Genomic DNA, 72,089 nt, shown 5'->3' on the forward strand with positions numbered 1-72,089 from the left:
AAAAGAGGGTAGTACGGTTGCTTTTGTCTGTGCTGTGCTCAGTATGTACTTTGGCTTCTAGAAGGGAGGAGAATGGAGGGATTTTGGCCTTGGGCATTGTAGGTTTGCTCCTTATCCTTTCATTATACATTGTTTTCATGATACTGTCATTATGCAAACAAAAACTACCCTAAAAAGATGAGAAATACCTATGAAGACCTTACCCAAGATCTGGCTCAGCTTGCCTTTCTCCTACTTCCACTCTATTTTTAAATTTATACAGCTATAGGGGATAGGTTTCCAGACATCATGGGGCTGGACTCAGGGTCCCACTCAGGCTCCAGGAAGTATCAGAACCAAGTGGATTGAAATTTGGTAGAGGGTACTAGGCCTAAAGTTCAGAAGCAGGAGAAATCTTTTTCCTGGATCTCTTGGTGAAGAATAGAGGGCACTTGCTCTTGAGAGCCCCTTCTCTCTCTTGTGAAGAGCTGAGGTTGAGTTAGGCCCTGTGAACCCCTCTGAGCTTAGCTTTAATGTCACCCTCTTCCACCTCTGCCTTTCCTGTACTTCCAGTGATGAGGATGGCACTTCCAGCTCTGAGTATGTGTAAGTGAGAGAACATCAGGGAAGTTGCTAAGGGCTATGTTCACCTTTACCCCAAATGAATATTCAAGGGTCACCTGCTTTCCCTCTATGTTAACCCCAGAGAAGGAGTTCTGGATTAATGAAACAGGATTGAGAGTATCTGTATGTAGTAACTATGTGACAGTTGAATACTATGAACTTAGAATGGGATGTGGGAGACAAGTTGAAAAGTTTGGATCCAAAGAAAAAGGCAAAGGGACACATGGTGCCTATAAATTTGCAGTGAATGAAGAGCCTCTGATATCTCACCACCATCTACAGGCCTGGAGGAAAGAAAAAGTTAAGGGCCCAGTGGCTCATCATACCCCATCATGGTCTCCACCCCACTTCAGCTCTAAGATCACAGACATAGAGAAGCCACTTTTATATCCAGAACAGATGGTCAAATTTGTAGATGTAAAGCAAATGAGGGAAGGTTAATCTCTTAATAATATATTTAATACACTTACACATTATCACCTCTTGAATTCAAGAATACAGGTGGAAAAGCCAGGATTAGGGAGCTTCAGATGTAACTTCCAGTCTGGTGACCTTTATTTAAACACAGGGCTGTAGAACTGCTCCTCAAGGAGTGGTGGGGAGTTAAAAGGCCCAGAGACTGGCCTGCAATCATGTAGTAAGTCTCGTCTGGCTCCCAGTCCTTGCGTACTCCAGAGTCCAGCAGATGAGGCCATCAGACAGGATTTGTGAAATGGGAGTTGGGGAGAGCATGGAAATGACCTGTTCAAAATGGGGAGGTATAGCTCAGGAGTGGTCCACTGCTCTCTCCACTTCTAGCACAGCTTTCCCCCTTCCCTGGCCCCTATCCATATGAGAAAGCAAGAAGATGAGCAATTTCTCTAGCGTTAGTCTGTGCTTTGTGCACAGTAGGCACAGCTGCAGAGGGCATCATTCCCATGGTAGAGAGTCTTGCTCCAGGAGATGCCCTTGATCCAGAGGATAACAGGAATGGGCCCTGTCCCCCATGCCTGTCAGGATGCCCAACATGTGGGACCTGGGGTGGAGGGGAGAGTGGGTTTAAGCCTGCTTGTGTCACTGGTTTCTCCCTGGAGCCAGGTCTTGCCTCTGGGACCCAATTCCTGAGTCAGCCTCCAGAGTGGGTCCAGCAATGTAAGTGGAGCCAAGACCTGTGGAAAGGGATTGGGACCTAGCACAGACAGCACCTTGGGGCCCTTGGGAGATTAGGAGAGGGTGGGACAGAGCAAGGGGCCCTGAGCCTGGTTGCTATTAAGTCTTCAAGGGGCACTGAGAGTTGAGTTCTGGGACAGGAGTAGGGGCTAGATGTGGACCACATAGCCCCTGCCAGAAGTGCTGCAGATGGGGATGCTGATGGAACAGAAAACAAACAACAACACAACCCCTCCCCCACCCCCACCCCTCAAACACAAAGAAGCAAGTGTCTTCACCCTTCTGTTGCTCAGATTTCCATAAGGTGTGGCAAGGCCAGAAATGGAGACACCCACACAGAGACACTTCATGCAGAGACAGCACAGAGACACTTCCCAGCAAAGAGAACACACAGACCTTACAGAGACAACTCTCAACAGAGACCTCTCTCACACAGACACCTTCCATGGTGACTAGCATGTTGCCTTACAGAGACCTCACACTGAGACCTCGTATAGGGACTTCATGTTGCCCCACAGATTCTCAGACAGAAACCTAGTACAGATTTCAGAGATTTTCCAGAGACCTAACGGCAAACCTATCAAGACTTCCCAATGGTGCCTTCCATACAGACCTCACGCAGAGACCTCACCCAGAAACGACACTCAGAGACATCACATAGCCTCAAAAAGACCTCACATAGAAACCTCACAGAAAGACATCTACAGACAGTGCACAGAAATCTTTCACTGCCGCACAGACATTTCACATTGAGACCTTACACAGATACCCCATAGAGACTCAACACAAAGACCTCACAGAGACCTCGCATCCATTTTTCAAGATCCCAAGCAGACAAATATTGACAAGTCCTTCTTGGTAAATATGAAACTAGCATAGTAGCAGCACAAGAGGGATTGTCAGTTATGCCCCTCTTGCAATCCTCAAAACACTCAGGCATTGTCAGCATTGTGCTAAATGGGGGTCTCTGCTTGGGGAAATGCTTGGGAATTTTTTTCTTTTGTAATGTTATTGACTCTGAACAAAAGAATTACTGATTCTACGTGTAGATTTGCAAAATGAATTTCCACAGGTGCCCATTAACTTGAGAATCACAATTTTTAAACACAACTAAAACAGTCTCCAATGAGAGAAAATATCTTATTTGTCCAGTTAAAAAAAAATTTTTTTTTCAACGTTTATTTATTTTTGGGACAGAGAGAGACAGAGCATGAACGGGGGAGGGGCAGAGAGAGAGGGAGACACAGAATCAGAAACAGGCTCCAGGCTCCGAGCCATCAGCCCAGAGCCTGACGCGGGGCTCAAACTCACGGGACCGCGAGATCGTGACCTGGCTGAAGTCGGACGCTTAACCGACTGCGCCACCCAGGCGCCCCTGTCCAGTTTTAGTTATTATCCAGCCAAATGGTGTCACTGTTGCATATTTTTTTTTATTCTCTTGGGGACAAGACCTGAACTGCAAATGGATTACTTATTTACTTTGAAAACATAATAAAGACCTGCAACAAATGGACTCTAGAAATGAAATAAACCAGAAAAGAGGTGTCTGGATTCACACTTGTCTTGCAGAGGTCTATGTAATTAGGACATTATTTTGCACCTAACAGTTTGCATCAGGTTTGTGGGTTTTATTTTTTAAAAAGCTGTCTATCAGTGAATATTTTTCACAAATAAGTGAAATTCCTGGTAATATTCCTATTATATCATCTAGCAAAATTATACTTCTTTATATTATTTTATTCCTTCAATGATAAATGATATTATTATACATGTCTTCAGTATATAACACAGTCCTAATGTTCAGCTAACATTTAAAAAAAAGGACAAACTATTGAGAAGGATTCATTTTTAATTCTATGAAATGCACATTTTCTAAGATAGGCAGTCAAGATCCACTTTATATTATTACAGGGCTAAAAAAGAACACATTGTTTAGAATAAATTTGAAATATTATGAAATATGTCTTTTTTGAGATATATAGATAGCTTAAAAATTACTGAGCAAGGGATATATTAACATATTAATTGATTTAATCATATTGATATATTTATATTATCATGAATAATGAAACTTCATTTTTTATATATCCAGCATTTTCCAAAGGGTACATTACAATGAGACTACATATTTCTCAATACTCATAAGCAACCTATTGTCCTTGATAAAATTGCAATGACAGCTGTCAAGATGTATCACAGGTTAAGTCTCTCAGATTTTCCATTGGGATGATGACATCACAGTTCTTTCTCTAAGAGGAGCAAGGCTGACACAAGGGCTCTTTTGGTCTATTTTAACAAGAAATTCATTTTTCCCACATAAACAATTTATAACTATTAATTTTTCTACTTTATTATTATTTTTTCTTTTTTGTGTTAATTTTTCTACTTTATTCCTTTATGATATCATTGAATCATAAAATGGAGTATGGTCATGGATGTCATTTAGCATTCTATCAGATCATTTTTTTATAGCACAAGTTATGCAGATAAGTTTATTGATCAGAACAAAATGGGCTCAATTAGGAAAAATTTATACAGGAAAATATCTTTTTCAAGTTACTATTTTAACATGGTTAAAATAAGTGATTTTTCCTTAGTCTTTTGAATTAAAGTTGCTCAGCGTGGCCAGAAAGTCTGGAAACATGGGAAATGTCCATAGTAAGTACTTTCTTGCTGTAATAAGTTGAATGTGCTTTTCCTCACTAGTAATTCACAGTTCATTAAGTTGTGCAAAATTATAATGAACAATGTATATTAAAGAAGAATTTCCTTCAATCATTGCATATTACATACATTGCTTCAGATGGTTTCATGAAATAAACTTGCACATTTTCCTCAGAATAAGAAATCAAGGGGTATCAATCCATTAAATATATATTCGTTTTTCCAGACCGTATGGCCATCTGTATTTTACTTTTAGTGAGATTCACCTATCTTAAAATCTTAAAAGAAGTTTTACCATTTATATATTTCCAAAAGAAATTTGTATCAAAAATTAGAGAAAAAAACAAAAACAGATCCCTTTTGTTTTCAAGAAGTTTTATATAAAAACATTTTGCTGAAAATGAAGTGATTCTTAATCTACAGATGAAATACTTTTTACATGATACTTAAGATATATTATAAATTTGGATTTAAGATAAATATTTACAACTGGCCTCATGCTGATTTCAATAAACCAGGCACTCTCGGGGCGCCTGGGTGGCGCAGTCGGTTAAGCGTCCGACTTCAGCCAGGTCACGATCTCGCGGTCCGTGAGTTCGAGCCCCGCGTCAGGCTCTGGGCTGATGGCTCGGAGCCTGGAGCCTGTTTCCGATTCTGTGTCTCCCTCTCTCTCTGCCCCTCCCCCGTTCATGCTCTGTCTCTCTCTGTCCCAAAAGTAAATAAACGTTGAAAAAAAAAATTAAAAAAAAAAAAATAAACCAGGCACTCTCGAACACAATGTGCAAAGACAGCAATTATGTGATGCCTTCTTAATACTCCAAGGAATAAACATCTCTTCCAAAGTAGTCGTTCTACAATGTTAACCCCAAACAGCGATTCTTCTTGATAGATTATATTTTTAGTTTCACTCACTTTATAACTAACTACCAGAGAAATACATTTCTGAAAGTGTTCCCAAATATATACAGCTACTATGTTGTGGTCACACCATGGGCACAGTAAGGAACATCCGTATCTGGATAATCCAGGGGCTTCATAACTGCCACCAGTTATTTGAAGTCGGTTTGACTCAACCATTTCTGGCACGAGATTGGTCTTCGTCACGTGAACCGTTGTATTTTCCAAACAGCTGCAAGTCACCTTCCTTAGTTTGCTGCTGTACCCCTTCCTGGCTGCTCACCGGCTGTAGTAACCTGAAGAGTCCATTTACTCAGGGATGTCCACTCTGGGCTCTGCACAGACACATTGTGTCACAGATGTGCACATGACGCTGATGAAACTTCCAGAAAAGTGTCATGTAATGCCTGCCAGGCACAGTAGGTGAGGATTTAGAAAATGCTAACATCTTCTGTAGGAAACGTGGATTACACAGCTCTTTGGTTCTGGGCATTTTTGTGCATTAGATGGCCCCCTGGATGGGGGGAAATGAAGCTGATTTTTTAGAGTTTCTCACCCTCATTCACTGTAACGGCATCTGCCACTCTTCCTTCTCTGAGTCCAGAAGCTGGAATTGACAGCATCTGCTCTCTGTGATTTCACAATCTCTACCATGTGTTTACAGTGACCACTAAAACTCACCTATCTCAGATGGGTCAGGTATTTCTGATACTACAGGAGGAAGATAACTGAACTTTTTATTTCCACCACAATTTTATATAGTAACTCTTTACATAGCTATTTGTTATGTCCAATTTATTTTATAGAGTCAATAAATATGTTTTATAGAATTTGGCCCTTGGATTCCACCTACTAGATTACTTGTGCAAGTCATTTATTGCCTAAATTTACAAATTTTATAAAGTTGCATTTATTTCATAAAATTTTAATTTATAAAATGTTACTTTCTTTTTGAAATTGGTAAATCTAGGGATTTAGTCCCAGTTTGTTTGGTTTTTTTTTAAACATTGGTACTTAACCTAAAATATTTGCCAATTTTCCTTTTTTAATATATATCAGAAAAAATGTTAAGAATTTAGCTGTGAAGATAACAATACTATTGATTTTTTCCTTTCACTTTGTGTGGTTATTTTTGTACCAAACCTCTATTATTGCACAGCAAAGAAGAAAGTTTGTTCCTTGGAAAATATGCAGAATGCTTTTTTCTTGTTTTTTCTTTCTCTAACTTTTCATAGAAGTATCATTTTTAATACAGCCACATCAACATTGTTGATTACATTTTCAATAATTTAAAAACACAGAAGACCTTCCCTCTAAAAACATAAACAGGGGCGCCTGGCTGGCTTAACCGGTTAAGCGTCTGACTTCGGCTCAGGTCATGATCAGGCAGTTCGTGAGTTGGAGACCCATGTCTGGTTCTGTGCTGACAGTTTGGAGCCTGGAACCTACTTCAAGTTCTATTTCTTCCTCTCTCTGCCCCTCCCTCGCTCCCACTCTGCCTCTATCTCTCTCAAAAATAAACATTAAAAAAAAATTAAAAATATAAACAAAGCTTCTTCCATCTGGTCTCTAGATCTTTTTATTCTTATGCCAATTTCTTTAAACTAATTGATCAACTGAGTTATGCATTCATTTACTTTTTCACAATTATAATGATAAAAGGGCCAATTTATCAAGCAGACACGCACTGCTAAATGTGTGTGTGCCTAATAACATAGTTTCAAAATACCTTAAGATAAAACTGATAGAATTTCAGAAAAATCAAGTTATAATCAGATTTCAATACTCATTTCTCAATAAGATGGAACATGTAGACAGAAATTCAATACTAGCATAGAAGACTTGGTAAACACTACCAATGAACTTGGTCTAATAGACATTTATAGAATACACATTCTTTGCAATGCGTAATAAACATTTAACTATTCTAGGCTACAAAATAAGTATCAGTAAACTTAAAACGATTCCATTTTTACAATGTATGCTCCCTAACAATACTGGAATTTAATTAGAAGTAAAAACAGATCTCTAGAATTTCCTCACATACTTGAAAATCAAGTAAAACACTTGTGAATAACTCATGGGTTAAAATGAGCCAAACAAAAAAGTATTTTGAGCTGAATGAAAAAGGAAACACTTGTGCTCGCTTGGGCAGCACATATACTAAAAAAGGAAACACTTTGGGGCTCCTGGGTGGCTCAGTTGATTAAGTGTACTCTTGGTTTCAACACAAGCTGAACCAACTCAACCAAGCTCAACTCTTGGTTGAGCCCTGATCAATTCTGTGCTACTAGCACAGAGTCTGCTTGGGATTCTCTCTCTCCCCCCCTCCCTGCCCAGCCCTGGCTCACTCTGTGTAACTATAAAAAAAAGGAAACACTTCAATATTAGTGGAATCTCCCTCATCAAGTACTTAGAAGAAATTTTATAGTACTAAATATATTAGAAAAGATTTTAAATCAATGACCTCAGATTCCATCTTAAAAGCCAGAAAAGAAGATCAAATAAAACCAAAAGTATGCAGAGTAAAGTAAATTAAAAATATCAGTGTGGAAATCAGTGAAATAGAAAACATCAAAAAATTAGAAAACATTAATAAAACCAACTCAACACCAATAAAGCAAACAATTCTATTAAAAAATGAGTAGACGATCTGAATAGACATTTTTCCAAAGAAGATATACAGGTGACCAAAACATACATAGGAAGATACTCAACATCACTAATCACCGGGAAAATGCAAATCGAAACCACAGTAAGATGAGAAATAACAGGTGTTGGCAAGGATTGGAGAAAGGGCACCCTTATACAGTGCTGGTGAGAATGTAAATTGTAGTAGCCACTATGGAAAACAAAAGTTTACTCAAAAAGTTAAAAATAGAAATTAATACATTTCAGTAATTCCATTGCTGGGAATTTCCCTAAAGTAAACAAAAACACTAATTGAAAAAGATACACACACCCTTATGTTTATTGCAACATTATTTACAATAGACAAGATATGGAGACAACCTAAGTGCCTGTTAGTAGATGAATGCATGAAGATGTTGTGTATACACACAATGGAATATTGTTCAGCCATAAAAAAGAATGAAATCTTGCCATTTGTGACAACATGGATGGACTTAGAGGGTATTATGCTAAGTGAAATAAGTCAGAGAAATACAAATATATGATTTCACTTATATGTGGAATCTAAAAAGCAAAACAACCTACAAACAAAAATTAGAAACTGATTTGTAAATAGAGAACAAACTGGTGGTTGTCAGAGCAAAGTGGGGGTGAAGAGATAGATAAAAAGATAAAGGAGATTAAAAAGTACAAACTTCCAGGGGCATCTGGGTGGCTCAGTTAGTTAAGTGTCCGACCTCTGCTCAGGTCATGATCTTGCGGTTCGTGAGTTTGAGGCCGTGTCGGGCTCTGTGCTGATAGCTCAGAGCCTGGAGCCTGCTTCGGATTCTGTGTCTCCCTCTCTCTCTGCTGCTCCTCCACTCGTGCTTTATCTCTGTCTCTCAAAAATAAATAAACGCTAAAAAAAATTTTTTTTAAAAGTACAAACTTCCAGTTGTAAAATGAATGTCTCTGGGATGAAAAGTACAGCATAGGGAATATAGTCAATAATATTGTAATAACTGCATGGTGACAGATGGTAACTATACTTATTGTGGTAAGCATTGCACAATGTACAGAATTGTCAAATCACATGTTGTACACCTGAAAATAATATAACGTTTTATTTCAATGACAGTTCAATAAAAATAATCACTATTAAACTAAAATCTTGCTCTTTGAGAAATCTGTAGTATTCACAAAAATCTATTCAGGCTGATCAAAAATTTAATAAACGTTTGTGGAATGACTGATATAAACAAAACATCTTGGTCTCTGTGTATGAACGTACTTTTTTTTCATGTGACTTGATCTTGAAAATAGTAAGTGGATGATATCTGAAAGATAGACCAGTGTTTTCTCAGGAACTGCTGTGTAAATGGACACCCCTGGGATAATCCACAAAAGCTGCCTTTCCAAGGGTTCATAGAAAAAAGAGAAGAATTGTGTTTAAATTTTATATCAGTACATTACCATTCTAGAAACAGATGGCACAAAGTGGTCTTCTGAAGAACATGTAATAAAGGCTTTGCTTATAGAGCTATGTGAGAGATGAAGGATCTAGCAAGAAATGGAAGGCAGAGACTAGTAACAGTAGGAAGAACATTCCACCTCTAGATCTGAAAGGGCAGAAGAGGAAACATATTATTGAACATTACCTACAGCTGAAGTTGTGGAACAGGGTAAGTGTAAAATATTTTTTAATAATTAAATCTCTTTCTTTCTTTCTGTATTTTAATTTAATTTTATTTTATATGAAATTTGTTGTCAAGTTGGTTTCCATACAACACCCAGTGGTCATCCCAAAAGGTGACCTCCTCAATACCCATCACCCACACTCCCCTCCCTCCCACCCCCCCCATCAACCCTCAGTTTGTTCTGTTTTCTCAGGACCCACATAAGAGTGAAAACATATGGTACCTGTCTTTCTCTGTATGACTTATTTCAATTAGCATAACACTCTCCAGTTCCATCCACGTTGCTACAAAAGGACATATTTCATTCTTTCTCATAGCCACGTAGTATTCAATTGTGTATAAAACCACAATTTCTTTATCCATTCATCAGTTGATGGACATTTAGGCTCTTTCCATAATTTGGCTATTGTTGAAAGTGCTGCTATAAACATTGGGGTACAAGTGTCCCTATGGATCAGCACTCCTGTATCCCTTGGGGGTAAATTCCTAGCAGTGCTATTGTTGGCTCATAAGGTAGATCTATTTTTAATTTTTTGAGGAACCTCCACACTGTTTTCCAGAGCGGCTGCACCAGTTTGCAATCCCACCAACAGTGCAAGAGGGTTCCCGTTTCTCTTGGGATTTGTTCATTTTACCCACTCTGATTCGCGCAAGGTGGTATCTGAGTGTGGTTTTGATTTGTATTTCCCTGATGAGGAGCGATGTTGAGCATCTTTTCATGTGCCTGTTGGCCATCTGGGTGTCTTCTTTAGACAACTGTCTACTCATGTTTTCTTCCCATTTCTTCACTGGATTATTTGTTTTTCGGGTGTGGAGTTTGGTGAGCTCTTTATAGATTTTGGATACTAGTCCTTTGTCCGATATGTCATTTGCAAATATCTTTTCCCATTCCGTTGGTTGCCTTTTAGTTTTGTTGGTTGTTTCCTTTGCAGTGCAGAACATTTTTATCTTGATGAAGTCCCAATAGTTCATTTTTGCTTTTATGGGGCGCCTGGGTGGCGCAGTCGGTTAAGCGTCCGACTTCAGCCAGGTCACGATCTCGCGGTCCGTGAGTTCGAGCCCCGCGTCGGGCTCTGGGCTGATGGCTCAGAGCCTGGAGCCTGTTTCCGATTCTGTGTCTCCCTCTCTCTCTGCCCCTCCCCCGTTCATGCTCTGTCTCTCTCTGTCCCAAAAATAAATAAACGTTGAAAAAAAATTAAAAAAAAAAATCCCAGGGTTTGGAGGCACCTGAGTAGCTCAGTTAGTTAAGTGTCCAACTCTGGATTTCAGCTCAGGTCATGATCTCACAGTTCATGAATTTGAGCCCTGCATTGGGCTCTGCACTGACAGTATGGAGCTTGCTTGGGATTCTCTCTCTTTCTCCTCCTCTCTCTCTGCCCCTCCTCTTCTTGTGCCCCCCACCATCAAAATAAATAAACAAAATAAAATAAAAATACAATTTCTTTGCTGTTGCACCGTTTTTCCCTTTAGCTGTGGAGTCTGTTCTGTCAGTCTGCAGGTCTATTTCTGGGGTATTTAGGATGATGTGATTGTTATCTAGTTGTGTTCATGGGAGAAGATGAGCCTGGGGTCTTCACACTCCAATGCCATCTTGAAAATCCTGTTAAGAGGAGATCCAACATGGCTGAGAAGTAGGGGGACCCAAAGTTCCCTTGTCCTTCAAACACAGCAGTTTTGAGGCCAGAGGACTTTGAATTACAAGTCTGGTCTGCAGAGTGACAGAGACATCTCCAGGGGCCCAAAGGGACAAACTGGCAAGCCACAGGATTGTGACTGCGAACCGGGAGAGATAAAAATGGGCAGCGTAGGCACAGAGGGGAGGGATCCCCTTCTTCAGAGAGACAAAGAGAAGAGAAAGAGAGGTTGTGGAAGTGTAGGACTGTATTTGGAAAAGAGAAAAACCACAGACCAGGGATCAGAAAAAAATTGGCGAAAGATCCAATCTCTAACTTCCAGGCTTTCTCTGGACTGGTGCTGGGTGCCCTGTTTGCACATCTGGGGAGCAGGGAAGCCAGCCCTTGGCTCAGTAACTAGTTCAGAGGCATAGTCTGCAGTGGGAGAAAGCAATCCTCTCCTTCTATTGCTGTGGGAAGAAGGTATATAGTTGTTTAAAGGACAAAGGACCCTGCCTGCACCCACCAGCCAGAGGCCATTTATCAGTGGGGCAGAGTGCATTTCCCTGCAACGGGGGTGGACAGAGCAGGGCCCTTTAAAACACCAGGGTTTGAATCCCAGTTGAGCACCAGGGAAGTGCAGGAGTTGGTGGAATGGGATAAACTGCCTTGTTTGTGCCTGTGCGGCACTGTGAGGAGGCTCTTCATTGGTGGGGTGGAATGGCACTTCCCTGGAACCAGACATGCAGAGTGGGACCCTTTAAGACATCTGGGTTTGATTCCCAGTTGAGCCCCAGGGAGGCACCGGAGACTGTGGAGTGCAAAAACAAAAACCAAAAACCAAAAAATGGCCTGCTTGTGCCCAGACAGCACTGTGAGGACTGCCTGAACAGAGTGGTTTGGGATACCCGGACTGGGGAGGAGAGACTGGGGTGTCACCATTTTTCCCCCATCACCAACAAGGTGGGGCTTTGGACAGTGGGCCCACAATGGAGGAGGGAACCCACCTACATCAGACCATGTCACTCCATGCCTAGTAACTGGGTATTTACTGGAGTAAGATTGTAATTGACCAAACAGACAGCCCCTCCTCCAGACCAGCACTGCCACTGGTTCCAAAACACCCAGCAGTTTTGCATTTTCTGACTTAATTCTTGGACAATTCTTGGACAAAATATATATATATATACACACATATATGTATATATATGTATATATATTTTATTCCTTTTCTCCTTTTTATTTCTTTCCTCCTCTAGTCTGGTTATTCTGGTTGTTGGTTTTATTAACAGACATATTTAATCTATTCTCTTTATACCTGTTCTATATCTCCTTTATTCTCCTCTCTGTCTCTCTGGGCTAAGTAATATAGTTTCTGGTCATTTTTTTTTAAATTTTATTTTTCCCTGACCCTGTCATTTCTCTCTTTGTATGGGATAAGGCCTCTTCCACCACCATTATCCCGCCTCCCTGCCTTTAATTTTTTTTTTCCAGCGCTGTATCAAATGAACAAATCAAAGCACACCTAGTGGAAGGTCCAAAACATCACAAGTAGGGAGATAAAGCAACCAGAGTCAGAACAACAGACAGCATGTAACATACTCCTAAAAACACCTCTTGAAGGGCCAGGCCCTGGACAGTGAGTGTATGACCCCTCTTTAATATAGTAGCACTCGCAGGTACAGGACATATAACAAGCTTTCAAAACACATTAGGGACAGAAAACTAGCTAAAATGACAAAATGGAAGAATTCTCCTCAAAAGAAATTCCAGGAAGAAATGACAGCTAAAGAATTGATCAAAACAGATATAAACAGTATATCTGATCAAGAATTTAGAATAATAGTCATGAGATTAATCTCTGGGCTTGAAAAAATCATAGAAGACAGCAGAGAATCTATTGCTACAGAGATCAAGTAACTAAAAAATAGTCATGACAAATTAAGAAATGCTGTAAATGAGGTGCAAAAAAAAACTAGATGCAGTGACAGTGAAGATTGAAGAGGCAGAGGGGAGATGAAAGAGAAATAGAAGATAAAATTATGGGAAAAGATGAAGCTGAGAAAAAGAGAGATAAAAAATTCTAAATCATGATGGGAGAATTAGAGAACTAAGTTATTCAATAAAACATAATAGTATCTGTATCATAGGAGTTTCAGAAGAAGAAGAGAGAGAGAAAGGGGAGGAAAGTGTACTTGAACAAATAATAGCTGAGAACTTCTCCAGTCTGGGCAAGGAAACAGACATTGAAATCCAGGAGGGACAAAGCACTCCCTTCAGATGTAACAGGAATTGATCTTCTGCATGACATATCATAGTGAAACTGACAAAATACAAAGATAAAGAGAGAATTCTGAAGGCAGCTAAGGACAAATGGGCCTTAACCTACAAAGGTAGACACATAAGGGTAGTAGTAGACCTATCTACTGAAACTTGGCAGGCCAGAGGGAGTGGCAGGAAATACTCAATGTGCTGAATAGGAGGAATATGCATCCAAGAATCCTTTATCCAGCAGGGATGTCATTCAGAATAGAAGGAGAGATCAAAGTTTTCCCAAACAAAAACCGAAGGAGTTCATCACCACTAAACTAGCCCTACAAGAGATCCTAAGGGGAACTCTGTGAGTAGAATGCTGCAAAGACTACAAAGGACCAGAGACATCAGCACAAGCATGAAACTACAGATAACACAATGACACTAAATCCAAATCTTTCGATAGTAACGCTGAATGTAAATGGACTAAATGCTCCAATCAAAACACATAGAGTACCAGAATGGATAAAAAAACAAGACCCATTTATTTGCTGTCTACAAGAGACCCATTTAAGACCTGAGGACACCTTCAGGACCCCTCACCTTGAAAGTGAGGGGATGGAGAACCATCTATCATGCTACTAGAAGTCAAAAGAAAATTGGAATAGCCATACTTATATCAGACAAACTAGATTTAACCTAAAGTCTGTAACAAGAGAAGAAGAAGTGCATTATATCACAAGTAAGGGGTCTATCAATCAAGAAGAGATAACAATTATAAATATTCATGCACCCGATTTGGAGCACCCAAATACATAAAACCATTACAAACATAAGCAACCTTATTGATAAGAATGCAGTAATTGCAGTGACTTCAATACTGCACTTACAACAATGGACGGATCATCTAGGCAGAAAATCAATAAAGAAACAGTGGCCCTGAATGAAACACTGGACCAGATAGACTTGACAGATATATTCAGTGCATATGGAACATTATCCAAGATAGATCACATACTGGGTCACAAAACATTCCTCAATAAATATAAAAGAATTGAGATCATACCACACACATTTTCAGATCACAATGTTAGGAAACTTGAAATCAACCACAGAAAAAGTCTGGAAAACCTTCAAATGCATGGAGGTTAAAGAACATCCTACTAAAGAATGAATGGGTCGGGGCGCCTGGGTGGCGCAGTCGGTTAAGCGTCCGACTTCAGCCAGGTCACGATCTCGCGGTCTGTGAGTTCGAGCCCCGCGTCAGGCTCGGAGCTGATGGCTCGGAGCCTGGACCCTGTTTCCGATTCTGTGTCTCCCTCTCTCTCTGCACCTCCCCCGTTCATGCTCTGTCTCTCTCTGTCCCAAAAATAAATTTAAAAAAACATTGAAAAAAAAAAAAAGAATGAATGGATCAACCAGGCAATTAAAGAAGAAATTTAAAAATATATGGAAACAAATGAAAATGAAAACACAACAATCCAAACCCTTTGGGCTGCAGCAAAGGCATTCCTAAGAGGAAAATGCATTGCAATCCAGGCCTATCTCAAGAAACAAGAAAAATCCAAAATATAAAATCTAACAGCACACCTAAAGGGACTAGAAGCAGAACAGCAAAGAAACCCCAAGGCCAGCAAAAGAAAAGATATAATAAAGATCAGAGAAGAAATAAACTATATAGGATCCAAAAAATAAAAAATAACAACAGTAGAACAGATCAATGAAACTAAGAGCAAGTTTTTTGAAAAAGTAAAATTGATAAATCTCTAGCCAGACTCTCAAAAATAAATTAGAGAGGACCCAAATAGATAAAATCAGAAATGAGAATGGATTTACCATAACCAATCCCTCAGAAATATGAGCAATTATCACAGAATACTATGAAAAACTAAATACCAACAAACCTGAAAGAAATGGACAGATTCCTAGACACCCACACACTACCAAAACTCAAATGGGAAGAAATAGAAAATTTGAACAGACCCATAACTGCTGAAGAAATTGAATCAGTTATCAAAAATCTCCCAACAAATAAGAGTCCTGGGCCAGATGGCTTCCCAGGGGAATTAACATTTGAAGCAGAGTTAATACCTATCCTTCTCAAGCTGTCCCAAAAAACGAAACAGACAGAAAACTTCTGGACTCATTCTATGAAGCCAGCATTACCTTGATTCCCAAACCAGACAGAGACCCCACAAAAAAGGAGAATTATAGGCCAATATCCCTGATGAACAGAATGCAAAAATTCTCAATGAGATACTAGCAAATCAAATTCAACAGCATATAAAAAGAATTATTCACCATGATCAGGTGGGATTCATTCCTGGGCTGCAGGGCTGGTTCAATATTCGCAAATCAATCAGTGTGATACATCACATTAATAAAAGAAAGGATAAGAACCATACGATCCTGTCAATAGATGCTAAAAAAATATTGGACAAAATACAGCATCCTTAATAAAAACCCTCGAGAAAGTTGGGATAGAAAGAACATACTTAAACATCATAAAAGCCATTTATGAAAAACCCACAGCTAATATCATCCTCAATGGGGAAAAACTGAGAGCTTTCCCCCTGAGATCAGGAATATGACACGGATGTCCACTCTCACCACTGTTGTTTAACATAGTGTTGAAGTCCTAGCATCAGCAATCAGATAACAAAAGGAAGTCAAAGGCATCAAAATTGAGCCCTGGGGAGAGGGGAGGATGGCGGCGTAGGAGGACGCTGGGCTCACCGCGCGTCCTGCTGATCACTTAGATTCCACCTACACCTGCCTAAATAACCCAGAAAACCGCCAGAGGATTAGCAGACCCAAGTGCAGACGAGAGGCCCACGGAAGAGGGTAGGAAGGGTGGCAAGGCGGTGTGCGCTCCACGGACTGGCGGGAGGGAGCCAGGGCGGAGGGGCGGCTCGCCGGCCAAGCAGAGCCCCCGAGTCCGGCTTGCAAAAGCGGAGGGGCCTGACGGACTGTGTTCCGACAGCAAGCGCGACTTAGCGTCTGGGAGGTCACAAGTTAACAGCTCTGCTCGGAAAGCGGGAAGGCTGGAGGACAAAGGGAGGGTGAGCTGCGGAGCCCCCTGACGACAGAGCTCGGTTTGGCGGGGAACAAAGGCGCTCGCCAGCGCCATCTCCCCCGCCCATCCCCCAGCCAAAATCCCAAAGGGAACCGGTTCCGGCCAGGGAAATTGCTCGCACCGCGCAAACACCCAACTCTGTGCTTCTGCGGAGCCAAACCTCCGGCAGCGATCTGACTCCCTCCGGCTGCCACAGGGCCCCTCCTGAAGTGGATCACCTAAGGAGAAGCGAGCTAAGCCTGCCCCCCCTGCCGCCGTGCACCTTGCCTTCCCACCCCAGCTAATACGCCAGATCCCCAGCATCACAAGCCTGGCAGTGTGCAAGTAGCCCAGACGGGCCACGCCACCCCACAGTGAATCCCGCCCCTAGGAGAGGGGAAGAGAAGGCACACACACACCAGTCTGACTGTGGCCCCAGTGGTGGGCTGGGGGCAGACATCAGGACTGACTGTGGCCCCGCCCACCAACTCCAGTTATACACCACAGCACAGGGGAAGTGCCCTACAGGTCCTCACCACACCAGGGACTATCCAAAATGACCAAGCAGAAGAATTCCCCTCAGAAGAATCTCCAGGAAATAACAACAGCTAATGAGCTGATCAAAAAGGATTTAAATAATATAACAGAAAGTGAATTTAGAATAATAGTCATAAAATTAATCGCTGGGCTGGAAAACAGTATACAGGACAGCAGAGAATCTCTTGCTACAGAGATCAAGGGACTAAGGAACAGTCACGAGGAGCTGAAAAACGCTTTAAATGAAATGCAAAACAAAATGCAAACCACCACGGCTCAGATGGAAGAGGCAGAGGAGAGAATAGGTGAACTAGAAGATAAAGTTATGGAAAAAGAGGAAGCTGAGAAGAAGAGAGATAAAAAAATCCAGGAGTATGAGGGGAAAATTAGAGAACTAAGTGATACACTAAAAAGAAATAATATACGCATAATTGGTATCCCAGAGGAGGAAGAGAGAGGGAAAGGTGCTGAAGGGGTACTTGAAGAAATAATAGCTGAGAGCTTCCCTGAACTGGGGAAGGAAAAAGGCATTGAAATCCAAGAGGCACAGAGAACTCCTTTCAGACGTAACTTGAATCGATCTTCTGCACGACATATCATAGTGAAACTGGCAAAATACAAGGATAAAGAGAAAATTCTGAAAGCAGCAAGGGGTAAACGTGCCCTCACATATAAAGGGAGACCTATAAGACTCGTGACGGATCTCTCTTTTGAAACTTGGCAGGCCAGAAAGAATTGGCACGAGATTTTCAGTGTGCTAGACAGAAAAAATATGCAGCCGAGAATCCTTTATCCAGCAAGTCTGTCATTTAGAATAGAAGGAGAGATAAAGGTCTTCCCAAACAAACAAAAACTGAAGGAATTTGTCACCACTAAACCAGCCCTACAAGAGATCCTAAGGGGGACCCTGGGAGACAAAGTACCAGAGACATCACTACAAGCATAAAACATACAGACATCACAATGACTCTAAACTCGTATCTTTCTATAATAACACTGAATGTAAATGGATTAAATGCGCCAACCAAAAGACATAGGGTATCAGAATGGATAAAAAAAAACAAGACCCATCTATTTGCTGTCTACAAGAGACTCATTTTAGACCTGAGGACACCTTTAGATTGAGAGTGAGGGGATGTAGAACTATTTATCATGCTACTGGAAGCCAAAAGAAAGCTGGAGTAGCCATACTTATATCAGACAAACTAGACTTTAAATTAAAGGCTGTAACAAGAGATGAAGAAGGACATTATATAATAATTACAGGGTCTATCCATCAGGAAGAGCTAACAATTATAAATGTCTATGCGCCGAATACCAGAGCCCCCAAATATATATAAAACAATTACTCATAAACATAAGCAACCTTATTGATATGAATGTGGTAATTCCTGGGGACTTTAACACCCCACTTACAGAAATGGATAGATCATCTAGACACACGGTCAATAAAGAAACAAGGGCCCTGAATGAGACACTGGATCAGATGGACTTGACAGATATATTTAGAACTCTGCATCCCAAAGCAACAGAATATACTTTCTTCTCGAGTGCACATGGAACATTCTCCAAGATAGATCATATACTGGGTCACAAAACAGCCCTTCATAAGTTTACAAGAATTGAAATTATACCATGCATACTTTCAGACCACAATGCTATGAAGCTTGAAATCAACCACAGGAAAAAGTCTGGAAAACCTCCAAAAGCATGGAGGTTAAAGAACACCCTACTAACGAATGAGTGGGTCAACCAGGCAATTAGAGAAGAAATCAAAAAATATATGGAAACAAACGAAAATGAAAATACAACAATCCAAACGCTTTGGGACGCAGCGAAGGCAGTCCTGAGAGGAAAATACATTGCAATCCAGGCCTACCTCAAGAAACAAGAAAAATCCCAAATACAAAATCTAACAGCACACCTAAAGGAAATAGAAGCAGAACAGCAAAGGCAGCCTAAACCCAGCAGAAGAAGAGAAATAATAAAGATCAGAGCAGAAATAAACAATATAGAATCTAAAAAAACTGTAGAACAGATCAACAAAACCAAGAGTTGGTTTTTTGAAAAAATAAACAAAATTGACAAACCTCTAGCCAGGCTTCTCAAAAAGAAAAGGGAGATGACCCAAATAGATAAAATCATGAATGAAAATGGGATTATTACAACCAATCCCTCAGAGATACAAACAATTATCAGGGAATACTATGAAAAATTATATGCCAACAAATTGGACAACCTGGAAGAAATGGACAAATTCCTAAACACCCACACTCTTCCAAAACTCAATCAGGAGGAAATAGAAAGCTTGAACAGACCCATAACCAGCGAAGAAATTGAATCGGTTATCAAAAATCTCCCAACAAATAAGAGTCCAGGACCAGATGGCTTCCCAGGGGAGTTCTACCAGACGTTTAAAGCAGAGATAATACCTATCCTTCTCAAGCTATTCCAAGAAATAGAAAGGGAAGGAAAACTTCCAGACTCATTCTATGAAGCCAGTATTACTTTGACTCCTAAACCAGACAGAGACCCAGTAAAAAAAGAGAACTACAGGCCAATATCCTGATGAATATGGATGCAAAAATTCTCAATAAGATACTAGCAAATCGAATTCAACAGCATATAAAAAGAATTATTCACCATGATCAAGTGGGATTCATTCCTGGGATGCAGGGCTGGTTCAACATTCGCAAATCAATCAACGTGATACATCACATTAACAAAAAAAAAGAGAAGAACCATATGATCCTGTCAATCGATGCAGAAAAGGCCTTTGACAAAATCCAGCACCCTTTCTTAATAAAAACCCTTGAGAAAGTCGGGATAGAAGGAACATACTTAAAGATCATAAAAGCCATTTATGAAAAGCCCACAGCTAACATCATCCTCAACGGGGAAAAACTGAGAGCTTTTTCCCTGAGATCAGGAACACGACAGGGATGCCCACTCTCACTGCTGTTGTTTAAACATAGTGCTGGAAGTTCTAGCATCAGCAATCAGACAACAAAAGGAAATCAAAGGCATCAAAATTGGCAAAGATGAAGTCAAGCTTTCAGTTTGCAGATGACATGATATTATACATGGAAAATCCGATAGACTCCACCAAAAGTCTGCTAGAACTGATACATGAATTCAGCAAAGTTGCAGGATACAAAATCAATGTACAGAAATCAGTTGCATTCTTATACACTAACAATGAAGCAACAGAAAGACAAATAAAGAAAATGATCCCATTCACAATTGCACCAAGAAGCATAAAATACCTAGGAATAAATCTAACCAAAGATGTAAAGGATCTGTATGCTGAAAACTATAGAAAGCTTATGAAGGTAATTGAAGAAGATTTAAAGAAATGGAAAGACATTCCCTGCTCATGGATTGGAAAAATAAATATTGTCAAAATGTCAATACTACCCAAAGCTATCTACACATTCACTGCAATCCCAATCAAAATTGCACCAGCATTCTTCTCGAAACTAGAACAAGCAATCCTAAAATTCATATGGAACCACAAAAGGCCCCGAATAGCCAAAGGAATTTTGAAGAAGAAGACCAAAGCAGGAGGCATCACAATCCCAGACTTTAGCCTCTACTACAAAGCTGTCATCATCAAGACAGCATGGTATTGGCACATAAACAGACACACAGACCAATGGAATAGAATAGAAACCCCAGAACTAGACCCACAAACGTATGGCCAACTCATCTTTGACAAAGCAGGAAAGAACATCCAATGGAAAAAAGCCTCTTTAACAAATGGTGCTGGGAGAACTGGACAGCAACATGCAGAAGGTTGAAACTAGACTACTTTCTCACACCATTTACAAAAATAAACTCAAAATGGATAAAGGACCTAAATGTGAGACAGGAAACCATCAAAACCTTAGAGGAGAAAGCAGGAAAAGACCTCTCTGACCTCAGCCGTAGCAATCTCTTACTCGACACATCCCCAAAGGCAAGGGAATTAAAAGCAAAAGTGAATTACTGGGACCTTATGAAGATAAAAAGCTTCTGCACAGCAAAGGAAACAACCAACAAAACTAAAAGGCAACCAACCGAATGGGAAAAGATATTTGCAAATGACATATCGGACAAAGGGCTAGTATCTAAAATCTATAAAGAGCTCACCAAACTCCACACCTGAAAAACAAATAACCCAGTGAAGAAATGGGCAGAAAACATGAATAGACACTTGTCTAAAGAAGACATCCAGATGGCCAACAGGCACATGAAAAGATGTTCAGTGTCACTCCTTATCAGGGAAATATAAATCAAAACCACACTCAGGTATCACCTCACGCCAGTCAGAGTGGCCAAAATGAACAAATCAGGAGACTATAGATGCTGGAGAGGATGTGGAGAAATGGGAACCCTCTTGCACTGTTGGTGGGAATGCAAATTGGTGCAGCCGCTCTGGAAAGCAGTGTGGAGGTTCCTCAGAAAATTAAAAATAGACCTACCCTATGACCCAGCAATAGCACTGCTAGGAATTTACCCAAGGGATACAGGAGTACTGATGCATAGGGGCACTTGTACCCCAATGTTCATAGCAGCACTCTCAACAATAGCCAAATTATGGAAAGAGCCTAAATGTCCATCAACTGATGAATGGATAAAGAAATTGTGGTATATATACACAATGGAATACTATGTGGCAATGAGAAAAAATGAAATATGGCCTTTTGTAGCAACGTGGATGGAACTGGAGAGTGTAATGCTAAGTGAAATAAGCCATACAGAGAAAGACAGATACCATATGGTTTCACTCTTATGTGGATCCTGAGAAACTTAACAGGAACCCATGGGGGAGGGGAAGGAAAAAAAAAAAGAGGTTAGAGAGGGAGAGAGCCAAAGCATAAGAGACTGTTAAAAACTGAGAACAAACTGAGGGTTGATGGGGGGTGGGAGGGAGGGGAGGGTGGGTGATGGGTATTGAGGAGGGCAACTTTTGGGATGAGCACTGGGTGTTGTATGGAAACCAATTTGTCAATAAATTTCATATATATAAAAAAAAAAACAAAGGCATCAAAATTGTCAAAGAAGAATCAAACTTTCACTTTTGGCAGACAACATGATACTCTATGGAAATCCCAAAAGAGTCCACCAAAAGTCTGCTAAACCCAATACATGAATTCTGCTCAGTGTCACTCCTCATCAGGGAAATACAAATCAAAACCACACTGAGAGTAGAGTAGCCAAAATGAACAGATCAGGAGACTATAGATGCTGGTGAGGATGTGGAGAAATGGGAACTCTCTTGCACTGTTGGTGGGAATGCAAACTGGCGCAGCTTCTCTGGAAAACAGTGTGGAGGTTCCTCAAAAAATTAGAACTACCCTATGAGCCAGCAATAGCACTACTAGAAATTTATCCAAAGTTACAAGAGGGCTGATTCATAGGGCACATGCACCCCAATGCTTATAGAAACCCTTTCAACAATAGCCAAATTATGGAAAGAGCCAAAATGTTCATCAACTGATGAATGGATAACGAAGATGTGGCTTATACATACAATGGGATACTACTAGGCAATGAGAAAGAGTGAAATCCTGTCATTTGCAGCAATGTGGATGGCACTGGAGAGTATTATACTAAGTGACATAAGTCAGTCAGAGAAAGACAGATATCATATGTTTTCAGTCATATGTGGACCGTGAGAAACCCAACAGCCTTCTGTTAAGACTGGGGTAAGGGAAGGGGGAAAAGTTACAAACAGAAATGAGGGAGGCAAACCATAAGAGACTCTTAAATACAGAGAACAAACTGAGGGTGAATGAGGCGGGGGAGAGCAGAAAATGGGTGATGGGTATTGAGGAGGGAACTTGTTGGGATGAGCACTGGGTATTTTATGTAAGCGATGAATCACAGGTATCTACTCCCAAAACCAAGAGCACACTGTATACCCTGTATGTTAGCCAATTTGAACAATAAATTATATTTTAAAAAATAAGTAAAATAAGAAAGTTAAAAAAAGAAAATCCTGTTAACTTTTTGTTATTGATTTTAATTGTAATCAGAAAACATACTTTATATGACATAAGTGATTTTACTTACTTAATTACATTTTGAAATGAATTAAATACAAAATTAACTTTTCATCTTATTTAATCTTGTTTAATTGATTTAATTAAATAACCCATTGGTTGTGGTTTATTTTATGGTCCATCACATAGTACATAATTTTTTCCCCTAGTTATAGTCTTTGCTCTGAAACCTACTTTGTCTAATATTAATATTTACACTTCAGCTCTCTATTGATTTCTGTTAACATGATATGTATTTTGCATCCCTTTACTTTTAGCTTATTCCTTTCTTTTTTGGGGGAGGTGTCCAGTTTATTTCACCCCATGCCTCATGTGATATTCCCTAAGTTTTTATTCAAATTCCAGTTAGTTGAGATACAGTGTAATATTAGTTTCAGATGTACAATATAGTGATTCAAGGCTTTCTTACAACACCTGGTGCTTATTACAATAAGATATCCAGATTGCCAACAGACAAATGAAAAGATGCTCAACATCACTGATCATCAGAAAAATACAAATCAAAACTACAATGAGATATCACTTCACAGCTGTCAGCATGGATAACATCAACCACACAGGAAATAATAGATTTTAGTGGGGATGTGGAGAAAGGGACTCCTTTTGGACTGTTTGTGGGAATGGAAACTGGTGCAGCCACTGTGGGAAAAAGTATGGAGGTTCCTCAAAAATTTAAAAAGTAGAACGACTCTATGATGCAGCAATTGCACTAGTAGGTATTTATCCAAAGAATATTTATTTCTTTATTTAAAAAAATGTGTTTCTTGTAAGCACCCAACAGTAGAGTTTGATTCTTTCTTTTCTTTTCCTTTTCTTTTTTCTTTTTCTTTTCTTCTTTCCTTTCTCTTTCTCTTTCTCTCTTTCCTTCTCTATTTCTTTTTATTAATCTGACAATCTGACCACTTTAACTGTGGTGTTGAAACCACTTACATTTTTAATGTCAATATTTATATGGCTCATTTTGCTTTTTGTTGCTGACCTATTTTATTTTCCTCTTTTCTGATTTCCTTTTGATTAGATATTTTTATTGTTACATTTTATCTCATTTTATAAGCTCATTACCCAAGATGTAATGATATACATCTTAAATTCATTGCAATCTAACTTCAACTAATATACCACTTTACATATAGCATCAGAACACTACAATAGTGCATCCCACTTCTCTCCTTTCAATCCATATGGTTTTGTTCGCTATATATTTTACTTATACATGTATTATAATAATGTGATATTGTTATGTTTAAGCACTCAATTATCTTTAAAGAAAAATAATAGGAAAATAATTTGCTCATGAAGTTCTTTAAGGAACTACAAAATAAACAAAGCCCAAAGTTAGCAGAAGGCAAAAAATAAATAAATAAATAAATAAATAAATAAATAAATAATGAAGATGAGAGGAAATAAATGAAATAGAGACTAGAAAAAAAAATAGAAGCTCTTTCCTATTGGAATAACATCTGTTTGTTTTTTTTAAAAGATAATCAGAATTGACATTTAGCAGATTAAGGGAAAAATGGATTCAAATAAATGAAATCAGAAATGAAAAATAAGACATTGCAACTGATATCACAGAACTACAAAGGATAATGAGTCTGCTATGAACAACTGTAGGTCAATAATATTGAATAACCTAGGTTAAATGGATAAATTCCTAGAAATATATAATATACCCCAAATTAACCATGAAGAAATGTAAAATCTGAATGGGCCAATAACAAGTAAGAATATTAAGGTGGTAACAAAATCCCCAACAAAAAAGTCTGTTCCAGATGTCTTCACTAGTGAATTCTACCAAACGTTTAAAGAAGAATTAACACCAAGTCCTTTCAATGTCTCCCAAAAAAATTAAAAAGGAGGGAACACTTTCAATCTCATTTTACAAAGTATCATTACCCCGATACCAAGGCCAGACAAGGACTGAAAGGAAAGAAAAGTATAGGCCAATATCCCTAATAAACACATGAAAAAATCCTCAACAAAATACTAGCAAACCAAATCGACAGCACATTAAAAGAATAACCTATAATGAGGTGGAATTTATCCCTGAAATGCATGGATGGTTCAATGTACACAATTCAATAAATATGATATATCACATTAACAGAAGGAAGAATAGATATTATGTAATAACCTTAATAGATGGAGAAATAAACACTTGACAGCATTCAACATCCTTTTCCAAAATTTTATTTAAATTTTAGTTAACATACAGTGCAATATTGGTTTTAGTAGAATTCAGTGATTTCATCAATTACATAGAACACCTGGTGCTCATCATAACAACGGTCCTCTTTAATATCCATCACCCATCTAGCCCATTCCCCACCTAACTCAACAAATTAAGTATAAAAGATATGTACCTCAACATAAAAAAGACCATATATGATAAATCCATAGCAAACAACGTACTTAACAATTAAAGACTAAAAGCTTTTCCTCTAAAATCAGGAACAAGGATACCACATTTGCCACTTCTATTAAACATGGTATTGGAAGTCCTAGCCAGAAAACCAGGCAAGAAAAAGAAAAAAAGAAAAAAAAAACACTTAAATTAAAAAGGAAGAAGTAAAATCGCCTCTATGTGCAGATGATGGTGTTATATATAAAAAAATCCTAAAGACTCCACCAGAAAACTATAACACTAATAAATAAATTCCATAAACTTGCAGGATACAAAATCCACATACAAAAATCAGTTGTTTCTACACATCAATAGCTATCTGAAATAAACTATCTGAAAGATAAATTAAGAATGCAATACTATTTACAATAGAATCAAAAACAACAAATGCCTTGGAAAAAACTTAACCAAGGAGGTGAGAGATTTGTACATGGAAAATTTAAGGTACTAATGAAAGAAATTGAAGAAGACATTAATAAAGGAAAAGATATTCCATGTGCATAATTAGGAGAATTAATATTGTTAAAATATCCATACTATCCAAAGTGATATACATATTCAATATAATACACATCAAATTCCACTGGCATTTTTCACAGAACTAGAAAAAAAATTCCTAAGATTTATATGGAACCCCAAAGTCCCAAACATCCAAATCAATCTTGAGCAAGAAGAATGAGGGTAGAGGTATCATACTTCATGACCTCAAATTATATTACAAATCTATAGTAACCAAAACAGTACGGTATTGACATAAAAACAGACATATAGACTAATGGAATAGAATACAAAGCCCAGAAATAAACCCACACATATATGATTAACTAATATTTGAAAAGGGCACCAAAACACAATGGAGAAGAAAAGTCACTTCAATAAATGTTACTGGAAAAAGTGGATATTCACATGCAAAAGAATGAAACTGAACCCCTATCTTACACCACTCACAGAAATTAACCCTAAATGAATTAAAGATTTAAATAAAAGATCTGAAACTGTAACTCTCCTGGAAGAAAGCATAGGAAAAAATCTCCTTGCTATAGTTGTTGGCAATAATTTTTTGGGTATGACATCAAAATTACAGGAAACTAAAGCAAAAATGAAACAAGCCAACAATGACAAAACAAAAACAATGACAAAAAAGCGGGACTACATAAAACTAAAAGGCTTCTACATTGCAAAGGGAAAAAAATCAACAAAAGAAAAATGTAACCTATGAACTGGAAAATTATATTTGCAAACCATACATCTGATAAGGAGTTAATATTTAAAATATATACAAAACTTCTATGACTCAATAGCTAAATAAATAAATAAAATTCTGCCTAAAAAATGAGCAAAGGACCTGACTGGCATTTTCCAAAGAATACATACAAAGCTAACAAGACATGAACTGATGTTCAAAATTATTAATCATCAGGGAAATCTAAATTAAAATCACAATGAGATATTACTTCACAGTTGTTAGGATATCTACTATCAAAAAGATAAGAAATAATAAACACTAGTGCGAATGTAGAGAAAAGGAAACTTGTGTACACTTTTGGTGGCAATGTGAACTATCTAGCCACAATAGAAAACAGTATGGAGGTTCTTAAAAAAAAAACAACATAGGGGCGCCTGGGTGGCTCAGATGGTTGAGCGTCCGACTTCCACTCAGGTCATGATCTCGCAGTCTGTGAGTTCTAGCCTCACGTGGGGCTCTGTGCTGACAGCTCTGAGCCTGGATCCTGCTTCAGATTCTGTGTCTCCCTCTCTCTCTGCCCCCCCCCCCCCGCCCCCGCTCATGCTCTATCTCTCTCTGTCAAAAATAAATAAACATTAAAAAAAATAAAAAATAAATACAACTATCATATGATCCAGCAATTCCAGTTCTGGGTGTATATCTGAAGGAGACAAAATCATTACCCCAAAGAGATATCTGTACTCCTATGTTCATATCCAAGGTATGGAAACAACCTAAGTGTACACTGATGGATGAATGTGTAAAGATAATGTAGTATATGTATATATACAATGGAATAGTATTCAACCTTAAGAAAAGAAAATCCTGCCATTTGCAACATCATGGATGAAACTGGAGGGCATTATGCTAAGTAATGAAGCCAGACAAAGACAATTAATGTATAGTATCATGTAGATGTGAAATCTAAAAAAAAAAAAAATTTTTTTTTTTAACTAATAAAATGGTGGTTGCCAGGATGATGGAGGAAATGGGGAAATGTTAGTAAAAGGATACAAATATTGTTATAGGATAAATAAGTTCTGAGGGTTTAATGTAAAGCATGTAGACTATAGTTGATACTGTATTGTATACTTAAAATTTGCTAAGAGAGTAAATCTTAAGAGTTCTCATACACACACACACAAAACTATGTGAAGTGATAGATGAGTTATTAATGTGATTGTGATAATTTCACAAGGTATACATATATCAAATGATCACATTGTACCCTTTAAATGTATACAATTTTGTCAATTACAACCCATTATAGCAGAGGGAAAATATATGAAGAAAAATTATATTTATCTTAGTTTCTTAATGGTTGCCCTACAGCTTAAAATGTATTCTAAGTCTACTTTTAAATATCACTATATGACTTCACATGTATCATAGATACCTTATAAGAGTATTCCCTAGTTCTCCCTATGTCCCTGTGACATTCCTGTCATTCATTTTACTTACCTATATCCTATAATCACCCAACATATTGTGATTGTTATTGCTTTTAAAAACATGTTTTAGATCAATTAAAAGTAAAAACATTAAAGTTTTAATTTTAATTTCACACTTTCCTTCTTTGAAGTATTGACATACCTTGAAGTTCACTGATTCTTTTTGTTCTTTTCTTGGCTATAATGAGTACACTAATGAGCACATTAAAGGCATCCCTTATTTCCATTACTGTATGTTTTATTTCTACATAAAATTGTGGTAAAATACACAGCATAAAATTTACCATTTCAATAATTTAAAATATGAAACTCAATGGCATTATGTACATTCACATTGGTGTGCAACTGCCACAACATCCAATCTTCAGAACTTTGTCATCATCCCAAATTGAAATTTTGTACGCATTAAAAAATGACTCTCCATTCCTCTCTTTCTCCACCTTCTGGTAACCAATATTCTACTTTCTGTCTCTATAAATTTGACTATTGTAGGTACCTTATATAGGTGAAATCATACAATTTTTATTATTTTGTCTCTGGCTTATCTCACTAAGTGTGTTTTTAAGATTCATCTATATTACGGAGGGAAGTGTAGCCCCTCTAAATTCATATGTTGAAATCCTAGCTCTCAGTATTTCAGAATGCCACTGTATTTAGAAACATGGCCTTAAAAGAGGTAATTAAGGAAAATGAGGTTATATGGATGGGCCCTTAGTTCAGGCTGCTATAATAAATTATAGATTAGATGGCTTAAAAAAAATTTATTCTTCATAGTTCTTAAGGCTATGAGTCTGAGAAAAGAGTGCCAGAATCTGACATTGTCTCCTTCACAAGACTTTTACAGACATTTCTTTCCTGGATACAATGGCAACTCTTAAGGAAAAACTGATTACACCAGTTGTAGAAGAGGCAACCGTCTCAAACAATAAGATCACTGTAGTGGATGTTGGTACAGTGTGTGCCATCAGTATGTTGGGAAAGCCTCAGGATGATGAGCTTGCCCTGTGGGCATTTTGGAAGATAAACTCAAAGGAGAAATGATGGATCTGCAACATGGGACATTATTTCTTCAGACACCTGAAGTTGTGACATGACAGATAAGGATTACCTGTGACTGCCAGTTCTAAGATTGTGGTGATAACTACAGGAGTCCGCCAGCAGTAGAGAAAGAGCCATCTCAATCCGGTGCAGAGGAATGTTAATGTCTTCAAATTCATTATTCCTCAGATAGTCACATACAGCCCTTATTGATTCATAATTATGGTTTCCAACCCAGCAGATATTCCCACATATGTCACCTAGAGGAAGTGGGTGTAATCTGGATTCTGTTAGATTTAGCTATTTTATGGCTGAAAAAACTTGGCATTCAACCCAGCAGCTGCCATGGATGGATTTGGGAAGAACATGGTGTCCCAAGTGTGACTGTGTGGAGTGGAGTGAATGTGGCAGACGTTTCTCTCCAGGAACTGAATCCAAAACTGGAAACAGAAAATAACAGTGAAAATTGGGAGGAAGTGTATAAGATGGTGGTTGAAAGTTCCTGTGAAACTAAAAGATATACCAAACTAAAAGGATATACTAACTGGACTACTGGATTAAGTGTGGTTAATTTAGTGACCATTTAGTAAACAATCAGAATTAGCAATTTAAATATCTGCTTCAATACACAGGGGTAACAAAAGATAGAAGCACTAATCTACAAACCTTCAGCATTGTTTTGCAATTTAACATGAGGGACTTAAAGTTGAGTCTTGATTAGTTAAATCACTGTTTTATTGGTAGTACTGGGAAGATAGAATACTATGTCTTAATTCAGACTGCTATAAAAAAACACCACACATATGGTGCCTTAAATAACAAATATCTATTTCTCACAGTTTTGGAGGCTGGAAGTCTGAGATCAAATTGGTAGCATGGTGGGGGTTCTTGGTAAAGGTCCTCTTCCTGGTTTACAGATAGCTTCCTTGCATGCTATATCTTGACATGGAGCAAAGTGTGAGGGCTCTGGTCTCTTCCCCTTATAAGGACATTAAGCCAACATGGGGGCTGCATCCTCATGACCCAACTAAACCTAATTACCTCCTAAATGCTCGACATCTCAAATACTACCACACTGGGGAATTAAGCCTTCAAAGTATGGATTCAGGGGTGGGGTGAGGGTGGGTAGGGACACAAACATTCAGTCCATATCATAGGGGATGAAAAATAAGTTTACATACAACTCATCTATACTTTACAATTTTCTTTTTTAAATGCCATATCTGGAAGGCCCTAACAGGGCTAAAATTAAGGTGCAAGAAACATTCCAAAACCAGAAACTATGTGTATTAATTTGACTAATAACAAGAATTCCCAAGATATTGATGGGATGGACAAAATTCTCTTTATATTTCACCTAGTTGGGCTTGACTATGCAAATATTTTGTTGCCTAGTGGGTTGAATAGATATATTTCTCTGTATTTATCCAATCCAACTCTATATGATTGGGAATGGCCCAAAGAATAAGGCCTGGTCATCTCATCTTGTTACCATTACCATCACTGACTTCAAGGAGAAAGGTTTATTTTTCAATTAATGGTAAGTGAGTACAATGTGAGATTGTTGCTTAGTGGAAAGTAGCCAACCTTTGGGTGTTACAAGGGAGGAAAATCTAAGATCACTCTGGTGCCTTTTGAAAAGTTCAGAACAAGTGAATGATATGCTCTTTTAGCTTAGATTTAGATGTCCCTTGGGACAAAGACTACCAAAATTCTTCTTCTAAAAAACGAGGGAGCTGGGGCGCCTGGGTGGCTCAGTCAGTTGAGCTTCCGACTTTGGCTCAGGTCATGATCTCACAGTTCGTGGGTTCGAGCGCGTTGGGCTCTGTGCTGACAGCTCAGAGCCTGGAGCCTGCTTCGGATTCTAGGTCTCCCTCTCTCTCTGTGCCCTCTCCCGCTCATGCTGTCTCTCAAAAATAAACATTAAAAATTTTTTTTAATAAAAAGAAAAACGAGGGAGCTGTACAATGGCTAATTTAATAAACATACTTCCAGGATGGTTTTATGTACTCCTAATCAACAAATAGACCAGAGCTCAGACAATGACTGTGTGGAATAATACTAATGTGTCTGTCTCTTATGGTTTTCATTTCACAGAATACTATTCTATGAAACAGAATTGGCCTACAGTCTAAATGACTTAAGTGATGACAGATTGACTAGGGTTCTTAATTATTCAATAGATGTATACCAAAAAGTATAGATAGCTATAGATCAGGGAGGCAAACAAAAGGGAAAAATATAAAAATATAAGACAATTTGTGCTGCATTATAGGATGGTTTAAATGATACAAATCCTCCCTGATTATTACAACTCTTGGAAATATGTATATGTGTTTTGATTATCTATTTGATTATATGCTATTGAAAGACACATCTACATGATTGCTATCAAACTAAGAATGAATTTTGTTGTTGTTGTTTTTACTCTTGTTATAAAAGGCTTTGACCCAAAATCAGGATGGTGGACTTTGCTGTGAGGGTTAAGTCCTGCAGACCCAGAATAGTCCTGAGCTAAGGTATCTGCACATCATTATCTGTTGTTTAAGGAATGAAATATATTAACAATGTTTCTTTGTAACCAGCAGTCCAAAATGTTTGGAGGCAGATTTTAACAACTTATCAACAGTGTTTATTAATAACAGTGTGATTGATGATTTATACCTGTTTTCACTGAGACCTTCAGAGTCCTCTGCTTTTGGGGCTGATTACATAGCAAGAATATGCCTACATATCTGGCAGGGGAAAGAAACCTCAGCAGTAAATCCATTTTGAGCTTCTGAGTGATTCTGTGCACATGGCTCTTTTCTGGCAGTGAAATTGTGTTCATACAATGGAGGAAAATGGAAGCTGATGCCTGGCCATTATCCAAACCTTGTGGTATGAAGCAGCCTTTGGCTGTGATGCAAATAATGACATCCTATATTGCGTCCCTTTCCCTTAATAAATTGCACACTTGTCAGCATTGTCATTTTGGGTCCTATGAGTCTTCTTCAGCACTTTAATCCTGTTTAACTGTCATTGTTAGTGCACCACATTTTCTGGCAATGTGGCAGTATTGTCATTTTAGACTTTGTGTTCATTTTTCAATGTGTAACTTTTTTCTTTCTCTTGTCTGGTCACAAGTCATATATAATCTTTTTTTTTAATGTTGTTTATTTAGTGTTTTGTTGCCTTATTTTCTATGCTAACAACTTTCTCACTGTTCTTGCTTGTTTCTGATCTATTTCTCTTGGATTTACTGCACTCTGGCCATCAACAATCTTTTCTGGATTCCAGAGTAGTGTAGTAAGTGTCTTATTCTTGTTTATCTCAATAGGGACATAATTACATTCTACCTGTGCTATTGCATTACTATCTTCTATCAGAGGCATATGCCTGTTTTGAGAACGTGTTTATCAACAAAACTGTTTTCCACATGTACTCCATTCAGCATAGTTTTCTCCCAGAAGTGTTGCTTTTATAAGAATTCCTATTAGATTTTCATTCACACTTATGTTGGACAATATGCATTATATGTGTGCAGTAACATATGCCCACGTGTTCTTGCTTCACTAGTAGCTCTTGCTTCTCTATGATCCTTCCATTGTTTAGTTATTATCTGGGTGTAACCTGCTCCTTCATCTTTATATATCTATGTCATCTACCTATGGCTTTAGCATATATTTCTAAACTTAGCTTTCTAATGATCACACCCATTCCTTTTAAATCTTCTGACTAGTACCATCCAATTTATCAATGCTTTTGAAAGACCCTATACAAGCTAAAAGCTTTTTAATACTCCACCTTTCTAAGTTTTACTTATTTCTCCTATTATCAGATTTCTTAGTTATGATGGCTGGTCATTGTTCATATCTCCTATTGTTATCTGGGTTAATGCAATGATCTGGGTTGATAAGCTCATGAAACACAAACTTTCTTTCAGTCTTTTCATTACTCAAAAGTCCAAGCTTTAGCAATTAAATAGTTTAGAAGAATTGGGCACTACTCTGATGATGATGTATGAAAATAAAATTCTGAAATTAAATCCTTGGGGTCAAAGGGCAATGATTCATTCATATTCCAATAAACACTAAAAACACAAATTTTGGACTATATACTGGATCAGTGTGAAGTTTTTAAATTCTTGGTGTTATAATTTTTACCTATCTGTATTTATAGTTTCCAACATTAAAATCAGAAATATATAAAAAGTATTCTGATATTAGTTTGTGTACAATATAAACTAAATAAGATAAAATAATTTTTTACCAAGTAGCATAGTGCTCACCTACACAATTTTGAGGGATACAACCTAAACCAGGTGATCAAGCTTAGCATTGTCAGTGATTATTCATGTTGATAGCATATACTATTAATATGGTAAGAATAGCATTTTATCTGTGATCTTCCTACAAAATAAAATGGATACACAAAACAAATCTGTAGTGCCAGTGCAATCATTAAAAAAAAAAAAAGATATAAGAAATCCAAATCGAGAGGTATTCTATAAAATACTTGACAAGTCCTTCTCAAAACTGTCAAGGTAACTGACACATGGAAGGTCTAAAAAATTGTCACAGACTAGTGGAAGATAAGGAGACATGACTATTAAATGTAATGTGGTATCCTGAATGGCATCTTGAAATATAAAAAAAAATTAGGAAAAAACAGTGCAATCTGAAAAATGATGTCTAGTTAATAATGTATCAGTGTCATTATTTAGTTAAGACAAATATACCAGAGTAATAAAAGATGTTAATAAGAGGAACTGGGTGAGTATATAGCACCTAGTATTGGTAATTATTTAAATCTAACACTATTCTAAACTGAAGTTAATTTTTTTAATGTATTCAAGATTTGATAATTTCCTTTTCATACAGTTTTCTGAAAAAATCAGACATGTGGAAAGAGATGTTTTTTTCTTTCATTTCCCTTTGAACATTGTACAATAAGCTCAAGTTGCATCAAGGTGTCAGAGACTGAGGAAGAGCACAGAGACTGAGGAAGAGCAAACATTTTCTTACCTGCTGGAACTTCCTTGTCACAAGGAGTGCTGATTCAGTGGCTGGTGTAGTACCCCTGGTACTATGATGATACAGCCTTCATCCAATGGCTTTCTTTGGTAGTGATGCCGCTGGGTGGTAACCACCCACTGTCAAAAAAATACCTGTTCTCAAGTTAGTCTGTTTTTCAATATCAGTGTGGTACTTATGACATGAAAGTAGCCTTTTTCATTCCAATTCCAAAACCTACTGTCCAAGCAGGACAGAAATAACACTGGTTTGCAATGCTGCAGTGTGAGCATACATTATGAGGTTGGAAAACGAGCCTACATGAGATGCCCAGGCTACATGCATACAAGAGGGATGAGATGATTTCCTTTATAATTAGTGCAAAATAAGCCACTTGTGCGATATAATGAAGGCCAAAAAACCATGTAAGAATCAACATTCAGCCCACTCACCCATCCAGATACACGAGGATACTTAGGAAATCTTATGGATCTCCAATATCCTAGAAAAACAGGGCCACACTAGCAGGCAGGCCAAAATCTCACAGCATCAACAGCATCAAGCTGAAGGAAGCCAACAGAAGAACATAAATTATAAATCAAAAAGGAAAATGGATTAGGTCCAGAGGAGGTTTGGTTGCTGTCTTCTACTAGAACTCATAACCAATAATGAATTATTACACAAACTAATACAGATGTACCACATAGCTCAGAGACTAGCCACAAACATTTATTGGGGTTGTACACAGAATTTAAGTTATTCCTCCATCTTTAAAACTTCACATTCCACAGTGAGTTTCTGTACAGGTGAATATTTTATTATATGTTTTCTATAAAACTTGAAGTTATATATAAATCACAAATTTAGGTACAACAGTTCTAGGTGAAGATTTTATCTTCAATTCTGAAACTGATACATTTCCTCAGGAAAAAAATCTGAAACAACTGTTCAATATTCATTAAAATATAAATTATCAAATTATAAGATTTTGGTCAAATCTTAATTATTTGATGTTTAACATCTAGTAAAGGCTTTTGTTTTTCCCTGAGATTTCTCTAATTTTTAATGAAGGCTTCTGATCACTCAAGATGTTGACAGCTTTTCTCCTCATATGAAATCTGATACATAGTGACAGGCTGAATTTTATAGGTCTTCCTGACATTTATATTCATAGGGTTTTGTCCCACCATAACAGAATTATCTAAGCTATGTGTGTTTAACCAATAGAACAAAATCTGTAAAAGCTCAACAGAGTACAATTTGATGTTTTTCTTTTAAGCCAACTTGTGAAGATGTTAGTGGAGGTGTTGTTTCACCCAGTTATTCAGATTTGGCTTCTTTCACCTTATGTTCTACCATATTTAATACATGGCACTGAAGTCTGCCCTGGAAATATCTCTATACAGTATAATATAGGACAGAAAGAATGTAAGGTGACTTCTGAAGGTTAGACTTAGATTAAATGTAATAGTGTCATATTCCATGACCAGCATCACTTGAATGAAGGACAGACTGTTAAATTAGACAAGGTATGTATGTGCCTAGTGGAAAAGGAAACAGTTTGCCAGTCTATGTGACATAAGCTTCTTTAATATATGTTATCCAATAAGATCTGAGTCCCATTAGGACTTCCCAAATTCACTACATGTAAGGGTTTCCTCTCTGGTGTGCATTCTGGTGTGATGTACTCTAAGAGCTGCCTTACGGACAAAAGTTTTTCTGCATTCATTACATTCATAGGGTTTCTCTCCTGTATGAATTCTCTGGTGTACTCGGAGAGTTGAATTTTGTGCAAAAGCTTTCCCACATTCATTACACTCATAGGGTTTCTCCCCTGTGTGAATTCTCTGGTGTGCACTTAGGTGTGACTTCTGGGAGAAAGTCTTCCCACATTCATTACATTCATAGGATTTTACACCTGTGTGAATTCTCTGATGTACTCTGAGAGTTGAATTATGGGCAAAAGGTTTCCCACATATATTACATTCAAAGGGTTTCTCACCTGTATGAATTCTCTGATGTGCAATAACATATGACTTCTGGGAAAAAGTTTTCCCACATTCATTACATTCATAGGGTTTCTCCCCTGTTTGAGTCCTCAAATGTGCTCTGAGGTGTGATGTCTTGGAGAAAGTTTTCCCACATTCACTACACTCATAGGGTTTCTCCCCTGTGTGAATTCTCTGATGTGTCCTGAGGGCTGAATTATCAGCAAAAGTTTTCCCACATTCATTGCATTCATAAGGTTTCTCCCCTGTGTGGATTCTCTGATGTGCACAGAGGTGTGTCCTTTGGGAGAAAGTTTTCCCACATTCATTACATTCATAGGGTTTCTCTCCTGTGTGAATTCTTTGATGGACAATGAGAGCTGCCTTATAAACAAATGTTTTCCCACATTCATTACATTTATAAGGTTTTTCCCCTTTGTGAATTCTTTCATGTCCACTGAGGTATGATTTCTGAGAGAAGGTTTTCCCACATTCACTACATTCATAAGGTTTCTCACCTGTGTGAATTCTCTGATGTGTACTGAGGTGTGTCTTCTGTGAAAAAGTTTTCCCACATTCATTACATTCATAGAGTTTCTCCCCTGTGTGCATTTTCTGATGTGCTCTGAGGGCTGAATTATGGGCAAAAGTTTTTGCACATTCATTACATTCATATGGTTTCTCTCCTGTGTGAATTCTCTGATGTACTTTGAGAGCTGAATTATGGGCAAAAGTTTTTTCACAGTCACTACACTCATAGGGTTTTTCTCCTGTGTGAATTCTCTGATGTGCTCTAAGGGCTGAATTATGGGCAAAAGATCTCCCACAGTCATTACATTCATAGGGTTTCTCACCGGTATGAATTCTCTGATGTGCTCTGAGAACAGATATATGGGTAAAAGGCCTCCCACATTCATTACACTCATAGGGTTTCTCCCCTGTGTGAATTCTTTGATGTGCTCTGAGGGTTGAATTATCAGCAAAAGTTTTCCCACATCCATTACATTCATAGGGTTTCTCCCCGGTATGAATTCTCTGATGTGCACTAAGGTGTGTCTTATTAGAGAAAGTTTTCCCACATTCAACACATTTGTAGGGTTTTTCACCTGTGTGAATTCTCTGATGTGCTCTGAGATGTGATGTCTTAGAGAAAGCTTTCCCACATTCAATACATTTGTAGGATTTCTCCCTTGTGTGAATTCTCTGATGTTCTCTGATATGTGACATCTTGGAGAATGTTTTTCCATATACATTACTTTGACAGAGTTTCATCCCTGTGTGTGTTCTTTGGCATACTACGAGAGCAGACTTCTTGTAAGATTTCCCACATCCACTATTATCATAAGGTTTCTCCTTTGTGTGAACTGTCCGATTTTCACTGAGGTTTAACTTCTGACAGAAAGTTTTCTCACATTTACTACATTCATAGAGACTGACCCCTATATCAGTTTCAGGATAATGAACAGGGTATGAATTTGAACAAAAAGATTCCCCACATTCCTCAGGTCTCTCCCCTGGATGGGTCCTCTGATGATGAATGAGTTGTACTTTCTGGTAAAAGGATTTCTTGCATTTATTACATTCAAATGACTTCTCTCCAGTTTCACTTTGCTGATGTACACTAAGGGCTAAGTTCTGATGGAAGGACCTCCTGTATTTATCACGCTGGTACAATTCCTCTTCTGTGTGAGTTCTCTGACATACTATAAGGTCTAATTTCTGGTAGAAGGTATTTACACATCCATTATACACACAAAATTCATCTCTAGTTTGTGTCTTTTTTTGTACTATATGGGCTGAGCTCTGGCTCAAGTTTTCATCACACTTATTGCTTGCAAAACTAGTCTGTTCTGTAGCAGTTCTCTGAGATTGAGTGAGAGATGAGATACTGCTGAAGTTATTCCCACTTTCATTACATTCATAGTGTGCCACAGCCATGTGAACTTTATTGTAATTCTCAATAGTGGTTTTGGATTTCCTACATTCATTAAGATGAAAGCATTTCTCTTTTGTGCCAGTTCTCATGTAGTTATCACAGTTTTTCCTAAATTCATCACCCTTATAGGATTCCTCTCCTATAACACAAACAGTCTTATCACGTAAAATTTTCCCAAATTCATTACATTCAAAAGATTGTTCCAGGGTTTGAAGTTTCTGATGGTTTTTCCAATAACTGAGAGGTTTTACATTTTTATTATATCTGTAAGACTTCTCTCCAGTGTAAGTTTTCTCATGCTTAGTATCAAGCTTCAATTTTTTGCATACATCCATGTAATCAGCCTTCTTTCTTGAATAGTTTCTATCACAAATAATTAATTCAGAAACAACTGGCAAATTCATTCTACATGAGTCATATTTACAAGGCATATTTCCTGAAGAATTTGGAGTTATATCCAGATTAAACGGTTTTTCTAAGACTTTCTGCTCTTCTTTACTCAATGTTTTGTTATTAGTGAATATTACTTGCCACAGAGGTTTCTCTTGTTTTTCCTGGTTCCCCTCAATGTGAATATCAATGCTGAGATATCCTAAAATGAGAAAAATTGAAAACATCTCTGTATCTTACATTTCTTATGGAAAGGAATTTATAGCCATATGTTTGTTATGTATTGTAATCTACTGTTACAGGTCACATTCCCAGAGATTAGCAATTCATACACACAGAGAAAAAGAAATATACTCTCTCTCCCTTCATCCATGTTATTTAAAGAAAACAGGTATTATTTCCAGAGCTGGCCAAGATGGAGTATCTATCTTCCTAAGTCCTCTCTCTTACAATTAAAATATCCCTGGAAAATCAATAAATCAATCAGTAATAAATAAAAAAGTAAGTAAGATGCTACAAAATGGAATGTGGAACTTTGGGACTCAAGAAATGACATGGCAGAGGATTTCAAGGCTTTTCTGTTTCCCATAATTCTTATATGGGGTACTGGAGTGTTGGAGAAGCCTGTAATCCAAAGTCAACAACACACAGACAAAAAGAGCTACAAGAAAACCCTATTCCTTCTGGCCAAAGGTCTGAAATAAAGATAGTCTAACAGAACAGAAAATCTTTTTGACAATATGCACCCTACTCAAGCCTAACAAAAATGGAATATTTCCCTGTGGTTCTAGATAGGTTTAACAGGAAATGAAAGTTCCATTGCCACAGGTATAAAGGACTGGACACTTGCAAAATTTCTTTCCATGAGCCAAACCAAGAGCTTAGTGGAAAGATCATGAAGAATCCTAAGCAAGTTCTATTCATAGGACATTCAGGGATGGTAACAACAATCACTACCGCAACTATTCCTAAAACCACATTCCTATCTACTCTATGGAATCTGCAAAAGAAATAAATCTGTTTTAGGGTACTTGTGGCAACACAGCAGGTAGGGGAAGGAAAAAAGGGAAAAGAGGCAGGAATACAATATTATAGCTAGAAGGGATGCAGCAGCATTTGGAATAACTATACTCTCAAAACCCAAGAACATTTTAAAAATAGCTGAATTCATATTATTCTTAAATATACATAAAATATTCATCAAGGCAAACCACATCATGGACTACAAGAAAAATCTTTACAAATATAAAAGAACAGAAATTGTATAAAGTATAATCTCAAGCCACAGAGAAATTATACTAGAAATGATTAACACAAAGTTACCTGGAGAGACACAAAATATTTGTAAGTTAATATACTTCCAATTAATCCATTAGTCAAAGAGAAAATCTCCCAAGAAATTAAGATATTTAGAATTGAATGAAAACAAAAACTGTTTAGAACATATACAAATTTGTGGGATGCAGCTAAAGTAGTTCTCAGAGATAAATTCATAGCTTACAATCTTTTATATTAGAAAAGAAAGACCTCTAATCAGTCACCTAAGCTTCTACTTTAACAAACTTGACAAAGAGAACAAATTAAATCTAAAGAAAGAAAAAAAGAAAATAATAAAGACTAAAGATGACAATGAAAATGAAAATGGAAAGCAGAGAAAAAAATGAAACCAAAGCTTAGTTCATTGAAGATTTTTTTTAAGCGCTAAAACCAAGAAGAAAAAAGAGAAGACACACAGTATTAATAACAGAAAAAAATGCAAGAGGGGACATAAATACTGATACGATACTAAAAAGACAGTAAAAGAATATTAGGGGAAGCTCTATGCCCATAAGTTTGACAATTTAAGTGAAATGGACAAATTTCATTTGAAAAAACTACCAAATTAACTCATGAAGGAAGAGGTAACACAATAGGTCAGCATCTGAGAAACTGAATATGTGATCGACAAAGATGTAGTTCCAAGAAACTGCTCCAGGATCAGATGGTAGTAACTAGTGAACTCTGCCAAACATTAAAAATAATAATAATAATAATAATAATAATAATAATATACCAATTTTACATAATTTCTTCTAGAAAACACAAGAAAAGAAACCTACAGACCAATATCCCTCATGATATAAATGTAAAAATCCTCAAAAAAAAGCATCAAAAAGAACTATATATGAAAAGAAATGATTTATCAGGATCAAGTGGGTGTTCATCCCAAGAATACAAACTATTGCAATATTTAAAAGTCAATCAATGTAATCCATCATCTTAATCATCTAAAGAATGAAGACAAATCACATCATTTAAGGGAAAAAATATTTTACAAAATTCAAATTCCATCCATTAACCTATTATAAAGGGAATATACAGAAAGCCTGTAGCTAATATCATACTTAAGAATAAGAGACTTACTTAAGAATAAGAGACTGAATACTAAGATTGGAAAAAGACAAGGCTGTCTACCCTCAGCACTTCTATTCCAGACTGTGGAAGTTCCAACCAATGCAATAAAGCAAGAATAGAAATAAACGATACACAGTAAGTCTACCCAGAGAGCCCGAAGAAGATCTTCAAAAGAGCTCCTTAACTAATAACTGTTTTCAGCAAGGCAAAATACAAAGCCAATATACAAAAGCCAATTATATACAAGCAATTATCACTGGAATTTTAAATCTGACAAGGAATATGATTTACCATAGTGCTGAAAAAACAAAACAAAATACTTGGTATCTGCTGAAAACTACTGATAAAAAGAATCAAAGAAACCATAAATAAAAGGATATGTATATGTTCTTTATTGATTGGAAGAATCTATATTGTTAAGATATCAATCCTCTTTTGATCTATAAATTCAATACAATCCCAGTTGAATAGCTGGCATGCTTTTTGTAAATATCAAGAAGATGATTTTAAAATTTATACAGAAGAAAATTGGTGGACTCACATTACCTGACTTCAAGGTCTAATTAAGAATATAGAGTAATAAAATTAATGTGGTACTGGGGAAGGATAAATATGTAGATAAATAAAAAAGAATAGAGATACCACAGAAATATATAGTCTTAAATGTACAGAATAAAAATACAAATATACACATATTTATACTTATGTACCATATACAAAATATATGTTCATCCATTTTCTTTTTATTTTTTTTTATTTTTATTTTTATTTATTTTTATTTTTTTTATGTTCATCCATTTTCTAAGAACAATGGAAATGCTATTCAATAGGAAATAATAATTTTTTCAATAAAGTGGTGCTAGAATAACTAGACTCCCCTTTTCAAAAATTTAAACTTAACACATAACTCATCCTGTCTATGAAAACTACCAAGTGGATCATAAAATATAAAATGTGAAATTTAAAAATTTCTAGAAGAAAACATATGAATAAATCTGTGTTACTTTGAGTTTTGATACTTCTAGACAGCACAATAAATGCATGATCCTTAAGAAAAAATTAATAGGACTTATCAAAATTAATGTTCAGTATTAGCCAACCTCTTCTGAAATCATGCCAACAAAAGAAGTGGATTGCAGCTTCACTACTGCCAAGTGTGGACTAAACTTCCACAGACACCTTTGGGAGTTGGAGGAGTGGGCTGTTCTATTAACAATGGAGAAGGGTAAGAGATCAGGGTCCCTACCAGCATTTTCCTAACACTAACCACCCTGTATTTTATCAAGTGCCAAGGACCCTAGTTCACCTTCATTGTTTTGTTATCTATCAGAATGTTACATTTCCCCTCTCTCCCTCTCTCTCTCTGTCTCTGTCTTTCTCCCTCTCTCTCTCTAAACACACAAATATATATATATATACTTTTATATATAATATGCATATACATATACATATATATAGGTCTATGTTTATGTCTGTACACACACACACACACACACACACACACATATACACACACGTATACATTTTGCTGTACTTAGTGGGCAGAGTAAAACAAAATACATTACTCCATCTTTCCCCCAGTTAATACTTTTTATATCTTATTAATTTCTTCCCTAAGCAGAGTCATGAACACATTCTCATTATCATATAGAATATTTCTAGTTTTGCTTTGAAAATCAGGACTTTAAGCCACCTGAATCCCATTTTTCATGTAGATCCAAAAGATTACCTCAACATTCTTTCTCCACTGATCTGTGGGAATAGAACCACCTGTCAAAGACCAATTATCTATAAAGCATATGTGTTTTTCTTGACCTTTCTTTTCTGTTTCACTATTATATTAAACTATCTCACCTCCAGTTTCATACTACTTAACTCTCACAGCTTTACATATCTAATAGAGCAAATCCTATCACATCACTTCTATGAATAAGATTTGCTTTGATATTGCATTAAATTTTACAATCTTGAATTTATCACATAAGTGCTTCTTTTCTTTTGTTTTTGTTAGGGTTAGCTCAAATTTCATTCATTTTACTGTTTTTTATTCTAAGAAACATACGACAATTTCTCAATCCTCCAGTTTTTAATTTTTAATTTCACTTTTAAATTCTGCTTGTATTAGTACATTTTTGTTATTGTTCTTGCTTAATTTATTACTAGGAGACTACCAATTTACCTCTGTTCATTAACTTACACATATCCTAATGTTAATAATATGCATATTTATTTTTATAAATGTCATGCAATTTTGGATTTGATATCCTTTTGTATTTATATGTTGTTTAAAAGAGGTAATCTTTGAAATATCCATATCAATAGATTTTTTTATTCATGTTATCATTAATTTCTAGATTTATCAAAATATGTTCAGATTACTATTTATGGGATTCTAATTTGGATTTATTGAGGTTTTCTTTTTTAGACTAATATTGCATTTCACTATCTTATAATAAATCCATGGGAACTTGAAAGGCTTGTTCTTTGATTTTAGGATACATGTACAAATATATGGTTCCCTTTAATATAAATATCATCTACGTTTATATAGGCATACTTATTTAATGTTCATAGCATGTCTAATATAATCAGATAAAGTACATTATTACCTCCTAATCCTGGTGAATTTTAAATTCTTAGTACTCCATTATTTTGTGTTTTATGATAATTGGTATGATATTGTTTGGTGTAGTCATTCAAATGCGTAACTTGTGCTCTTGAGTAGAGGGCGTTTTTTTTTAAGTTATGCATTTATTGCCTAAATTCAAACCTGAATGAGAACATGAAACCCTATACTATTTTATTTTTGACTTAATAACTTTACTATCCTTTTATTACAATCTTTCAAAGATACTTATTTAGGAATATCTTTTTTAGCTAACTAATATGATCAAATCATTTATATTTAGTGACTGGGAAACATGCATGGTCCAAAAATTATGTCAATTTTTATGTTACACAATCTGTTTTAATAGTTTCACAACAAAAACTTTCAGTAAACACGCTCAGGATGATTTTACCGTTTTGCTCTAAGAGTTATATTGAAACTATAATTTTTGAAATTCTTGAAATTGTTTATTAGTTTGCACAAATACTAACAAGCGCATGAAAAAATGCTTGACATCACCAGTGAACAGGTAAATTGTCATAGACTGAATTGCAATTCATATGTTGAAGCCCTCACCCTCAATGTAATTTGGTGATAAGGCCTTTGGAGAAATAATTAAGGCTAAATGAAGTCATAATGGTAGAGCTCCAACTCTTATAGGGTTGGTGTCCTTATAAGAATAGGAAGAGACATCACAGCTCTCTTTCTCTCCATGCAAGTACACGGGAAAGGCCATATGAAGGCATAGTCAAAAGGCAGTCATCTGCAAGCCAGGAAGATGCCTCACTGAAATTAACTATGCTGGCACCTTGATGTTGGACTTCCAGCCTCCAGAACTATGAAAAATTTCTGTTGTTTAAACCACCCAGACTATGGTATTTTATTATGCCAGGCCAGATGACTAATACAGAAATGCAAATCAAAACTTCACTAATACATCACTTCTCTTTTACTAGGATGGCTACAAGTCAGATAATAACAATTATTGGTGAAGACGTGGAAAAATCAGAACCCTCATATGCTGTCATTAGGAATGAAAAATGGTGCAGGCACTGTGAAAAATAGTCTGGAGGTTCCTGAAATAGTTACCATAAAACCCAGTGATTCCATTCTTAAGTATAACTCAATAAATAAAAACACATGTCAAAAAAAAAGCATAAATCCATGCAAAAACTTGTAAATGAATGTTTCTATTAGCATTATTCAATAATAGCCAAAAGGTAGAATCCCAAACATCTAATGACTGAAGAATGAACAAACAATGAGACCTTATTTTGTCAAAGGATGAAATATTGATACACATGAATCTTGTAATCCTATGTGAAAGAAACCAATCATAAAAGACCACATAATGTGTGATTCCATTTACATGAAATGTAACAGGCATATCTATAGAGACAGAAAGTAGATCAGTGATTGCTAAGGCTGTAGGGGACAGGAGGAAGGGAGACAATAGCTAAAGGGTATAAGGTTTCTTTTTGAGGTGATGAAAATGGGAGTGTGGTTATGTTTACACGTATCTGTGAACATATTAACAGCCATCGAATTGTACTCTTTAAATGGGTGGATTGTCCAATATGTAAACTATCTCAATAGAGCTGTTTAAAAGGATAAAACAAACTTTCGAAGGTATTCCCCTAAGTTGAACTACCCCAAGTGTTTCCTTTTGTCAGTGCTCACCCACCTGGGTACCTCTGGTTTAGGAATTCTTCCTCTAAGGACCAGGGCTCTTCTTCTTGCTCCAACCTGAAGATCATCTTGGGTTTGGTCAAGCAATACCCTGTAAACATGACAATTGAGGGTATATATAGACCAGATCCATTGGCTTTTTGGTTTCCAAAGGTGTAGAAAGTTAACAGTAGCAAGAGAAGCAAAATAATGTGCTCAATTGAAGTTTTCCATGGAAAGTAGTAACATAAACATTGTTTCTGTTTCCTTAAAGGCTTCAGTTATCTTGGACCTCTTACTCAAAAGCCTGTACAACATTAATCTCTACAAAGAGTCCATGTGTTTTGTTAACTTTAAAAAAAAAAAGTAAATGTAACCTAGAGGAAGTCACATACTAAGGTATGCTTACCCACTGAGATGAGGTGGCTATAGTTCTCCAGCATCACATCTCTGTACAGTGTCCTCTGAGCAGGGCTCATGTACTGCCATTCGTCCTGGGTAAATTCGACAACCACGTCTTCGAATGACACAGACCCCTGTGACAATACATTTTATTCACGGATTCAGAATTAAGTGAAAAGAAAGTATCTTTGAGAATTACTATTTTTCCTGTTTACTTTTAAGCTTTAAAACAAATGGTTTAAAAGGCATCTATTTCTGACCTAATTTTGTCTTTGTGGAGTTATTCAGTTATCAAGATTTTTAACTTACTATAATTCATTTATATCTGTTTATAAACCATAGATTTTTTTAAGACAAAAAAATTCAATGTATAGAGGCTTCCTACAATTCTTCCTCTACATCCCAAGTGATTACCGTGGGTATTTAGAGAATTCTAAGATGTTCATTCCCTCTTCAGGCATCATCATTGTAAATAATGAGAGACAAAGAAGAGATAACATGTAAGCTGTGAAAATATTTTACACAATCAAACTTAGGTATAAATAAATACATAAAGATAACATAAATCTAGAGCTCATGAAGAGCAAAGAACAACTTACCAGGGAGTTGGAACCATAGAGAGCAATATAAGAGAACATTATTTTAACTGAAGTAACAACAATGAATATAATGATAGGGATATAATCACAGGGCAGCAGCAACAACCAATTTGATAACTACCTTCTTGTGCAACCACCTAGTCTAACTGTACGAGCAGCTTCTGGAATGTTGATGCTAAACACTGACATTTAGAAAACAAAAGGAAAATAAATGTTAGAAGTTTTAGTGAACAGATCTGTTCATGTTGTTCTTGAAGGGTCTGTGAACATAAAACTGGACCTATCTCTTAAACTAGTATACACATGGTTTTAGAACACAGAAGCGAGGTCTAAAATGACGGCAAGAAGTTAGGACTTATTAGCAATTTGGGTTGTACCTAAAATTTTAAGAGGCAAACAGACAACAATTTGAGCTATATGCTTGCTATGCATCCCATATGGGACTGAGGAAAGAAAAATACCAAACAGTATTTGAGGAAGCCTGAATATTAAAGAGGGTGGCAAATAAAGTATAGGCCACAAAGCTAAATAAAAAGTTTTCTGAAAAGTAGTAAGTGTCAGGAAAGGGTAGAATCTTAGAAAATGAGAAAAGGGAAAATTTCCACAACAAAGCACTTCAAAGGGGCTGGGAGGAGGGGAAATTGGGGAGTTGCTGTTCAACTGGTAAAAAGTTTCAGTTATGCAAAATCATTAAGTTCTAGAGATCTGCTGTGTAGCTCACCTATAGTTAACAGTATTGTACTATACACATAAAAAATGTGCTAAGAGAGTAGATCTCATGTAAGTGTTCTTATCACAATTATAAATAGGAAAGAAAAAGAAAAAGACTAAGAAATAATAGGATAGAAGCAAGTTTTTTCCCCCCAGTGTTATGTATCCAATTATTTGTTCATTCATGTCTTCGGTATTACTAAGTGAGTACCTCCTGTGTGTGAAACTCAGTAGCTGGTAACTAAAACAAACAAAAGAACAGGAATACCCCTCATAAAATTTAATCTAAAAAAATTTTTAATTATACCCTCCAAAACTAAAAAAATTAGTGAGAAAAGTGGCATTGCTTTCATTTTGCCAATCTCTTTACTATCTGACTTAATGAAATCACTTGGATTAAAAAAAAATAAGCTAACAAGTGACGTAAATATAAACGTTGAAGTAAGGATCTAAGAAATTTCTCTTACCCATAAATAACAATGAAAAAACTGGCAAAATTATAGAAATTAACAAAGGCTATCTTCAAAACATTAAAAAAAACCAGCGGAATCATAGTAAGGATGCTGATCCATATCCTTTTAACTTACCCTGCTCCCATCCCTCTCTCTCCCAACTCTGCAGTAGTTTGAGAACCAATGGTCTGCAACCAGAAGCCTGGCAACCACAACAACAGCAGAACTGGGTTGGAGATCCATCAAAGCCTCATTCACAGAAAACTGTCATTATTTGACCTGTTTGGTGGTTTCCTAAAAGACCCTGGTTATCAGGATGCCTTTATTTGAGCTAGCTCAGAGCGTGAAAAGCCTTATTCTCACAGACATGTGTCAAAAACAACTAAAGGCAGGGCACCTGGGTGGCTCAGTCGGTTAAGTGTCCGACTCTTGGTATCGGCTCAGGTCATGATCTCACAGTTTGTGGGATTGAGCTCTGTAATGGCTCTGTGCGAACAGCATGGTGCCTGCTTGGAATTCTCTCTTTACCTCTCTCCCTGCTCCTCCCACATGCACATGCTTTCTCTCTCTTAAGATAAATAAACATTAAATACAACAACAACTAAAGGCATTTGTTTAACTTAATGGCTATCTGAGGTGGTAGATAACAGCTGGGGCAATTAATGGCTTAACTAAGAAGCTTGAAAGGAAAAGCTGGATAATGAGATGTCCATAAATGTTTTGAAAAGCTCTGATATATTCCTGAAATCTAGGAGGTCATATACTTGCACAGAGCTGTGCATACACCCAAGGCTGTGAGTATGCTCAGGAAAGATGTGAGAAGGGTCTAAGCTGTCAATTCTAGGTGACTCTGAGTTTGGCATTAGAAGGAAGTGTAGGCTAATGCAGAGTTATTAACTGCTTGTCTGAATGTAGAAGGAATTCCCAAACATGCACAGATCTCCTTAGCAAAGACTGGAAAATTTACTGGTTCTAGGCATTTAAAGAAATTTCTGTAGACAACTTTAGCTGCCTCAGATGACAAGAAACACAGGCTCTACAGAATTTTTTAAAAAGTCACTGAACAAAATAAATTTTGACAATGACCCCTATGGAGAGGAGAAATTCTAGAGTTGTCACATTATTTTATTTAAAATGTCCAATTTGCAACAAAAATATTAGTAAACAAGAAAAGAAAGAAAGACATATATGCAGAAAAGGTATAATTAATAAAAACTACTCCTAAGGAAGCAGACATTAGACTTACTAGGCAATAACTTTACATCAGCTATTTTAAATATGGTCAAATACCTAGAGAAAACAATGTCCAAGGACTAAAGGAAAATATAAAAAAAATTTCACTAAATAAAGAATATCAATAAAGAGATAGAAATATAACAAATACAAATTATATAGAAACTCAAGAGTTGAAAAATATAAGAACTAAATCAAAATTTCACCGGAGGGGTTCAACAGCAGATTTGAGCAGGTGAAAGAAAGAATGAACAAAGTGGACAAGATGCCCACTGAAATTATGTAGTGTGAGAAACAAAGAAAAAATAATGACAGAAAATGAAATATGGGATAGCATTAAGCTTACCAACATATGCATGAGTCCCAAACAGAAAGTCTGAAAGAATATTTGAAGAAACAATGGCCAAGAAGTCTCCAAATTTCATGATAAACATTAATCTACAAATCCAAGAAGCTCAACAAACTTCAAGTAGGATAAATTTAGAGTGCGAGATCCACACCTAAACACATGGAAATCAAACTGTCAAATACAAAGACAAAGAGACAATACTGAAAGTAGCAAGAAAGAAGTGACTCATCATGTACAACAGTATTAAAAACAGATTACTAATCAGAAACCATGGAGGACAGAAGGTAATGAAATGATGTATGACAAATGCTGAAAGAAAAAAAGTTGTCAACCAAGAATTATATAACTAGTAAAAATAGAAAAATTAAAACCCTCCTAGATAAACAAAAACAAAATTTGTCATAGGCAGAACCCTCCTACAAGAAATAATAGAGTCAGCAAATCTATACAGACAGAAAATAGATTAGTGGTTGCTTGGGGCTTAGAGGCAAATGAACAGATGAGAAGGGATAAAATGTAGAGGTGCTTTTTAAGGTGATGAAAGTATTTTCAAATTGAGTGTGGTGATATCTGCATATTTACACTAAAACATCATTGAATTCTACACTTAAAATGGGTGAATGGCATGGTATATGAACTGAATCTCAATATAAATTCAGAAAAAAATAAAGGGAATAAAACCATACCAAGATAATAGAGCAGATTAAAGGCCAAGGACAAAAATGGGGGATGAGCCACATGAAAGTACAAGGGAAAGTAGATGACTCCACAAAGATAGCAGCAGGGGAAGGAAAAAGCCAGCGGAGGGTGTCACAGACACTAACAAAGAAATTTTCCAGAAGGGCAGAGTGAGAAGCAGAGACAAGTGCTCAGAAAAGTCAGGTAAAGAAAGCACTTGACAAGACTCAAGGATGTGATTACAGTCAAGTCTCTGGTCACTGGATATGATAGGCAAGTGGGAGAGAAACCAAGTGTGAATAGAAAGTATTTAAACATTTGAAACAGAATACAATTTTAAATTGTCTGCTGAGCAATCCAAATACCAAGGGTACTCAAAATATTTATGGACAGTAATTTTAAGGATATTCAGTTGATTCATCAGAAAAAATGTCTTATTCAACTCTTATGTTTGAATTTCTGGAAAACAGAATTGACCAAGTTCACATTTAGCATTATGTCTTCTACTTTTACTGAAGAACAAGTACAATGTTCTGTATTATTTTAGAGTTATTACTGACAAATTGTTAACTAAATCACCTACTCGAAAAACAGATTTTTTGGGAGGTGCCTGGGTAGCTCAGTCGGTTAAGGGTCCGACTTCGGCTCAGGTCATGATCTCGCGGTCTGTGGGTTCGAGCCCCGCGTTGGGCTCTGTGCTGACAGCTCAGAGCCTGGAGCCTGTTTCAGATTCTGTCTCCCTCTTTCTCTGACCCTCCCCTGTTCATGCTCTCTCTCTGTCTCAAAAATAAATAAATGTTAAAAAAAAAGAAAAACAGATTTTTTTTGAACTTCAAATGTCTTAACATTCTATGAGGTATCAGTTTGCGTAATCATCTCATCAGTGTTGACCTTTAAAAGCATTGTTTGTCTAACACTCTGACATGCCTACCAAAAATTCAAAAATAGATTTAGAGCTCCAATTTGATAAAATTGTAATACAAGAGCATCTACATATATCCACAGGCTACCTTTGCTCTGCTCTTCATCTGTATCTCCACCTATGAAGGCATCTGATCCATTTCTATTTTTACTTTTCCATGTGAATAGACACCTAAGCCCTTATAAAATCTACTGTAAAACAAACAGATTATTAAAACAGAACTCACCTGAGCTATGTTCATTTTCTGCTGCTCCTTGAAGAATGTAAAGAAATGAAAAGGTTCTCCTGGGGAAGAGGAAAGAAAAATAGAGTTATGAGACACCTGGTCTGCCTTACAACTATTTTCATTTGCCTAAAAATTTCCATAACACCAGCTAGAAAAAAAGGTTTCCCTATAGAAGAATGTCCCTTTGACATTCTTGAGAAGGAACAGGAGGGACCACACAGAGGCAGTACCTGAACAAGTGCATCTCCAATATGATTATGTCGGCTTAAACTTGTCTTTTCACTGCTGTGTAACTCAAAAGTCGATGAATTAACAATTTATGTCCCCTTCTAATTAAGAACAACAACAAAAAACACAAAATAAAACAAAAGGAGATTGGTTAAACAAATTCAGGCATACAAAGGTAAAACCTTCTACCTTCATTTAAACTGTTAAAAAAATTACTTAGATGTGATTGTTAATCAAGTTTGTGTTGTCTTTATACCTTGAGTTAGAACTTCCCCAGAAAACTCCAAAATAAAGATGGGATGCTTTATGCAAGAAATATATTTTCTAACTTTTTGTTCTAACTTGGTTGCAACTTATAAGACATATTTTTTAATAAGATGCCTATAGTACTTATCTATTTAAGTAAACAGTACTGTGCTTAGTTCTTGATTCTGCCTTGGGTGTCTTTACAAAAATCATTCTTTCAGGCCCAATATTTTGGGCTTCCAAAGTGTCCAATATAGAAAGCCTTTCTTCTACTCTCCTTTTATTATTACCTACATTCAGGAAAGAGGGAGCATCGCATAACTAGATGCCATATGTGCTGATGGACATAGAGTGAGGGCAGCTCAGAATCTGGAAAGAGGGGAGAATGAAGGAAACTGGGTGCTGTTTAAGATTTCACCAGTTCTGACTGGTTATATCGTCCCTGGGCATCATGTCCTCACCAGCCATCCAGTGACGTGCCTGTTCCTGTGCAGCATGACAGTAACCCACCCCTCTCAACCTCAAGTTACCACCTTCTGCAAGGAGGTCCAGTGCCACTGTCCAGTCTGTGATGGCTTCAGGGGTGTGATGACATTACCAAGAGTCATATTTTGTAAGGATTTATGGGGGGGGGGGGTGGTGGAGGTGGGGTAAGCTAGCTGTTTAAAATTACACAATTCATGAAAATACTCCTGAATATACATCACTCATGCTGTACAGGGATCAAGAACTGCTTCTGGTATAGAAAATCAGGACCTGTGCCTTTCCTGAACCTTCTGCCTCTGTTCTGAAACTCCAATGAAGGATCTGTCAGAAGAGCTGACAATGGTTTCTAGGGCTTTCATTTTCCTATCTTAAGACCTACTTTCCTCCAGAGGGGCTGGGATCCAGGTCTGAGAAACAAATTTACTGCATTTGAAATCTCCATTTAACACTCTAAATGTGACTTTGGAATTCACTTCAAATCCAGTAATGTAGTCATTAGTTGCATGCAACTACTGCACCTGAAGTGTGCCTACTCACAAATCAAAATAGTAATTTGGATATACTGAGTTAAACACATCAGTAAAACAAATTTCACCTCTTTAATCTTTTCACTGTCGCTACTGAAAAATTTTAAATTATGTTTGGTTTGTGTTATCTTTCTACTGGCCAGCACTGTGTTAGATTATCAGAATGTGCCTCTGAGGATGGAGATAGGTTAGCGCAGGAAGGTTCAAGAGTCTCTGTCTGAAGGAGGGGCTCTAAAAAGAATCCACAAATCCCAGGAAATATTTACCACATTGTGAGGTTCTGTCCATATTCACTTCACAATCATATCTCCTCTGAAAATTTGGGGACTCTGCTAAGAGCTCCAGAGGTTTCACCTCTGGGTTTGGGGCAGAATGGATATTGGAAAGAGTAAGAAGTAGGGAGTAAAATCTACTTGTATTTATTCCAGCCTCTCTCACCTACCAGCCGTGCCCTCAGGTATATCATTCCGTCCCCAGTAAGTTCCTTTCACTTTTTAACATGGAATGTTAAAGGCAATTGTGAGGCTTAAATAAAATACCAAAGGGAACAAAGCATCTTGTGACAGCAACTTACACACTTAATTCTCAGACTAATGCACAAGCTACTGTTGGTAGCCTCGTGTTCATCGAAAACATCATAAAGGCGGATTCCCTTTCCACTGCCCACAGTCCCAGCACCCAGAGCCCACAGGAAGTACCTTCTCCAGACAGGGGACTCAGCCCCACCTGCTCCGCAGAAGTAGGTGGGAACCAACCCCCCCCTCCCCCCCCCCCGCACATGCACAGAGGCTGGAGGAGGGGAGAATCTGCCGGGAGCTTCCTCGAACTTCCCCCTGGCTTTCGCCGCACACAAACCTACCCGACCTGGCAGAGCCCCACACTTCGCGAAGCCGTGTCCCCAGTGCTCTCACCCCCGGCGGGCAGCCTCTATTCCCCCACAGACCCAAGGAAGCCGAGATTGTGTCCTCTTCAGGCAGAGAAGGCCCGCGGAAAGCGATAGGGCTGGATGTGCACTTGCGCAGAATGAGCCCCCAAGCTGGATTCCCAGAGTGCTGCGCGGTAGGCCCGTGACGTTTAAAACTACATTTCCCAGGGGGCCTGAGTGGCGCAGTAAGTTAAGTATCCCTCTTTGGCTCAGGTCGTGATCTCACCCTTCCTGCGGTCCAGTACGCCTCCCCCCCCCCCCCCCCCGCGGTTAGCACAGAGCCAGCTTCAAATCCTCTGTCTCCCTCCCCCTCTCTCTGCCTCTCCCAGGCTCACACACTCTCCCTCTCTCTCAAAAATAAATAAACATTAAAAAAAAGACTACATTTCCCACAAAACTTGGAAACTGCAGGAAGTAATGTTAGAAGCCTTCCCCCCCCTCCCCCCCTCCCCCCCCCCCCCCCCCGGCAATTAGCGCCTTGGGACATGACAACTGGACTCGACCCTTGAAGACTTTTCCTAAGTCTCCAGATACGTGGATGAGACTTTAACTTTATGACATGACAACATATTGCAAAGCATGGTTCTCAGTTGGATTCTAGTTGGAAAAAAACAACAGCTACAAGAGACTACAATTGGAGAAACATGAATATAGCCTAGATACTAGAAATATAAAGGAAAATTACCATTACTTTGGTTAGTGTGATTATTTGTACAATGTAGGAAATTGTTCTTATTTTTAAAGATACTTAAAGAAATGTGGAGTTTGAGGGGCAGAACAGATGTACATAAGGGAAGAAAAGATAAGAAGGGCGATGGGGTTCACCATGGGAGACTTTTTTTTTTTTTTTAAGTTTTACTTATTTATTTTGAGACAGAGCAGGAGAGAGCATGACCCTGGGATCATGACCTGAGCGTAATCAATAGATGCTTAATCGACTGAGCCACCCAGGGGCCCTGAGACACTCTTGACTGTGGGGACTGGCGGGTGCTGGGAGCACTGGGAGGAGAGGTGGGCAGAGGATGGGCAGGATGGGTGATGAGTGTTGCGGAAGGCATCTGTTGTGGTGAGCACTGGGTGTTGTGTGTGGGTGGTGAATCACTATATTCTACTCCTGAAAGTATTGCACTAAATGTTCACTAACTGGAATTTAAATAGAAACTTGAAACATAAAAAAAATTCAATTATTAAATCATATATTTATAATTTACTTTCTAAAATGCAGCAAAACAGAAAAGAAAATATGGCAAAGTTAAGAATTGTTAAATCTGTAATATGTGCATACGATGCTCATTTTACTATATCTAGAATGTTTGAATTTATTTTTAATACACAGTAAAAATGGGAGCAGGGACGATGAGTTGGTGGTGGGAGGAGGGTTAAAGAGAGCTTACTTCCCCTCCAGAAGTATATCTTTTTTTTTTAAGTCTATTTATTTATTTTGAAAGAGAGAGAAAGCTCAAGTTAGGGAGGGGCAGAGAGGGAGGGAGAGAGAGAGAATCCCACACAGGCTCTGCACTGTCAGTATAGAGCCCTACATGGGCCTTGAACCTACCAAAAATGAGATTGTGACCTAGCCGAAATCAGATGCTTAACTGACTCGGCCACCCAGGTGCCCCCAGAAGTATATCTTTTAAAATAAAGTTTCAAGGGTATACACAAGTATCTCTTATGAATACTGATGTGCAATAGAACAAATACCAGAAAATGGGGCAAGCATTAACAAAAAAAGAAAGAGTCATATTTTGGCAGGATTTATCTGAGGGGTGGAGGTGGGTAAGCTAGCTGTTTAAAATTACACAATACATGAAAATATATATAACCCACAGTAAGAAAATTAATTTTATCAATTTTGCATTTCCACGAGTAAACTTTCTTTCAAAATTAATGCATGCACACATCAGACTCTAACAAATTAGAGACCTAAGGACACAAAAACAAATTATTTGTAGACTTTTAAAGAGTATTTTTAGGTTTACAAAATAATTGAGAAGAAAGTAGAGTTCCCATATACCCCACACATAGTATCCTCTATTATTAACATCTTACATTAGTGTGGTACATTTTCTACAATTAATGAGTGATATATTATTACTACCTAAAATCCATAGTTGACATTGGCAGTCAATCTTTGTGTTGTATGGTTCTATGGGTTTTGCTACATGAATAATCTCATCTACTGTAATACCCATTATTACATTATCATAGAGAACAACAGTCTCACTGCCCTAAAACATAAAGAACAGTTTCACTGGCCTGGAAAACCTGTTCTGTGTCTATTCAACCTCTCCCCTTTGGCTTTTCCCTCTTGAACTCCTGGCAGCCATTTTTCTTTTCATTATCTCAATAGTTTTGCCTTTTCCAGAATGTCATATAGTTAAAATATTTTAGACTGGCTTTTTTTTTCAGTTAGAATATGCATTTAGGCTTTCTCCCTTTTTGTGGCTTAATAACTCATTTATTTTTTAATGCTGAATAAAATTCCATTATATGGATGTGCATAGTTTGTTTATACAAAGCATCTTGGTTGCTTTCAAGTGTTTGCAATCACAAAATAAAAGGGCTTGTGTGTGTGTGTGTGTGTGTGTGTGTGTGTGTGTAGGCTTTTGCATGGACATAAATTTTCAAAGCAATGAGGAAACAGCAAGTAAAACAATGCTGGATTGTGTAGCAGAGACTGTGTTTAAATTTACAGGAAACTGGTAAACTGTCTGCCAAAAGTGGATGTGTCATTTCGCATTCTCACTAGCGGTGAATGAGAGTTTCCCTTGCTCCATATCTTCACCAGCTTTAGGTGTTGTCACTGCACTGGATTTTGGCCATTCTCATAGGTGTGTAGTAGTATCTCATAATTTGCAATTCTGTAATACCAGGTGACACTGGGCTTTTCATATGCCTATTGCTATGAGTATATCTTATTTTGTGAGTTATCTGTTCAACTCCTTCATCCACTTTTTATTGGGTTGTTCATTGTCTTATTGTTGAATTTTAAGAGTTCTTATATATTTTAGATAAAATTCCTTCACCAGATATTTTCTTGCAAATATTTTCTCTCAGTCTGTAGCTTCTCTTTTCATTCTCTTGACATTCTTTCACACAGCAGAAATTTCAATTTTAATGAGGTTAAACTGACCAATTTGTTCATTAATGGATTGTGCCTTAATGTTACCTAAATATTGGTCGCCAAACTCAAGGTCACCTAGATTTTCTTTTATGTTATAATCTAGAAGTTTTATAGTTTTGCATTTTATTTTTAGAATTCTGATCCATTTTGAGTTAATGTTTGAGCCAATGTGTAAGGTCTGTGTTATCTTTTTGCATATGGATGTCCAAATGTTCTATCACCATTGTTTTAAAGGACTGTCTTTTATTTGTTGATTTGTCTTTGCTGTATGATCAAACATCAGTTGACAATATTTGTATGAGTCTATTTCTGGGCTCTGTATGCTGTTCCATTTAAATTTTTGGTTAATTCTGTCTCCAACACCACACTGAGTTGATCATTATAGCATTATAGTAGTTTTGGGCATTAAGTAGTGTCAATCTTCTGACTGACTTCTTCAATACCGGTTTAACTTTTCTGGACAATTTGCATTTCCATATAAATTTTAGAATCAGTTGATGGTATGTACGAATAACTTCCTGTGATTTTGATTGAGATTGAGTGAATCTATTGATCAAGTTAGTTGGAAAAGACATGTTAAAATATTGAGAATTCTATTCATTAACATGGAATACCTCCATCTGGTTCTTCTTTGATTTATTTCATCTGAATGTTGTAGTTTTACTCATATAGATTATGTACATATTTTGTTAAATTTATTTCTAAGCATTTTAATGTTTTGGTGCTAATGTAAATGGTATTGTGTTTTTCATTTCAAATACCAGTTGTCCATTGCTGGTTTATAGGAAGGCAATTGAGTTTTATATAATGACATTGTATCCTGCAATCTTCCTATATTCACTTTTTAGTTACATATGTTTCTTTCTGGTAAATTATTTGACAAAGAAAATAATGTCATCTCTGAACAAAGATATTTTATTTCTTTCTTCCCAATCCGTATGCCTTTTATCTATGTATCTATCTATCATCTATCTATTTATTTTGTTCTGCTGCATTAGCTAGGGTTTCCAGTACCATGTTGAGTAGGAGCAATGAAAGGGTACATCTTTCTTCTGTTCTCTATCTTGGAAAAAATCATTTAGTTTGTCAGCATTTAATTATGAAATTAGCTGCCCGTTTCTACAGGTGTTCTTTATTAAGTTGAGGAAGTCCCCTCTGCACCTTGTTTCCAGAGACATTTGTGTGTACATGAATGGGTGCTGAATTTTGTCAAATGCATTTTATGTTTCTATTGATATGATTGTATGTTTTTCTTCTTCATTCTGTTGATATCATTGCTTGCATTAACTGATTTTCAATGTTAAAACAGCCTTGCATACCAGGGATAAATGCCACTTGGTTATGGTACATCATTGCTTTTATACATTTTGGATTAAGTTTTTGCTAAATTTTGTTGAGGGGTTATACATTTACATTCATGTATTCTGTACTTTTTTCTGAATTGTAATATCTTTGTCTGGTTTTAGCTGGCTAATGCTGGCCTCGGAGAATGAGTTAGGAAACGTTTTCTCCACTCTATTTTATGAAAGGGATTGTATAGAATTGATAACATTTTAACCTTAATTTTTGGGTAGAATTCACCAGTGAAACAATATTACCTGAAGTATTTTTTAGAAAGGCTATTAACTACTGATCAAAATATTTAATATATATATTGGCCTATTAAGATTGTATATTTATTTTGGGTGTGTTTTAATGAATGTGTTTTTTAATATGAAATTTATTGTCAAATTGGTTTCCATACAACACCCAGTGCTCATCCCAACAGGTGTCCTCCTCAATGCCCATCACCCACCCTGCTGTCCCTCCCACCCCCCCATCAACCCTTAGTTTATTCTCAGTTTTTAAGAGTGTCTTATGGTTTGGCACCCTGCCTCTCTTTTTTTTTTTTCCTTCCCCTCCCCCATGGCCTTCTGTTAAGTTTCTTAGGATCCACATAAGAATGAAAACATATGGTATCTGTCTTTCTCTGTATGGCTTATTTCACTTAGCATCACACTCTCCAGTTCCATCCACGTTGCTACAAAAGGCCATATTTCATTCTTTCTCATTGCCACGTAGTATTCCATTGTGTATATAAACCACAATTTCTTTACCCATTCATCAGTTGATGGACATGTAGGCTCTTTCCATAATTTGGCTATTGTTGCTATTGTTGCAAGTGCTGCTATAAACATTGGGGTACAAGTGCCCCTATGCATCAGCACTCCTGTATCCCTTGGGTAAATTCCTAGCGGTGCTATTGCTAGGTCATAAGGTAGATCTATTTTTAATTTTTTTAAAAACCTCCACACCGTTTTCCAGGGCAGCTGCACCAGTTTGCAATCCCAACAACAGTGCAAGAGGGTTCCCGTTTCTCCACATCCTCGCCAGCATCTATGGTCTCCTGATTTGTTCATTTTAGCCACTCTGACTGGTGTGAGGTGATATCTGAGTGTGGTTTTGATTTGTATTTCCCTGATGAGGAGCGACGTTGAGCATCTTTTCATGTGCCTGTTGGCTATCTGGGTGTCTTCTTTAGAGAAGTGTCTATTCATGTTTTCTGCCCATTTCTTCACTGGATTATTTGTTTTTTCGTGTGTGGAGTTTGGTGAGTTCTTTATAGATTTTGGATACTAGCCCTTTCTTCCATATGTCATTTCCAAATATCTTTCCCATTCTGTTGGTTGCCTTTTAGTTTTGTTGGTTGTTTCCTTTGCAGTGCAGAAGCTTTTTATCTTCATGAGGTCCCAATAGTTCATTTTTGCTTTTAATTCCTTCCCTTGCCTTTGGGGATGTGTCAAGTGAGAAATTGCTGTGGCTGAGGACAGAGAGATTTTTTTCCTGCTTTCTCCTCTAGGGTTTTGATGGTTTCCTGTCTCACATTCAGGTCCTTCATCCATTTTGAGTTTATTTTTGTGAATGGTGTAAGAAAGTGCTCTAGTCGCATTCTTCTGCATGTTACTGTCCAGTTCTCCCAGCACCATTTGTTAAAGAGACTGTCTTTTTTCCATTGGATATTCTTTCCTGCTATGTCAAAGATGAGTTGGCCATACTTTTGTGGGTCTAATTCTGGAGTCTCTATTCTATTCCATTGGTCTATGTGTCTGTTTTTGTGCCAATACCATGCTGTCTTGATGATTACAGCTTTGTAGTAGAGGCTAAAGGCTGGGATTGTGATGCCTCCTGCTTTGGTCTTCTTCTTCAAAATTTCTTTGGCTATTTGGGGCCTTTTGTGGTTCCATATGAATTTTAGGATTGCTTGTTCTAGTTTCGAGAAGAATGCTGGTGCAATTTTGATTGGGATTGCATCGAATGTGTAGGTAGCTTTGGGTAGTATTGACATTTTAACAATATTTGTTCTTCCAATCCATGAGCGTGGAATGTTTTTCCATTTCTTTATACCTTCTTCAATTTCCTTCATAAGATTTCTATAGTTTTCAGCATACAGATCTTTTACATCTTTGGGTAGGTTTATTCCTAGGTATTTTATGCTTCTTGGTGCAATTGTGAATGGGATCAGTTTCTTTATTTATCTTTCTGTTGCTTCATTATTAGTGTATAAGAATACAACTGATTTCTGTACATTAATTTTGTATCCTGCGACTTTGCTGAATTCATGTTTCAGTTCTAGCAGACTTTTGGTGGAGTCTACTGGGTTTTCCATGTATAATATCATGTCATCTGCAAACTGAAAGCTTGACTTCACCTTTGCCTATTTTGATGCCTTTGATTTCCTTTTGTTGTCTGATTGCTGATGCTAGAACTTCCAACACTATGTTAAACAACAGTGGTGAGAGTGGACATCCCTGTCATGTTCCTGATCTCAGGGAGAAAGCTCTCAGTTTTTCCCCATTGAGGATGATATTAGCTGTGGGCTTTTCATAAATGGCTTTTATGATGTTTAAGTATGTTCCTTCCATCCCAACTTTCTCGAGGGTTTTTGTTAAGAAAGGATGCTGAATTTTGTCAAATGCTTTTTCTACATTGATTGACAGGATCATATGGTTCTTTTCTTTTCTTTTCTTTTACTAATGTGATGTATCACATTGATTGATTTGTGAATGTTGAAAGAGCCCTGCAACCCAGTAATGAATCCCACTTCATCATGGTGAATAATTCTTTTTATATGCAGTTGAATTCGATTTGCTAGTATCTTATTGAGAATTTTTGCATCCATATTCATCAGGGATATTGGCTTGTAGTTCTCTTTTTTTGCTGGGTCTCTGTCTGGTTTGGGAATCAAAGTAATGCTGGCTTCATAAAATGAGTCTGGACGTTTTCCTTCCCTTTCTACTTTTTGGACCAGGTTGAGAAGGATAGGTATTATCTCTGCTTTGAATGTCTGGTAGAATTCCCCAGGGAAGCCACTTGGTCCTGGACTCTTATTTGTTGGGAGATTTTTGATAACTGGTTCAACTTCTTCGCTGGTTATGGGTCTGTTTAAATTTTCTATTTCTTCCTGTTTGAGTTTTGGAAGTGTGTGGGTGTTTAGGAATTTGTCCATTTCTTCCAGGTTGTCCAATTTGTTGGCATATAAGTTTTCATAGTATTCCCTGATAATTGTTTGTATTTCTGAGGGATTGGTTGTAATAATTCCATTTTCATTCATGATTTTATCTATTTGGGTCCTCTTCTTTTTCTTTTTTGAGAAGCCTGGCTAGAGGTTTGTCAATTTTGTTGATTTTTTCACAAAACCAACTCTTGGTTTCATTGATCTGCTCTACTGTTTTTTTTTTTAATATTCTATGTTGTTTATTTCTGCTCTGATCTCTATTATTTCTCTTCTTCTGCTGGGTTTGGGGCGTCTTTGCTGTTCTGCCTCTATTTCCTTTAGGTGTGCTGTTAGATTTTGTATTCTTGTTTCTTGAGATAGGCCTGGATTGCAATATATTTTCCTCTCAGGACTGCCTTCGCTGCATCCCAAAGCATTTGGATTGTTGTATTTTCATTTTCATTTGTTTCCATATATTTTTAAATTTCTTCTCTAATTGCCTGGTTGACCCATTTATTCTTTAGTAGGGTGTTCTTTAACCTCCATGGTTTTGGAGGTTTTCCAGACTTTTTACTGTGGTTGATTTCAAGTTTCATAGCATTGTGGTCTGAAAGTGTGCATGGTATGATATCAATTCTTGTATACTTATGAAGGGCTGTTTTGTGACCTAGTATGTGATCCATGTCGGAGAAGGTTCCATGTGCGCTCGAGAAGAAAGTATATTCTGTTGCTTTGGGATGCAGAGTTCTAAATATATCTGTCAAGTCCATCTGATCCAGAGTATCATTCAGGGCCCTTGTTTCTTTATTGATCCTGTGTCTAGATGCTCTATCCATTGTTGTAAGTAGAGTATTAAAGTCCCCTGCAATTACCACATTCTTATCAATAGGGTTCCTTATGTTTCTGACTAATTGTTTTATATGTTTGGGGGCTTTTGTATTCGGTGCATAGACATTTATAATTGTTAGCTCTTCCTGGTGGATAGACCCTGTAATTATTATATAATGCCCTTCTTCATCTCTTGTTACAGCCTTTAATTGAAATTCTAGTTTGTCTGATGTAAGTATGGCTACTCCAGCTTTCTTTTGACTTCCAGTAGCATGATAGATAGTTCTCTATCCCCTCACTTTCAATCTGAAGGTGTCCTCAGGTCTAAAATGAGTCTCTTGTAGACAGCAAATAGATGGGTCTTGTTTTTTTATCCATTCTGTTATCCTATGTCTTTTGGTTGGAGCCTTTACTCCATTTACATTCAGTGTTATTATTGAAAGATATGGGTTTAGAGTCCTTGTGATGTCTATAGGTTTCATGCTTGTAGTGGTGTCTCTGGTACTTTGTGGTCCTTGCAACATTTCACTCACAGAATCCCTTAGGATCTCTGGTAGGGCTGATTTAGTGGTGATGAATTCCTTCAGTTTTTGTTTGTTTGAGAAGACCATTATCTTTCCTTCTATTCTGAATGACAGACTTGCTGGATAAAGGATTCTTGGCTGCATATTTTTCCTGTTCATCACACTGAAGATTTCCTGCCATTCCTTTCTGGCCTGCCAAGTTTCAGTAGATAGGTCTGCCACTACTCTTCTGTGTCTATGTTTGTAAGTTAGAGCCTGTTTATCCCTAGATGCTTTCAGAATTTTCTCTGTATCCTTGTATCTTGCCAGTTTCACTATGATATGTCATGCAGAAGATCAATTCAAGTTACGTCTGAAGGGAGTTATCTGTGCTTCTTGGATTTCAATGCCTTTTTCCTTCCTCAAATCAGGGAAGTTCTCAGCTATGATTTGTTCAAGTCCACCTTCAGTCCCTTTCTCTCACTCTTCTTCTTCTGGAATTCCTATGATACGGATATTGTTCCATTTGATTGCATCACTTGGTTCTCTAATTCTCCCCTCATACTCCTGGATTTTTTTTATCTCTTTTTCTAAATTTCCTCTTTTTCCATAATTTTATCTTCTAATTCACCTATTCTCTCCTCTGCCTCTTCAATCCGTGCTATGGCCACCTCCATTTTATTTTGCACCTCATTTATAGCATTTTTAGCTCTTCATTACTATTTCTTAGTCCCTTGATCTCTGTAGCAATAGCAATAGATTCTCTGCTCTCCTCTATGCTTTTTTCAAGCCCAGAGATTAATTTCATTATTCTAAATTCTTGTTCGGGTATATTGCTTAAATCGTTTTTGATCAATTCGTTAGCTGTCGCTATTTCCTGGAGTTTCTTTTGTGGAGAATTCTTCCATTTCATCATTTTGGGTAGTCCCTGCTGTGGCTCCAGACTGCAGGGCACTTCCCCTGTGCTGTCTGGAGTAACTTGTGTTGGTGGGCAGGGCTGCAGTCAGACCTGATGTCTGTCCCCAGCCCACCACTGGTGCCACAGTCAGACTGATTTGTACCTTATCTTCCCCTCTCCCAAGGGCAGGACTCACTGAGAAGCGGTGTGGCCCCTGTCTGGGCTACTTGCACATTGCCAGGTTTGTGGTGTTGCTTTGATGTGATCTGGCATATTAGCTCGTGTGGATCTGCAAGATGCATAGGGGCGGGAAGGGTAGGCTCAGCTTGCTTTGCTATCGGTGGTCCCCTGTGGGAGGTGCCCTGCAGCATTGGGAGGGAGACAGGCCTTTGCAGGGATGGATCCACAGAAGCACAGTGTTGAGTGTTTGCATGTGCAAGCAAGTTTGGTAACAGGAAATGTTTCCTTTTGGGAGTTTGGTTGGCGATTGGGAAAGGGAGTTGGCGCTTGCCAGTGCCTTTTTCCCTGCCAAGCTGAGCTCTGTCTCTGGGGCTCAACAACTCTCCCTCCTGGTGTTCTCTCACCCTCCCTGCTCTCTGAGAGCAGAGCTGTTGACTTTTAACATTCCAGATGTTAAGTCCCACTAGTTGTCAGAACTCATGCAGTCAGGCCCCTCTGCTTTTGCAAGCTAGAATCAGGGGTTCTGCCTTCCACTGCCCCAGTTCCCTCCTGCCAGTCTGTGTAGCATGCACCACCTCTCTGTCCTTCCTACCCTCTTCCGTGGGTCTCTTGTGTATGCTTGGCTCTGGAGAGTGTGTTTCTGGCAGTTTTCTGGGTTATTTAGGCAAATGTGGGTGGAATATAAGTGATCAGCACGATGAGGTGAGCCCAGCATCCTCCTATGGCACCATCCTCCCCAGATCCCCCTTTTTTATGTGCCATAGCTGGATCTTTAAAAAACACTACACATTAGAAGGGCCAAAATCCAGAACACTTACAACACTGAATGCTGGTGAGGTTTTGAAGCAACAGGAACTGTCATTCATTGTTGGTGGAATCCAGAATGGTGTAGACATTTTTGAAGATTATTTTACAATTTTTACAAAACTAAACATACTCTTACTACACAAATCAGGAAACCACACCATGGTGTTTATCTAAAGAAGTTGAACACTTTTATCCATAGAAAATCTTGCAAAACCATCTTTAAAGGAGATTTACTCATAGGGGTGCCTGGGTGGGTCAGTCAGTTGAGCATCTGACTTCGGCTCTGGTCATGATCTCACAGCTTGTGAGTGTGAGCCCCGCATTGGTCTCTGTGCTGACAGCTCGGAGCCTGGAGGCTGCTTTGGATTCTGTGTCTCCCTCTCTCTCTGCCCCTAACCCACTCACATTCTGTCTCTGTCTCTCTCAAAAATAAACATTAAAAAAAATTTTTAAGACCTTTACTCATAATTGTCAGAATTTGGAGGCAACAAAGATATCCTTCAGTGGGTGAATGAATAAACTGTGGTACATCCTGGCATTGGAATGTTAATCATCCCTAAAAAGAAATGAGCTATTAATCCATAGGGAAAAAAACATGGAGGAAACTTAAATGCATATTACCAAGTGAAGAAGGCCAATATGAAAAAGCAACATGTTGCATGACTGCACCAATATGACATTGTGGAAAAAGAACAGTTCTGGAGACAGTAGAAAAATCAGTTGTTGCCAGGGGTCAGGGTGTTAGAATGAGTAGATAGAGCACAGAGAATTTTCAGGGCAATAAAAATACACTGTATTATATTATAATGATGGTTAAATATTATTTACACTATTTACATTATATATTATTTACATTATATGTAAAGTATGGACTTTGGATGATAATCACATGTCACTGTAAATTTCCCAATTGTAACATAATCGTCCTCCACTGTGGTGGAGGTTATCAGTAATGGGGGATGTGTGGAGGTTATATGAGAAATCTATGTACCATCCTCTCATTTTTTCTGTAAACCTAAAACTCCTCTAAAAACATATCTTTTTAAAAAACTGAACAAGTAAAAAAAGGAACAGAGTAAGATATATAATTGTGTTGATTTGTCCACAACATAAGGAGCTCTGTGATCTTGCCTACATCAATCAGGGCATCATCATGTAACTTTCATAGCCTCAAAAACAAATACACTATTAATTTCACAAAATGTAATGAAATAACTTTCTCCAAAGCAGTGAGAAAAGAATTACCATCCAGTGATAAATGGGAAAAATTGACCAAATAGTGTGATGTTGTGTCTTAGGTAGCCAGATAAGGACAAACTCAGAGCATACAGTGCAAGGCTTCCCAACCCTTCTTCTCTGATCTCCCCACAGACTGTGTCTGTCCTTAAGATAATGAGTTGATTCTTCCTATTCTTTTTAAAATATATATATACTACTTAGTATCATACAAGGAAGTACATGGTGAAATGCACAGAGTTAAATGATGAAAAGAAAATTATTCCCTTTTGCTGCAATTAGTCAATATAATTGCTGTCAAGGAAAAAAATATATGTATGTATAGCAATATATGATAATATATATGGTGGTAAAATGACATATACCCTAAAACTGTTCTGTGGTTTAATCAATTAAAATTTGGAAGAGTGTTATAAAATCTCTTAATTTAAAAAAATGCATATATCTATTCTTATATTAAACATCATATCATATTGTAGTATAGATGCAGTGATATAACCTATGAACATTAGAAAAAGCTTGCTATTTTGGGGAGGAGCCAAGATGGTGGAACAGTATAGAAGTTTTGTTGTATGTCTCGCATCCATCAAATACAGCCAGACCAACATTAAACCATCCTACACACCTAGAAAACTGGAGGATTAGCACAACAATCTACACACCTGAACCACAGAATTCAGCAGGTACATGGTGCGGAGAGGTGAACTTAGGGAGAGAGAAGGAGCAGGAAGGGAGGTGCTTTTGTGAGGGGAGAGAGGACAGAGACTGGGGGGAGAGAGAACATGGGAAAAGCACCCCTCCCCAAAAGCAGCTGGAGAGAAAGTGGAAAATTGGAAACAGCCACAGGGACTAAACTAAAAAGGGAGAAGGGAGAAAGAATAAAGAAGAAAGGAGAGGGTTTAAATTCCATTAAAACTGTACACAAGGGGAGTGCAAAGTCTGCAACTCTGCAGCTCAATATCTGGCAGTGCTCTGTGGGAAGGGCAAATCCCCAGGAACAGAGTGGGGTCTGGGAGGTTCTCAGGCCACATGGGGAAAAGTAGTTCCAACTGCTGGAAGGACATTTGGTAGAGATTGTTGAAGCCACCTGGTCCTGAGAAAATGGCCACATTCACTGGTGTTGGAACAAGGTCATTAAGGGTGAAGGCTGGTGCCAGATGTGTGCTGTGATTTTCCATAATCCCTGAAAAGCTGCTGCTACACTATCTCGTGAACTTTTCTGGGGTGGGCTGGCACCTGGCCGCAGTCTCAAGGCACCAGCAGCAGCAGGGTCCAGCAAGCGTTCCTGAGTGCAGCTGACATTTGGCCATTGCTCATTCAGCCATTGCTCGGTGAGACCCTCCCACAGAGGGGTGGAATGGGTCAAAGCCACAGTCCTTCAGAAGTAAGGGGCCAGGGAAAACAGCAGCACTTGAGACAAAACTCAGGAGAGAGGTACTGCCTGGGGCCTGGTCACGGAGAGTGAAAAAAGCAGAGAGTGGATGAAAGCTGAAGAAAGAGGACAAGTGCATGATTGCTGATCCAGGAGAACAGAGTTCCAAATCTAGAGACTGTGTAGCTGAGTGGAGCCATTTTCACAGCTCCCGCACTTACAATCGCCACAACACTCCACCCCAGTAGGCTAGCAGCGCCATCTAGTGGAGAGCACAACTGTTACACTGAGCCCCGCACAACTGGGCCAACTTCCCTCTTCAAGAATACAAGTCTCACTTCCTGCTTAGTTTATGGACTATAAAGCATTACATAGCCTGACTTCTAAGGGAAAACGAAGTAATTTCAGTCCTACTTCAATCTGTTAGCAGGCCCATCTATTCAATTTTCTTTATTTCTTTTTCTCTTTTACACTCCCTTTCTTTTTCTTGAACAAAGAAAGAGAAAAAAATTCATTTTTATTTTCATTTTTATTTAAAAATTTTTTCTTTAATTTTTATTATATTTTTTACTTTTGTGTAATTTTTTTCAAATTCTATTTTACTTCCACCATTTTATTTTAGTGTACTTCAGTGTATGCACCTTTTCAAATTTTCAAACGATTTCCTTTTTTCCTTTTTCATTTTTTCTTTTTCGTTTCTTTACTTTTTCTTGAATGCAGGAAGAGAAAATTTTCATTTTTACTTTCAATTTCTATAAAAATATTTTTCTTTAATTTTTTTACCATATCTTTTGCTTTTATGTAATTTTTTTAAATTCTATTTTACTTATATCATTTTATTTTAGTCTGTTATGAGTATCCACTTTTTTAAATTTTCAAATGATTTCCTTTTTTTTTAATCTTTTTTCTCTTTTTCATTTCTTTTTCTTGAATACATAAAAAGAAAAAAATTCATTTTTATTTTTAATTTTTATTAAAAATATTTTTCTTGAATTTTTTCTACTATATTATTTACTTTTGTGTATATTTTTTCAAATTCTATTTTACCCCATCATCTCATTTTAGTCTACTTCAGTGTATTCATTTTTTCAAATTCTCAAATGATTTCCTTTTATTCTTTTCCACATCCCTTTTTTTTCTCTAATCTGTCAAACCACTTTCAACAACCAGATCAAAACACACCTAGGATCTAGCATCATTTATTCTATTTTTGTCTGTGTGTGTGTTTTTAATTTCTTAGTTTTAATATTTTTTAATTTTAACTTTTTAATTTTAATTTTTCTACCTCATTAATTCCTTTTCTCCCTTCAAAATAACAACACGAAGAAATTCACCCCAATAGAAAGAGCACAAAGAAACAACAGCCAGGGATTTAACCAACACAGATGTTGAACCAGATGTCTGAACCAGAATTTAGAATCATGATAATAAGAATACTAGCTGGAGTCGAAAATATATTAGAATGCTTTTCTGCAGAGATAAAAGAAGTAAAAAATAGCCAGAATGAAATTAAAAATGCTATAACTGAGCTGCAATCACCGATTGATGCAGCAGTGGTAAGGATGGATAAGGCAGAACAGAGAGTCAGCGATATAGAGGAAAAACTTATAGAGAATAATGATGCAAAAAAAGAGGGAGATTAAGGAAAAAGAGCATGATTTAAGAATTAGAGAAATCGGTGACTCATTAAAAAGGAACAACATCAGAATCATAGGGGTCCCAGAAGAGGAAGAGAGAGAAATATGGGTAGAAGGGTTACATGAGCAAATCTTAGCAGAAAACTTTCCTAACCTGGGGAAAGACACAGACATCAAAATCCAAGAAGCACAGAGGGCCCCCATTAGTTTCAATAAAAACTGACCATCAACAAGGCATATCATGGTCAAATTCACAAAATACTCAGGCAAGGAGAGAATCATGAAAGCAGCAAGGGAAAAAAAGTCCCTAACCTACAAGGGAAGACAGATCAGGTTTGCAGCAGACCTATCCACAGAAACTTGGCAGGCCAGAAAGGAGTGGCAGGATATATTCAGTGTGCTGAATCAGAAAAAAATATGCAGCCAAGAATTCTTTATCCAGCAAGGCTGTCATTCAAAATAGAAGGAGAGATAAAAAGTTTCTCAGAAAAACAAAAATTAAAAGAGTTTGTGAGCACTAAACCAGCCCTGCAAGAAATTTTAAGGGAGACTCTCTGAGGGGAGAAAAGATGAAGAAAAAAAAAAAATATATATATATAGCAACAAAGATTAGAAAGGTCAAGAGAACACCACCAGAAACTCCAACTCTACAAGCATCATAATGGCAATAAATTCATATCTTTCAGTACTCACTCTAACGTCAATGGACTTAATGCTCCAATCAAAAGACATAGGATAAATAGAATGCATTAAAAAAAGATCCATCTATATACTGTCTACAGGAGACCCACTTTAGACCTAAAGATACCTTCAGATTGAAAATAAGGGGATGGAGAACCATCTATCATGCTAATGGTCAACAAAAGAAAGCAGGAGTAGCCATACTTATATCAGACAATCTAGACTTTAAAATAAAGACTGTATCAAGAGATGCAGAAGGGCATTATATCATAATCAAGGGGTCTATCCACCAAGAAGACCTAACAATTGTAAATATTTATGCACCAAATGTGGGACACCCAAATATATAAATCAATTAATCACAAACATAAAGAAACTCATCAATAGTAATACCATAATAGTAGGAGACTTCAACACCCCACTCACAGCAATGGACAGATCATCTAATCAAAAAATCAACAAGGAAACAATGACTTTGAATGACACACTGGACCAGATGGATTTAACAGATATATTAAGAACATTTCATCCTAAAGCAGCAGAATATACATTCTTCTCCAGTGCACATGGAACGTTCTCCAGGATAGACCATATACTGGGACACAAATCATCCCTAAGTAAGTACAAAAAGATTCAGATCATACCATGCATATTTTCAGACCACAATGCTATGAAACTTGAAATCAACCACAAGAAAAAATTTGGAAACATAACAAATACTTGGAGAGTAAATACCATCTTACTAAAGAATGAATGAGCTAACCAAGCAGTTAAAGAGGAAATTAAAAAGTTTATGGAAGTCAATGAAAATGATAACACCACAAACGAAAACCTCTGAGACACAGCAAAGGTGGTCATAAGAGGAACATATATAGCAATACAGGCCTTACTAAAGAAGAAAGAAAGACCTCAGATACACAACCTAAGTTTATACATTAAGGAGCTGGAAAAAGAACAGCAAATAAAACCCCAAACCAGCAGAAGACAGGAAATAATAAAGATGAGAGAAGAAATTAATGCTATCGAAACCAAAAAAACAGTAGAACTGATCAATGAAACCAGAAGAAAGAAAGAATTCTTTGTTGAAAGAATTAACAAAATTGATAGACCACTAGCCAGTTTGAACAAAAAGAAAAAGGAAAGGACCCAAATAAATAAAATCAAGAATGAAAGAGGAGAGATAACAACCAACACAGCAGAAATAAAAACAATAATAAGAAAATATTATGAGCAATTATATGCCAATAAAATGGGTAATCTGGAAGAAATGGACAAATTCCTAGAAACATATACACTACCAAAACTGAAACAGGAAGAAATAGAAAATTTGAACATACACATAACCAGTAAGGAAACCGAACTAGTAATAAAAAGTCTGCTAAAAAAACAAGAGTCCAGGGCCAGATGGCTTTCAAGGGGAATTCTACCAAACATTTAAGGAAGAGTTAACACCTATTCTCTTGAAGCTTTTCCAAAAAATAGAAATGGAAGGAAAAGTTTCAAACTTTCTATGAAGCCAGCATCCCCTTGATTACAAAACTAGACAGAGACCCCACTAAAATGGAGAACTATAGATCAATTTCCCTGATGAACATGGATGCAAAAATCCTCAACAAGATATTAGCCAACTGGATCCAACAATACATTAAAAAAATTATTCACTACGACCAAGTGGAATTTATACCAGGGATGCAGGGCTGGTTCAATATCCACAAAACAATTAACGTGATTCATCACATCAATAAAAGAAAGGACAAGAACCATATGATCTCTCAATAGATGCAGAGAAAGCATTTGACAAAATACAGCATCTTTTCTTGATAAAACCCTCAAGAAAGTAGGGATAGAAGGAGCATACCTCGAGATCATAAAAGTCATATATGAACAACCCAACGCTAATATCATCCTCAATGGGGATAAACTGAGAGATTTCCCCTTAAGGTCAGGAACAAGACAGGGATGTCCACTCTTGCCACTGTTATTCCACACAGTATTGGAAGTCTTAGCCTCTGCAATCAGACAACACAAAGAAATAAAAGGCATCCAAATCAGCCAGGAGGAGGTCAAACTTTCCCTCTTCGCAGGTGACATGATACTCTATATGGAAAACCCAAAAGATACCACCAAAAAACTGCTAGAAGTGATTCAAGAATTCAGCAAAGTTGCAGGATATAAAATCAATGCACAGAAATCAGTTGCATTCCTATACACCAATAATGAAGTGACAGAAAGAGAAATCAAGGAATCAATCCCATTTACATTTGCACCAAAAACCATAAAATACCTAGGAATAAATCTAACCAAAGAGGTGAAAAATCTGTATGCTGAAAAATATAGAAAGCTTATGAAAGAAATTGAAGAAGACACAAAAAAATGGAAAAAGATTCCATGCTTCTGGATAGGAGGAACAAATATTGTGAAAATGTCGATGCTACCCAAAGCAATCTACATATTCAATGCAATCCTTATCAAAATAACACCAGCATTCTTTACTGAGCTAGAACAAATAATCCTAAATTTTGTATGGAACAGAAAAGACCTCGAATAGGCAAAGTGATCTTGAAAAAGAAAACCAAAGCAGGAGACATCACAATCCCAGACTTCAGGCTATACTACAAAGCTGTAATCATCAAGACAGTATGGTACTGGCACAAGAACAGACACTCGGATCAATGGAACAGAATAGAGAACCCAGAAATTTACCCACAAACGTATGGCCAACTAATCTTGGACAAAGCAGGAAAGAATATCCAATGGAATAAAGACAGTCTCTTCAGCAAGTGGTGCTGGGAAAACTGGACCACGACATGCAGAAGAATGAACCTGGACCACTTTCTTACACCATACACAAAAATAAACTCAAAATGGATGAAAGACTTAAATGTAAGACAGGAGGCTGGCAAAATCCTTGAGGAAAAAGCAGGCAGAAACCTCTTTGATCTTGGCCACAGCAACTTCTTACTCAACACGATTCCAGAGGCAAGGGAAACAAAAGCAAAAATGAACTACTGGGACCTCATCAAAATAAAAAGCTTCTGGACAGCGAAGGAAACAATCAGCAAAACTAAAAGGCAACCTACAGAATGGAAGAAGATATTTGTAAATGACATATCAGATAAAGGGTTAGTATCCAAAATCTATAAA

General features: G+C 37.3%; 1 protein-coding gene and 1 pseudogene across 2 annotated transcripts; one reads left to right on the top strand and one right to left on the bottom strand.

Annotated features, from left to right (window-relative positions):
- Nucleotides 1-27,727: 27,727 nt before the first annotated feature.
- Nucleotides 27,728-53,272, bottom strand: ZNF658 (zinc finger protein 658). 2 transcript variants are annotated; one of them, XM_047103271.1, is made up of 7 exons: nucleotides 53,140-53,272; nucleotides 51,024-51,122; nucleotides 50,794-50,852; nucleotides 45,631-45,757; nucleotides 45,238-45,333; nucleotides 34,250-38,753; nucleotides 27,728-29,683 (listed from the first exon to the last, which is right to left on the bottom strand). In XM_047103271.1, the coding sequence occupies exons 3-6, from the start codon at nucleotides 50,806-50,808 to the stop codon at nucleotides 35,860-35,862; spliced, it is 3,132 nt and encodes a 1,043-aa protein (XP_046959227.1). In that variant the 5' UTR covers nucleotides 50,809-50,852; nucleotides 51,024-51,122; nucleotides 53,140-53,272; the 3' UTR covers nucleotides 27,728-29,683; nucleotides 34,250-35,859. The 2 variants fall into 2 exon arrangements, with proteins under 2 accessions (XP_046959227.1, XP_046959235.1); XM_047103279.1 differs by lacking the exon at nucleotides 51,024-51,122.
- On the top strand, nucleotides 29,070-29,830 carry LOC124524222 (L-lactate dehydrogenase B chain-like; annotated as a pseudogene).
- Nucleotides 53,273-72,089: the final 18,817 nt, after the last annotated feature.

This window comes from Lynx rufus, unplaced genomic scaffold (assembly GCF_022079265.1).
Source record: "Lynx rufus isolate CCGP_SWC_20201006 ecotype Redwood Valley unplaced genomic scaffold, mLynRuf1.p SCAF_10, whole genome shotgun sequence".
Lineage (NCBI taxonomy): Eukaryota > Metazoa > Chordata > Mammalia > Carnivora > Felidae > Lynx > Lynx rufus.

What these genes read in the sequence shown, in the direction of transcription:
- ZNF658 (XM_047103279.1), bottom strand. An exon ending in TAGCCACCTCATCTCAGTGG is followed by an intron (nt 45,334 to 45,630) that starts GTAAGCATACCT and finishes TCATGTTTACAG; the next exon opens with GGTATTGCTTGACCAAACCC. An exon ending in CCTAAACCAGAGGTACCCAG is followed by an intron (nt 38,754 to 45,237) that starts GTGGGTGAGCAC and finishes TTCTCATTTTAG; the next exon opens with GATATCTCAGCATTGATATT.